This window comes from Phalangium opilio, unplaced genomic scaffold, assembly GCF_054372755.1.
Source record: "Phalangium opilio isolate 3A_F unplaced genomic scaffold, DU_Popi_V2 ptg000056l_1, whole genome shotgun sequence".
Classification (NCBI taxonomy): domain Eukaryota; kingdom Metazoa; phylum Arthropoda; class Arachnida; order Opiliones; family Phalangiidae; genus Phalangium; species Phalangium opilio.
This window is the reverse complement of record NW_028324175.1, coordinates 4,941,817-5,011,952: the sequence shown is the minus strand read 5'-3', so window position 1 is coordinate 5,011,952 and position 70,136 is coordinate 4,941,817. Positions and strand designations below refer to the sequence as shown.

The 70,136-nt window shown below is 37.5% G+C and overlaps 6 protein-coding genes, 2 long non-coding RNA genes and 1 pseudogene across 10 annotated transcripts; 4 read left to right on the top strand and 5 right to left on the bottom strand.

Annotated features, from left to right (window-relative positions):
• Positions 1-7,358: 7,358 nt before the first annotated feature.
• LOC149668145 (uncharacterized) lies at positions 7,359-8,567 on the bottom strand. Its single transcript, XM_089841299.1, has 5 exons — positions 8,496-8,567; positions 8,173-8,421; positions 7,930-8,101; positions 7,715-7,863; positions 7,359-7,610 (listed from the first exon to the last, which is right to left on the bottom strand). Exons 1-5 carry the CDS (start codon positions 8,554-8,556, stop codon positions 7,438-7,440), a joined length of 804 nt encoding a protein of 267 aa, XP_089697425.1. The 5' UTR covers positions 8,557-8,567; the 3' UTR covers positions 7,359-7,437.
• A 358-nt stretch (positions 8,568-8,925) lies between these two features.
• On the bottom strand, positions 8,926-10,264 carry LOC149668144 (uncharacterized). The gene is made up of 2 exons (XM_089841298.1): positions 10,217-10,264; positions 8,926-10,096 (listed from the first exon to the last, which is right to left on the bottom strand). The coding sequence occupies exon 2, from the start codon at positions 10,080-10,082 to the stop codon at positions 9,393-9,395; it is 690 nt and encodes a 229-aa protein (XP_089697424.1). The 5' UTR covers positions 10,083-10,096; positions 10,217-10,264; the 3' UTR covers positions 8,926-9,392.
• A 20,049-nt stretch (positions 10,265-30,313) lies between these two features.
• Positions 30,314-32,560, top strand: LOC149668143 (uncharacterized). Its single transcript, XM_089841027.1, has 3 exons — positions 30,314-31,079; positions 31,168-31,506; positions 31,595-32,560. Exons 1-3 carry the CDS (start codon positions 30,636-30,638, stop codon positions 32,507-32,509), a joined length of 1,698 nt encoding a protein of 565 aa, XP_089697153.1. The 5' UTR covers positions 30,314-30,635; the 3' UTR covers positions 32,510-32,560.
• Positions 32,543-35,545, bottom strand: LOC149668142 (uncharacterized). Its single transcript, XM_089841025.1, has 7 exons — positions 34,803-35,545; positions 34,693-34,740; positions 33,904-34,616; positions 33,618-33,842; positions 33,319-33,550; positions 33,192-33,250; positions 32,543-32,954 (listed from the first exon to the last, which is right to left on the bottom strand). Exons 1-7 carry the CDS (start codon positions 35,143-35,145, stop codon positions 32,646-32,648), a joined length of 1,929 nt encoding a protein of 642 aa, XP_089697151.1. The 5' UTR covers positions 35,146-35,545; the 3' UTR covers positions 32,543-32,645.
• A 106-nt stretch (positions 35,546-35,651) lies between these two features.
• On the bottom strand, positions 35,652-42,669 carry LOC149668141 (methylthioribulose-1-phosphate dehydratase-like). 2 transcript variants are annotated; one of them, XM_089841031.1, is made up of 8 exons: positions 42,526-42,669; positions 41,764-42,025; positions 41,199-41,299; positions 41,030-41,125; positions 40,862-40,968; positions 38,397-38,484; positions 38,204-38,326; positions 35,652-38,062 (listed from the first exon to the last, which is right to left on the bottom strand). In XM_089841031.1, the coding sequence occupies exons 1-8, from the start codon at positions 42,544-42,546 to the stop codon at positions 38,051-38,053; spliced, it is 810 nt and encodes a 269-aa protein (XP_089697157.1). In that variant the 5' UTR covers positions 42,547-42,669; the 3' UTR covers positions 35,652-38,050. The 2 variants fall into 2 exon arrangements, with proteins under 2 accessions (XP_089697157.1, XP_089697158.1); XM_089841032.1 differs by lacking the exons at positions 35,652-38,062; positions 38,204-38,326; positions 38,397-38,484 and adding an exon at positions 39,927-40,081 and having other exon boundaries at positions 42,526-42,666.
• A 215-nt stretch (positions 42,670-42,884) lies between these two features.
• Positions 42,885-50,579, top strand: LOC149668140 (protein regulator of cytokinesis 1-like). Its single transcript, XM_089841238.1, has 7 exons — positions 42,885-43,432; positions 44,854-45,382; positions 47,055-47,228; positions 47,747-48,044; positions 49,195-49,331; positions 49,406-49,501; positions 50,451-50,579. Exons 1-7 carry the CDS (start codon positions 43,338-43,340, stop codon positions 50,577-50,579), a joined length of 1,458 nt encoding a protein of 485 aa, XP_089697364.1. The 5' UTR covers positions 42,885-43,337.
• Positions 50,580-50,587: 8 nt separating this feature from the next.
• On the top strand, positions 50,588-51,793 carry LOC149668139 (uncharacterized). The gene is made up of 2 exons (XR_016367971.1): positions 50,588-50,603; positions 51,605-51,793. It is a non-coding gene; the product is annotated as an uncharacterized LOC149668139 (long non-coding RNA).
• A 13,254-nt stretch (positions 51,794-65,047) lies between these two features.
• On the bottom strand, positions 65,048-65,839 carry LOC149668138 (uncharacterized). Its single transcript, XR_016367970.1, has 2 exons — positions 65,246-65,839; positions 65,048-65,188 (listed from the first exon to the last, which is right to left on the bottom strand). It is a non-coding gene; the product is annotated as an uncharacterized LOC149668138 (long non-coding RNA).
• A 414-nt stretch (positions 65,840-66,253) lies between these two features.
• Positions 66,254-68,580, top strand: LOC149668137 (tRNA-dihydrouridine(20) synthase [NAD(P)+]-like; annotated as a pseudogene). The gene is made up of 10 exons (XR_016367969.1): positions 66,254-66,947; positions 67,009-67,069; positions 67,129-67,242; positions 67,302-67,451; positions 67,529-67,692; positions 67,757-67,878; positions 67,938-68,135; positions 68,202-68,289; positions 68,351-68,420; positions 68,478-68,580. The product of XR_016367969.1 is annotated as a tRNA-dihydrouridine(20) synthase [NAD(P)+]-like (transcript).
• The last annotated feature ends 1,556 nt before the right edge of the window (positions 68,581-70,136 follow it).

Below are 70,136 nucleotides of genomic sequence, written 5' to 3'. Positions count from 1 at the left end.
GGCCATATATTGCCATCCATTAGAACATACCCTGTCAAACTTATTACCACCGTTTATTGGACCAGGAATACATAGATTTAGTACTTGGAATCTTTAAGAGGCCATAGACCCCACACAAATATCTGATTGACTGTGAGGGGAAGCGCCAAAAACTTTTAAACGACCTGCTCCTCCTTCCTCGCGTCTCATTGGTTATGCGAATGTGTGGGACAGATGGAGATCGTGACCTTTTAAGCTGTCGTCTGCATCAGTAGTAAATCTATGTATTCCTGATTGGACCTTTAGTTATGGGTTCTCACGCCGCTACTACATGGCTGTGGTACACCTGGGTCACATTCCTAGGCTGGAAAGCTATGTCCTTTTAGATCATCTCCTTTTGGTAATATATAAACAATCATTTGAAATAATAATATAACAAGATGGCCCCGGCCATATAACGTTTTGTATGGGCTAGCTAAATTTATTGTAAGGTGACCCCGGCCTATATACTTTACGGTTATTTTTTTTATTTTAAATATCAAATATCATTCCAATTATGAACCTACCTCGGCGCACAGCCGAGGAGTAAGACATCACGTGATCCTTTGAGAGGAAAATTCAAAAAGGGTAAACCCGAAAATACGGTTTGTCTCGAATTATTGCGACAGCCACGGTAACAACAATACTTTATTATAACCATATTTATTATATTTCTGTGAATATTGAGAGGCGGACCAGGAAGGGAAATAAGTTTTTTTTAAACTGGACTAAATAACCTGGTCAATGACAGGGCACATCGTCTGCTAAACTAGAGAAGTGAATAATTAAAATATTGGAGATAATGTCTGTGTCCGAATTCAGCTGCCAAAGAAATCTCCTCCTACCTCTCCTAAGCTCGCTCATTGGGCAGTCCAAATCAAACTTAAGGTATTTCATTGACAGTGGCAGTTTTTGGGAAAAAATTAAGGGCTGTGGTGGGTTGAAATTTCCATGCAGACGCCATTGACACGTGTCAAAACATACACCAAATTTAAACTAGTATTTTTCGAACTCGGAAACCGTTCAGCGTCATGAACTGGTTTATTGTCCGGTTTTATGCTTTCTTTTTCGAGACGAACTTAGCAGATTACACTTCGTCGTTGCTAACAATTTCCCATAGTTTTGAATTTGCCGCCAGTTTAAAACCTCAGAAAAGCGACATTTGTGAAATCCTAACTGCCACCCCCCTTTTATTCCTATCGCAAGGCCTGGTATTAGAGAAGGCAGTGCCTCGATCGATATTCTCTCATTACCATAATGCACGGCTAACTTATTAACGGGAAATTAACCATTTTTTTTCGAAATTTTATATAGTTCTGATAGTTTTTCCAAATCTACATTAGATTACGAATTTTAGAGGCATAGCTAGTCTTAAAGGAGTTATACCCTTAAACAAAAATAAATAGGGGAAAGTGTCGGACTGCCATGTTTTCCTGCCTTTGCCTTAGCTTGACATGCATTTCGAGACGCTCAAGCGCGCGAGAGGTGTTTAACCATTCAAATTTGATGTTGATGATGTTATTCTTCCCGAAAATAACGCTCGTACGCCACCAAACGGGACAATTTGGCATAGGCGTATCTCAAGGAAGAGTCACAACCTCGGACCTCAGCGCTCTGTTCTACACTGTAAAAAATTGTGGTGTCTAAATAGTGCCATAATGGTGTTAAAACAATGTGCACTCTTTGTACACCTATACAAGGTGCTGAAATAGTACGAAAATAGTTCGATATTTTAAAAACACCATTAGTTTAAACGAATGGTGTAGAAATGGGTTTATAAAACATAATTCTTTAAAAGGTGTGCAAATGATACCTTAATTATGTAAATTAACCCCATCGAATACCCCATTAAATGGTGGTCATATGGCATAGAATTAGTGCAATATTTTTTAACACCATTCGCCTAAATAAACGGTGTGAAAAAGGGTTGAAAAAGCCTCATTCATTAATAGACGCACAAATGATACCTAAACGATATAATATAACACCTTTGCAAGGCCAATATAAAAAGTGTAGAAATAATGTGAATATAGAGTTATGTTTCGAACACCATTGGCTTAAATAGAAGGTGTAAAAAAGGGCTGAAAACACCTCATCTTCGAAAAGGTGCGCAATTGATATAAAATAACACCTTCGCAGGCCCATAAAAAAGATGTTGAAATGAAGTGAAAATGGAGTTATGCTTTAAACACCTTTCGCTTAAAATCGAAGGTGTAAGAAAGGACTGAAAAAACCTCACCTTCGAAAAGGTGCGCAATTGATGTAAAATAACACCTTCGCAAGACCCATATAAAAGATGGTGAAATAATGTGAAAATGAAGTTATGCACTCTAACTAAATTAAGGTACCTGAATAGTGTTGTAGTGGTGTAAAATTTATTCTGCACTATTTGTACACCTTAACAAGGCGGTGAAATGGTATGAAAATAGTGCGATATTTTGTTAACACCATTAGCGAAAATGAACGGTGCAAAAAAGGATTCAAAAAACATCATTCCATAAAAGGTGCTCAAATTATACCTAATTGGATTAAAATAACACCTTCGATTATACCATTAAATGGTGTTAAAATAATATGAAAATGGGGCTAATTTTTAAAAAAACTTACACCATTGCAAACCCCTACTTACCCCATTTTGAGTCCTTAATTACCCCATCCCAAGTCTATATTTACCCCATTTCAAGCTCCCATTAACACCATTGCAAACCCCTATTTACTTCATTTCAAGTCCATATTTACACCATTGCAAAACCCCTATTTACCCCATTTCAAGTCTATATTTACCCCATTTAAAGTCTATATTTACCCCATTTAAAGTCCATATTTACCCCATTTTAAGTCTATATTTACCCCATTTCTAGTCCTATTTACACTATTGCAAAACCCCTATTTACCTCATTTCAAGTCCTTATTTACCCCATTTCAAGTATATATTTACCTCATTGCAAAACCCCTATTTACCTCATTGCAAAACCCCTATTTACCCCATTTCAAGTCCATATTTACCCCATTTCTAGTCCTATTTACACTATTGCAAAACCCCTATTTACCTCATTTCAAGTCCTTATTTACCCCATTTCAAGTATTTATTTACCTCATTGCAAAACCCCTATTTACCCCATTTCAAGTCCATATTTACCCCATTTCAAGTCTATATTTACCCCATTTCCAGTCCTATTTACACTATTGCAAAACCCCTATTTACCTCATTTCAAGTCCTTATTTACCCCATTTCAAGTCCTTATTTACCCCATTTCAAGTATATATTTACCTCATTGCAAAACCCCTATTTACCCCATTTCAAGTCCATATTTACCCCATTTCAAGTCCATATTTACCCCATTTCTAGTCCTATTTACACTATTGCAAAACCCCTATTTACCTCATTTCAAGTCCTTATTTACCCCATTTCAAGTATTTATTTACCTCATTGCAAAACCCCTATTTACCCCATTTCAAGTCCATATTTACCCCATTTCAAGTCTATATTTACCCCTTTTCTAGTCCTATTTACACTATTGCAAAACCCCTATTTACCTCATTTCAAGTCCTTATTTACCCCATTTCCAGTATATATTTACCTCATTGCAAAACCCCTATTTACCCCATTTCAAGTCCATATTCACCCCATTTCAAGTCTATATTTACCCCATTTAAAGTCCCTATTTACCACATTTCAACTCTATATTTACCCCATTTCTAGCCCTATTTACACTATTGCAAAACCACTATTTACCTCAATTCAAGTCCTTATTTAGCCCATTTCAAGTCTATATTTACCCCATTTAAAGTCCTTATTTACCCCCTCTCAAGCCCTTTTTACACCGTTTCAATGCCCCTATTTACCCCATTTCAAGTCCATATTTACCCCATTTCTAGTCCTATTTACACTATTGCAAAACCCCTATTTACCTCATTTCAAGTCCTTATTTACCCCATTTCAAGTATTTATTTACCTCATTGCAAAACCCCTATTTACCCCATTTCAAGTCCATATTTACCCCATTTCAAGTCTATATTTACCCCATTTCCAGTCCTATTTACACTATTGCAAAACCCCTATTTACCTCATTTCAAGTCCTTATTTACCCCATTTCAAGTCCTTATTTACCCCATTTCAAGTATATATTTACCTCATTGCAAAACCCCTATTTACCCCATTTCAAGTCCATATTTACCCCATTTCTAGTCCTATTTACACTATTGCAAAACCCCTATTTACCTCATTTCAAGTCCTTATTTACCCCATTTCAAGTATTTATTTACCTCATTGCAAAACCCCTATTTACCCCATTTCAAGTCCATATTTACCCCATTTCAAGTCTATATTTACCCCATTTCTAGTCCTATTTACACTATTGCAAAACCCCTATTTACCTCATTTCAAGTCCTTATTTACCCCATTTCCAGTATATATTTACCTCATTGCAAAACCCCTATTTACCCCATTTCAAGTCCATATTCACCCCATTTCAAGTCTATATTTACCCCATTTAAAGTCCCTATTTACCACATTTCAACTCTATATTTACCCCATTTCTAGCCCTATTTACACTATTGCAAAACCACTATTTACCTCAATTCAAGTCCTTATTTAGCCCATTTCAAGTCTATATTTACCCCATTTAAAGTCCTTATTTACCCCCTCTCAAGCCCTATTTACACCGTTTCAATGCCCCTATTTACCCCATTTCAAGTATTTATTTACCTCATTGCAAAACCCCTATTTACCCCATTTCAAGTCCATATTTACCCCATTTCAAGTCTATATTTACCCCATTTCCAGTCCTATTTACACTATTGCAAAACCCCTATTTACCTCATTTCAAGTCCTTATTTACCCCATTTCAAGTCCTTATTTACCCCATTTCAAGTATATATTTACCTCATTGCAAAACCCCTATTTACCCCATTTCAAGTCCATATTCATAGGCGTAGAGTTCTATAGGCCCGTGGGGCCCGAGCCCCCCCAAAACTTTTAGAGGTGGCCACGGGCCCCTCCAAAAATTTGTCATCCATAATACCGAAATCATGAAGATAGAGACCTCATAAAAATAATTTTTGCGTTTAGCTGACTGCAAAAAACCAATAAAACCACTACAGAGCAGTGTTTTCCGAACAGAATAGTTTTATTTTGTTCTATAAAATGTAAACAAGACGACCCAAGGGCTGGGCCATAATAGTAGCCACATCGTTATCTACTTAATTATTCTTACTTCAATAAATTTACTTATGTTATAATTGTAATAGTGCGACATAAACAAGAACTTGAAATTTACTTCTGTTATATTTGTAATAGTGCGACATAAATAGAAAACTTGAACTTTACTTATGTTATAATTGTAAAACCCGGTTCCGAGAAGCTTTTGCTTTTAAAATTCCCCACGATTTCTTTGAATGTTGAAATAGGGGAGTGGGATTGAAAGCGTGAAATACATACCGACGGGTGATAGGAATTTTAAAGGGAGTATTAAACCTTCCATTTTAAGGCTATATCATAATCCTCTCTCTCTCGCTTGAAACATAGAGCAAATGTGATTCTTCCGCTTTAAGAACCGATTTACCAGGTACATAAATTAGGGAACTACTATAAAGACTGAATATTCTTTAGTTAAAACTACACACAATACCAAAGGTTATTTGGGAGTAAGGCATGAAGATCTTATCAATCGCCGGGAGTGTGGCGCACTCCTGTAAGCCAAGCTTCTGGGCGGCAAAGTTTGAGGGAATACGACACATGTCGGCGATCCTACCCTATAGGTGCCGACTGTCCCGTGTCCACCGGAGGTGACTTACCCCAATTCAACCTTCCGTCACCTCCCAAGTAAACCTCATTTCCTTCCCTGCTTATACACATACGACCTAGCGGCCCCCGTCAGTGCTGGGCCGCGTAGGGTCTCCCGCTCAATTCTTCCTGGTGCTCAAGGCCTAACGGCTAAGCACTAGTGTTAGTAGGTGGCAAAAAAAAAAGATCTTATCAATCTGGGTAGCTTTTGCTTAGACTATTTAAGACGCCGTGTATCTGTTTTTTTACGAGGATTTTTTTCTGTTCTCGCGGCTACGTCGAGCCCAGCCGCTGGCGGCTCAGAAATCGGGATACCGCCGAGCCCAGCCGCTGGCGGCTCAGAAATCGGGATACCGCCGATACCTAGCCGAGGCTTAGTTTAGTTTTCGAGTGTACGATTATTCGCAGAGCTATTTTTCTGTTAAAATTAAAGAAATTCTCATAATATTTAGTTGAAGACTTATTAAATGACTCGAAAATTTTCGAAACTTGAGCTTTAAAACGTTTAAAGGGAGACTATCAGCTGAAAATTTTAGTGCCATATTTAATTTTTTCCTGATTCTATTTAATTAAATATGCATTAAAAAATTTTTTTCCGACGTTGCAAATAATTTTTTCAACGATTATTTAATTTTTGAAAAATTGTTAGGCTTAGCAATGGGTATCGATTTTAGCACAGTTACCTACCGGCCAATGAAAGTGTCTTTGGGGACCGAGCCAGATCAGCCAATCCCGTGAGGTTTAGGCGCGAGCCGCGAAAATTTCCGAGAGAAGAGAATATTTGGTAGTCTGCTTTGCTGTCTGAATCAATTTCAAATGCGAAATGAATTTCCCTAATAACATCGTCGAACCGTATCAAAATGAACCTTTGATGATTGATTATGGACATCTTTTAAATAACGATGATGATGATGAAAGTGGAGATGAGGAAATAAACAATGATGTTAATCCCGAAAGAGTGGGAAATAGACTTTGGTTAGTAAATTATTAAATAAAAATTATACAACTATGACAAAGCATAACGCTTCTCTTAGCAACTTGTGCCTATTGCCTAATGCTTTTATGTTAGTTAATTATTTGATCCGGTCATATAATAGGTGTACTTGCAATAATTGTGTGGCTATGCTTACTGGTGTAGAAAGTGTGTGTTGCAAAGAAATTGCAAAGATAGGACAAAAGCATGGACCCTATCAATGTGTGATAACCCTCCCATTTTTTGAGCCAGTCTGCTTAAATTGGCATGTTCTGGACACAGCTGTCCTTCTATACATACGAGAGACAAATGATAGAGGAAATCACGAAGTTCACGAGTAAAGTTTTTCACAAAAGCAACCTCTATTATGAAAACTAATTCAAATGAGATTTTCCCAAATAGGAAATGGAGATATTGCGCTTATAGACAATTTACCATGAATGTATGGGGGAAATTAGGAAGGTTTCGTAGGAGAGTTATTCCAAGTTGCGCTGTTCATAAAATTAGGCAAGCCTTCCCATCTGAAGAATATAGTGGTTTCAAGTACCCCAGATATTAATGTAATAATAAAAAAGATACATCCATTTTGTGACATTTTAATAAAAACAAATATATATATAGTCCAGATAACTAAACACTACTCTTCAATACATTAATCATTTCATGTTTTCGAGAACCGACTCTTGTGCATGGCTATAATTTCTGATTGGTCAATATTTTCTGAATGCTTTTCTGATAGTGTACCAACTTTGCGAACTTCTTCTGTAACTATTGAATCAAGATTTCCTCTAGAAAATTCTGCAACAGCTTCTGCCATAAGTTGAGTTATGTAATCTAAAACGAAATAATTACTGTATAAAACCTGGGTTTACCTGGCACTATGTCCTGAAATTTGCCTTTACTTTTCAAGAAGGTTTTAGCTCAAAAGAATGACTTACTATGAGTGCTTGGAGTCAAAATAGGTTTAGCTACAGGCTTCCCCCCTTTAGCTTTTGGGTAGACTATGTTCCATCTAAGTTCTCCCGCCAAAGTTTTTTCTTGTGATTTCGACCCATTTTCATTATAATGCATAACCGCTAGCAAGTTTCTAAAATGACAATTTAGATATCTGTTTGATATTTATAAAGAAAGAAGTAACTTTTTAAAGAGTTACCTAGCAAGCATGCTTGGATAAAAGAAATGTACTCTTTTTGGGCACTTTGAGAGTAGCACACTGTGATACACCTCTAAGGAATAAGTTTGCCATTTTGGTGAAACTTTCTCGAGAGCTTTTAGTAGCCGAGGTGCGTTTACAATAGATGAAATTTTTTCATGACAATCTGAAGCTTAGAAAACAGACATTCAAAATCATTCAATAACAATCATGTTACCATTTGGAATTGCAAAAAATATTTACTGGGATCAAGCCATAATCTTTCGTGGTGATCTAACAACGGTCCGTGAAGGCACTTCTCGAAAGTACCTCCGTGATTTTCGTGCCTATTAGCAATATGATTTAAAAGGGATTGCCATTTATCCCTTATGCTTCCGGGTATATTATGTGACTGGGCGCACCAATAAACGTGGTTTGAAATTCCCTGCACCCAGGGACCAATGGGCTCCAGGCCAGTGGTCTTTGCTGCCGCCTTTAGCTTTTTTGCCACACCTGCAATTCAAACAAACATCAATTATTTTAATCTTGCTGCTAAAATATTTATTTTTGTTTTAAATAAATTATACCTTTTGAAATATGCCACGTGTCATAGTAATGATCAATTTTTTTAGAATGAGTTTCACGCATGTACTTCTGAATAGATGGATGTTGATCCGTTACAACAGATTTAACGGAAATTCCACTTTCAATTAAAAAATTTAGCCCTCTTTTAAATCCTTCTAGCTCCATTCCATAGGAGCTATTAACTTCTGTAGACTGATTGAAAATAAGAAACGAACCAAAAATTAATAAATTAATCAGATCGAATTATTGCACAGTTGTCACCTGCACGAGTTCCAAATGCAAAATATTTTTCGTGTCACCATCCATAAAAGTGTATGATCCATATTTGGCTGAATAGCCCGGAGAATCTGCACGACCATCACCACATAAAGCAACGTCCTTGTTTTTATGTTCTTCTAATAAACTTTCTTGTTGAACTTTCCAAACCTGGGGAAGATGGTTTTTCGTTGAAAATATTACAAACAATAATTTTTCTTCATTTAGTGTTTACTTTTTGTGTGATCGATATGAGAACTTTCTGGTATCGATAGTATGTTGCTTCAGTAAACACCAAAATGTTTGCGAGTCTCAACGTTGTAAGAAATTTTGTGGGCAAATTTCCCATGAAATAAAGGATGGAAGCAAGGATAATATTTCCCCAAAACGTTTTACCCCTGGATGGCTGGCTAGACCAACTGCAAACGTGACCTTCTACACAAGATGTTTTGATAATAATTGCAGAACCACAGGTGGTTTTATCAATACTGGTCACAGCTCGTCGGCAAGTTATGCAATATTTAAAAAGCATTAGCAAACAGCTCTCAAAAACAATAAATTTGTTTTCTAATTCCGGGCTTTTTTCTTCAAAAGACCTAATTGGCGAAATATATCAGTTTAAATCTTAAAAATTAATTTTATAATTACTTTTCAAAATCATCATTAACTCCAAACGAAGAATGAAACGTTTCTTCTGCATCAAATGTAGGATCATTTTGAAAACAACGTTCTTCAATTATTTCATCATCTTCGTGTGAGATTTCAAATTCAAAAGCTTCAGTATTTTCTTCCTCATCCATATTATGGACAGGACTTTGAACGGGGGTAGATGTAATTGGACCTACATCCATAGTTACAACTTCTTCAAGTTGGTACTCAGTAAGATCGTCAACACACATGGGATTAATGTTCAGACTAGAAGAGGGTCTCGAGTCAAGACAAGAAGATGATGGTCTGCTGTAGCAATGATCTGACAACGATGAAGAAGGCCTTGAACTAGATTCACTAGCTTCGCCAACATTTCTCACTTTCCAGTTTCTAACAAAAATCTCGTCAAGTTTGGGTAATGCAGTACGTTTTAACTTCGGTTTTTTCAAAGATAATGGGTCAGAGTCGTTGTAAAGATCAGGTAAAACTTCATACTGATCATCACTGAAATGTTCCGAGCATATCCCATCGTTTTTAGTAACTACTAGATTGGTATCTTTCCCAATACACTTCAACCATTCTTTTCTTATTGAATCATTGGATGGAAAACAATGAAATGCTACACCAGTAATGGCATAGGGTCCACCAGACAGCCTTCGAGTTCCTCCACAGACTAGGCACTTCATGTTATTATATTTTTCTGATCAAGGTAAACAGACAGTAAGCCTTAGCTAAGCTAACAATTTTGACAATCGTTCAACATGCAAAATTTTAATAAACGAGAGTAACTTGAGTCTAAGTAAATCGTAAAAGCACAAACCTGCTAATTGTTGAACAACATAACCCGCTAATTGTTAAAGGATGTAACACAGTTCTAGGTCTAGGATATTATTTACGAATAAGAATCCAAGCGTACAGCAGACGACGTAAATGAGACTCGCGTGAGGCTGTGGGCTATGATCGCGTGAGAAAAGATTCGCGACTGCCTCTTGTATACCGCGGGATCTGATTGGCCGGTAGGTCGCTTTACAAAAATTCAAATGCATGTTTAGGATAAAAAACTTCAATTATTGTTTTATACTATAATTAGCGTTTTAAAAAATCGGAAAAAATTCAAGAAGGCATATTTTAACATAAGGAAATAGAAAAAAATACTTAATTTCTGCTAATAATATCCCTTTAATATAATATAACGACTAACGAACGATACCACAAATTTGCCTTTCGAGCTTTCCGGTTATGTTGCCGGCGAGGTTGAGTCGAGGTCCCATGCAAGAAAATAGTAATAGCCGTCGCTGATTGGTCTGGCATTAAAGAGGCTATCTACGGTTAGGGGATTTACGATTGGTTAAAAACTTTTTTGTTCGTCTGTTTGGTTTTAACTTCGGGAATGTCATGAAATCTATGGCCTAAGCTATGGAAAAGTGGGACTTATGTACTTTATGTGTGAAGCATAATCCGCTTTTTGAATAGTGCGACAAATGTAAGGCCAGGGATACTAGATGCTCGAAGAGGGATTCGAAGGGAGACGGAAATTGCGACAGAGTTATTGGCGTGTCATGCGCAGTACAGTCTACCGGATGCAATTCAAAGCCAAATCAAGGATGATGGCTGGAGGATGCGAAATCTGAGAGAAATAGGCGCGTTGTGGAACGGCTTAGGTCCGGTGGAACGCAAAAAATGGGGGAATACTCGGAATAGGAATTCAATTTGTCCTTGATAGGGATAAACAAGACGGCGCGCGTTATAGATCCCCGTTAAAAAAACCCTCTGCCGCAGTTTCGTCTGAACGTACGTGAAAAGGCTCGAGCTGGTCATCCCTATTTAAACATCTAGTATCTCTGGTAAGGCGCGGTGCTGGCCAAATCCATAGAGTAGATAAACAATTTTCAAAATGTTTTTCGAGGCACAAGTATAAATTAGTCTTATGGGTTAAGTCGCTCTCATGGTTTCCAAAGTGGTGATTTTCCCGAGTTTTGATAGTAGTCTCGAAATTTTTGTAAAGATTTTTACATACGCATTGTAATGCCATAAGGAGATTATCTCTCTCTAAGGGCCCAAGCGCATCTATTAGCAAAAACATCTAGTTCTGCCAGATGTGACGTAGATTTTGTAAAGGGGCTCCTTCCGAATTTTTCGTCAAATTCGCGGGAGAGAAAAATGATTTTCAAAATCAGCCAAGACCGATATCCTAAGCCGGTCGTGGTCTAGAGGCGAGCTCTGAGATAACGCTCCCAACATAGATAATATACACAAGGATCGGAAGGTATGCCTTCCGTAGTGTATCTCTCTTTGCCGCGCCTGTGCGGGGGGGGGCCGCACGCCAAACTTCTGCAGTTGACTTCCGCTTCTGCGCAGACGAGGTCTGCCTGCTCGTTTTTCGTGCATGACTCGCCGTACGCATGCGCTGGTTTCCGGAAGTAGAACCTACCCAGTTTGTACAAAGCGCGGCAAGCTCTCCCCCGACCTTCTGATCCTGGTGTTTATTATCTATGCTCCCAAGCGGTTGGGAATCAAACTAAAACAGGCGGGTAGGCGAGAGAGGAAGGACTGAGGGGAAAAAATAAGTAAGAGAATTTCCAGAACCCCCCAGCTCTCTCAGACACAAGAGGTAAATTCGCGCTTAGTAAAAATCACGAAGAGCTGTCGTGAGAAATCTTTGAAGGAGGGAAAAATGTTCAACGCCGGGTTACTCTGCAGCGAATGCGATCGGCCTCTGTTTAGGCTATACAATTATTATACCACTTGAGATGAGACGGATGGCTGACCAAATCGGACATACATACATTTCAACCGTAACATAGAATCTTGGGCCCTTAGAGAGAGAGATAATGTCCTTATGGTAATGCGCAAATACGGATAAATTTGTTTTAAAACGCCCTAGATTATCTTTAGAGGAAAACATAGTACATGGATATACTTAATAAATATACTATATAATGTAGTATATATAAATTTATTACTTAATATTCGTTAGGAATTTATATACATCATATGCATGCATCACGCATGATGCTATCTATGTATTGGTCCAGGCCGGTTGGGCCCCACCAAACATTTGCGAAACTCTACGCCTATGTCCATATTTACCCCATTTCTAGTCCTATTTACACTATTGCAAAACCCCTATTTACCTCATTTCAAGTCCTTATTTACCCCATTTCAAGTATTTATTTACCTCATTGCAAAACCCCTATTTACCCCATTTCAAGTCCATATTTACCCCATTTCAAGTCTATATTTACCCCATTTCTAGTCCTATTTACACTATTGCAAAACCCCTATTTACCTCATTTCAAGTCCTTATTTACCCCATTTCCAGTATATATTTACCTCATTGCAAAACCCCTATTTACCCCATTTCAAGTCCATATTCACCCCATTTCAAGTCTATATTTACCCCATTTAAAGTCCCTATTTACCACATTTCAACTCTATATTTACCCCATTTCTAGCCCTATTTACACTATTGCAAAACCACTATTTACCTCAATTCAAGTCCTTATTTAGCCCATTTCAAGTCTATATTTACCCCATTTAAAGTCCTTATTTACCCCCTCTCAAGCCCTATTTACACCGTTTCAATGCCCCTATTTACCCCATCTCAAGTCTATTTTTACCCCATTTCAAGTCGATATTTACCCCATTCAAAGTCCGTATTTGCCCCATTTCAAGACTAATTTTACCCCATTTCTAGTGCATATTTACCCCATTTCAAGCCCTATTTACACCATTGCAAAACCCCTATTTACCTCTTTTCAAGTCCTTATTTACCCGATTTCAAGTCCTTATCTACCACATTTCTTGTCACTATTTGCCCATTTCAAACCCCTATTCACCCCATTTACTGGAATCGTTATTGTCGTGTTCAGTGGGACTTCACTAACTTTCCTATTGTGTATATATACACGTTGAAGGCTTTCCTATTATATCAAGCTCGAATTAACACGACTATGAGTTGATGCCGTTAAAATTGGGTAACAACTAACGTAGTCAGATTGGTGTTAAAAAAGAGCACATTTTACTTTTTAAACACGACCTTTCTTAGGTCTGTAAGCACAATTTTTAGAACTATACATATATTCAATGCATGATTTCAATTATTGCTCATTCGAAAATATTTCATGACATAAGAATTGTTATTTTTATGCTACAGATCGATATTAATATAAGGTCATTGCATTGTAAAAGCGGGCCTTTTCGAAAAAAATGCTTTATTTCTTTAGGTCCTTGAACAATAACGCTATATTCATTAAGGTTTTTGAACAATAAGCATCTTCCTTTTCCAAATATTGCTCTTTTTATAGATCAGGTTAGGGTTAGGAAAGGCATAGGGTAGTTTTGCTTAGGTGTCTTTGAGACCTACGGTTCCAAATTTAAGCATTTGACCTCTTGATAGTAAGCGTATGCATATATTCATAACCTATAAATGGTAAAAATTGAAAAACAATTTCAATAATAATAAACTTATTATCGGTGACAGCGTTTAACAAGTTGGGAAACCAAAATAAACCTTTCCCAGTCGAGACGTGGGCTAACTTTTTCAATAAAAAAATTACTTTTTAAACAAAGGTCAATCAGCCAATGAGAAGAACCAGAAATAAATTTCACAAATTTGGTGACACACGCCAAGAGCATTTGTAAAGGTTAAACTGTCACTTCTTTTACTACATAACCACAATAATTCCTTCTAAGGTCATAATATCTATCACTTAAATGTGTATTTAACATTCGGCTCACTCTAAGCCGTTAAGACCTCCTAAAAAATTACACGAAAGAAGGCCAATTTCGGTATCTTAATACATAGACCAAATCGTAACAAAACTTAGAAAGATAAAGTATTAACATTCATATTATTTAGTGGAGTCTAAACTTACGTTTACACTATATATAAATGTAGTAAAGCTGAATTAAAAAGTAAACACCAAATTTGAAATATTAATATCAAAAGATGTTCTTGGAATATTGAGATGAGACAGAGATTTATAGCTACACAACTACTAAAAGAATCGTAATGCCGAAACATATTTAAAATATTTTCATTAAGAATTCTGCAAAAAGAAATTGTTATCGTTTTGAAAGAGATCTTTTCATGCTACTCGCTTTACATTAACTTTGATACGGCTATAGTGTTCGATTCAGATGTAATCTTCATTACTCGTTCTATATAAACTCTCACTTGTGTCACTTCAAAGAGAGACGTTTATCTTAAGTAATTAAATAAATATAACTGATATTATTTTAATCGTCAGTATTTTACATTAACTATAGTTAAGTCGATTTAAGAAACTTTATTCCTAAAATCATTTTAAACATAGCTATTTTTAACGTTTGACTTCTAGCGAACACCTATTTCAGAACTTTTGTAAATTTAGGGTATATAAAGCGATTGATCCGCGTCCAGGAATAAGAAAATGCGCAATTGCGTGAACCTTTGGTGGAAGCCCTGCCATTGGGAGGCTAGACGTTTCTCGTAACCCTAGCCGATCGCCGCGTACATTTTAAGCCTAACGACGATGATGGAGTAGAAGCCAATGTTGCAGATTGGTGTCTATGTGCTATAGACGAAAGACCAGTAGATGGTGGTGTTAGAAGGCAATGTTGGAGATTGGTGTCTATGTGGTATACACAAAGGACTAGTGAGTGCATGGTGTTGTTGTTAGAAGCCATTAATACTGAGGGTATTGAGTAAAAGAATTGGCTGTTAGTCAGCAGATGAAGGTGTAACGACTAGCTAACGATTGGCGTTAAATAAGCAAGGAAGTAGAGTTTTCGGAATTTCTGTTTTCCGCGAACCCGATCCGGAAATTGCGAACACGTTTGCTCCGATTTGCCAACTGTGAACGCGTAGACAGACAGACAGACACGTCCAGTGACGTCATCGTCACTCGGAGAGGTAAAAATGAGATATTTGCTTATGTCGTTTTTTAGAGGCACTATATTACGTTAGAAAATAGTTTTTGGGTACTCATTCTATGTTCAAACTTCATTACAGTGTGACATAATGCATAAGACTTAAATATTACAATTTGCTAATCGCTATATCAAGGTAAATTTCTTCGATTTGAAAATATTTCGTTCTTCTAAACTCTAAATTTTGCTTAATATTTTAAAATATACATGGAATTATTGCTCATTTTACCAAACCAATCAATCTTCATTAGATTATCAGATTGTCGATGTTATAGAATCTTCTTGTTCCCGAGAATTACTGTATTTCCATCGGGAACTTTCAATCATAATATACCGAATCCAAAATTCGCCAAATTGCGGGCGTTTTTACCCGAATGGTTATTGGCCGTAGTAAAATCAACTTGAAATGGGGTGAACAGGGGCATGAAATGGCTTAAACTGGGACTTGAATTAGACTAAATATTGGCTTGAAATGTTGTAAGTAGGGGTCTGAAGCGGAGTAAATAGGGGTTTGAAACGGAATAAATAGGGGTTTGAAACGGAGTAAATAGGGGTTTGAAACGGAGTAAATAGGGGTTTGAAACGAAGTAATAAGGGCTTTGAAACGAAGTAATAAGGGCTTTGAAACGAAGTAATAAGGGCTTTGAAATGGAGTAAAAAGGGCTTTGAAATGGAGTAAATAGGGCCTCGAAATGGAGTAAATAGGGCCTCGAAATGGAGTAAATAGGGCCTTGAAATGGAGTAAAAAGGGCTTTGAAATGGAGTAAATAGGGCTTTGAAATGGAGAAAATAGGGCTTTGAAATGGATCAAATAGGGCTTTGAAATGCACACAAAAAAAATTGAGTGTTTCTTTGGAGTGAAAATGGTGTACTTTTTAAAAACACCTATATAACACCTAACATTTTCACATGAATAACAAAAACGGTGTTATATTGGTATTTTAAAGGTGACCATTATCTACGAAAAAAAGCTTAGTTAATAAAGGTGTAAAATCTATCTGGAATTACTCCTTTTTCTTCGGAAAGGGTGTTATAAGGGTAGATCTCAGACTTTAAATTTTATAAACTGGTATTTTTTAGCACAATTCTGTAAATTTTTAATTGCTATAGTTAAACTGTCTCATACAGTACCATACAATAACGCGGGAGCGGCGAGAGAACAATTTCGCATTTTTTCATTGACTTATGATTATGAAATAGTTTTGTGGATAATTAATATTTAGCGAAATGGAAGTTTCAAAAGAGTGTAATTTAAGAAAACAAATGTTTTGCAAATTAAAAACACCCAAAATAGAGTTTCATCACCTTGAGTTTTTCCAGATAATTTGGTGTAAATTCGGTAATAAAAACCTTTAAAACACCGTTTGAAATTAAACATGGAAATTAAATAATAATACTGCGGGATTGAAAATCAATAACTTGTTTTTTATATGAGGTCTTCCGTTTCTATATATCTTTTAATTTTGAAGTCAATCCAAAGATTATAAATGCAAGGAAAAAGACGTAATTGTTCGTATTAAAGTAAATATAACAGCATTTTTTAAAGATGATATTTTCTTAAGAAAATATTTTTATCCCTGAGTAAAAAGTAGCTAAGGAAAAGGAATTGGTGATCAGGTGGTATTAGCTTTATAAAACCTGCTAAATGTGTTATGTGACACTTTTAAAAGCATTACGCGACACTCTTAAAAGCGTCACGTGACACTCTTAAGAGCGTCAAGCGACACTCTTAAAAGCGTCACGCGACACTCTTTAAGGCGTCACGCGACACTCTTTAAGGCGTCACGCGACACTCTTTAAGGCGTCACGCGACACTCTTTAAGGCGTCACGCGACACTCTTTAAGGCGTCACGCGACACTCTTTAAGGCGTCACGCGACACTCTTTAAGGCGTCACGCGACACTCTTTAAGGCGTCACGCGACACTCTTTAAGGCGTCACGCGACACTCTTTAAGGCGTTACGCGACACTCTTTAAGGCGTTACGCGACACTCTTTAAGGCGTTACGCGACACTCTTTAAGGCGTTACGCGACACTCTTTAAGGCGTTACGCGACACTCTTTAAGGCGTTATGCGACACTCTTTAAGGCGTTACGCGACACTCTTAAAGTTGTTATGCGACACGCTTAAAAGTGTTATTTTAAGCTCGCCAAGGTGCTGAGACACATCCTGTAAGGAATTGCACAACACACATAAAAGAGTAACAATTATCTTTTAGTACGAAAGACGAGTTGAAAAGGTGTTAAACTGCACCTCTGTTGAACAATTTCCATTCTTATTTTCGACACCCATTGTTCAAATAAGTGTGTTTAAATCCTTTCAGCTTAATATCTAATGAAGAGTTTCGAAGTCCACCTTATTTGACATTACCCATAATTAAAGTTCTATAATCATTAATTGTTTTGACGCATTGCGTCCCGGGTTTAACATTTTTAATTCAATCAAACAAGGCTAATTTATCGTTAAGTGTTCACAACGCCCACACTCTGCGTATTGGTTATCGGTTGAATTAATAGTTTAGAAAACCCATATAATAACAAAGTTTCTTCTGCACTAAAATTTCGTGATTCTGCGGATGTAAATTTGAACTACAGACAAATTTTTCATTAAAAATCCATAAATATCTCAACAATTTACTGGAACATGTTTATTTACCATAATTTAAATATAAATTTTTCTTTTTAAACATCATGTTACAATAATAACAACGGATATGTTATGGATTATGGCTTATTTCACCTTTCTCTTATATTTAGATAAGACTTCAAATCGTTAGATAATGTGGCACGTTGCAACTCTGTTGTTAACAGAGAAATTTTAACCATGAACACTTTCGTTTGAGACTATTTACCACTTTTCGAAACCGCCTAAATTGCGGGAGTGTTTTCGAATGAGAACTCCCAATTTTGGTTTCGGTCTGTGTGAAATGTTTACCCATAAAAACTACTTTTATAGGTGGTAAAAACACTAAAATATTGTGTGTGTACAGTGAAAAGTATATACAGGGTGTTTCTGAAAAGTCCATCACAAATTAAGGGGCGTGTTTATGGGACCAAACTGAGCGGAAAGTACCAAAGAACATGGGGTGTACAACATTTTGTTACGGAGATATGGCCTTCCAAACATTCGCCCCTAAAACAAGGAAATATCCAAAAATGAGGAGTAACACTTAAGACCGACTAACCAGCTTGTTTAAAATTACTAGAGAATTTCAATAGCCTTTAATCGAACAATTGATTTCTACCTTTACTAATCAGAAGCGTATAAATGAGTAGAAGTATGCCTACGGTGGTAATGTAAAATTAATCCCAAGTGACATGATGTTTCAAGATCTTCCCAGCACCAAGTAAAATGGTTCTGATTGAAGGGACTTTTATTAGCACAGCGTAAACAACGTTATTTTCAGGAATTAGTCCAAATGTCCACGGGCGGCATTACAAAAACGAGGCAGTCTTTCGAATGATACTTGGACATGTTGGAAGATCCCTGGCTTGTTCCTGTTATCTCAAACCGTAAAAAGCTACGCAAATCTTCATCATCACGGACAACACTCTTGTACGTTAGGTATGACCTTGAGAAAACCTAAAAGGACATCTCGAATGTATTTGAAAAACCCATCTCCAATTAAGGGGCGTGTTGTTTGTTTCCAACAGAGTAAACTCGCCCAGAGAACAATTACAATGCAGAGCCACGTTTCGGCGTTAATGGCCCACAAAGGTGGTCCCAAAAACAAGAACAAACTTTAATTTGTTTCGTTCAGTAAGTGTTTCATGTGTCATAGATAAAACGCCATGATTAATGCACGAAGAAAATGAATTTATTGACAAATTTTAACATTTAATTGCAACTAGTTACAAAAATTGTTCAAAGTGTTCACCACCCGCGTTAAGGCACACATTAGCACGTCTTACAAATGATTCCCTTACACGTTGAAAAATGCCTGGAGTTTCGCGAATTGTTTGACAGCCGTGAATTATTCGTCGACGTAGCTCTTCAACATCGGGCACTTCAGTCTGATAAACTAAGTCTTTCAGGTGGCCCCAAAGAAAGAAATCACAAGGGTTCAGATCGGGTGATCGAGCAGGCCACTCCACAGGTCCACCTCGACCTAACCACCGCAAAGGGAAGGTCGCGTTAAGATAATTTCGGACCGCGATGCTGAAATGTGGTGGTGCACCATCGTGCATGAACCACATTCTGTTTACCAAACCTAAGGGTACGTCTTCGAGTAGTTCCGGTAAATCGTCCCGTAAGAACTGCAAGTAAGCCACACCGTTTAACCTGGGCTCTAGGAAATATGGCCCAATTAAATTGTCACCCACAATACCACACCACACGTTTAAACTGAATTGTACTTGGTGACTTCTAACGCAAGTTGCGTGGGGGTTTAGCTGGGACCATTGATGTTTATTATGTAAGTTAATAATACCATCCCGTGAAAAGTTAGCTTCGTCAGTAACCAACAAATCCCGTGGGAAATCGATATCGTTTACTTTAGCCAGAAACCACTGACAAAACGCCGTGCGTCGTGGGTAGTCCGCTGGATTCAAACCTTGAACTTTTTGAACATGGAAAGGATGAAACCGGTGGCTTCTGAGGATTTTCCACACGAGCGTGTGGTTTACGCCTAATCGGCGACCAACTTGGCGGGTACTTGATTCAGGCTCGTCCTCGAAAATGGTGAGAACTTCGTCTTCTACGGCCTCTGGGATGGCTCTCGCTCTAGGTTGAGGTCCAGCCGGTTGGATTCGTCCATCTTGCCTCAAACGTCTGTCCACAGCCTCGAACGTCAGTCGATTTGGTAGTCGCCTCTGCGGAAATCTTTCCTGATACAAGCGTACAGATGCAGCGGCATTCCCCTCGGCTAGTCCATACATTAGGTGCATATCCGCATATTCGGCATTTGTGAAGAAAGGCATTGTAACAGACTTCGTTGAATTATGAGTTTAATAAAACAAACACATGTACGTGAAACCTCTTTTATTCCTTTCTTAAAAAACATAGTGCTCTGTTTTAGTGCTCTGTTTTTTAAGAATAGGCGAAGTTCTCACTATTTTCGAGGACGATCCAAAAACAAGCAGCCGCCAATTGGTTTGCTGATTAAGAAAAAACCACACGCAACTTGCGTTAGAATTCACAAAGTACAATTCAGCTTAAACGTGTGGTGTAGTATTGTGGGTGACAATTTAATTGGGCCATATTTCCTAGAGCCCAGGTTAAACGGTGTGGCTTACTTGTAGTTCTTACGGGACGATTTACCAGAACTACTCGAAGACGTACCCTTAGGTTTAATAAACAGAATGTGGTTCATGCACGATGGTGCACCACCACATTTCAGCATCGCGGTCCGAAAACTTGTCAATAAATTCATTTTCTTCGTGCATTAATCATGGCGTTTTATCTATGACACATGAAACACTTACTGAACGAAACAAATTAAAGTTTGTTCTTGTTTTTGGGACCACCTTTGTGGGCCATTAACGCCGAAACGTGGCTCTGCATTGTAATTGTTCTCTGGGCGAGTTTACTCTGTTGGAAACAAACAACACGCCCCTTAATTGGAGATGGGTTTTTCAAATACATTCGAGATGTCCTTTTAGGTTTTCTCAAGGTCATACCTAACGTACAAGAGTGTTGTCCGTGATGATGAAGATTTGCGTAGCTTTTTACGGTTTGAGATAACAGGAACAAGCCAGGGATCTTCCAACATGTCCAAGTATCATTCGAAAGACTGCCTCGTTTTTGTAATGCCGCCCGTGGACATTTGGACTAATTCCTGAAAATAACGTTGTTTACGCTGTGCTAATAAAAGTCCCTTCAATCAGAACCATTTTACTTGGTGCTGGGAAGATCTTGAAACATCATGTCACTTGGGATTAATTTTACATTACCACCGTAGGCATACTTCTACTCATTTATACGCTTCTGATTAGTAAAGGTAGAAATCAATTGTTCGATTAAAGGCTATTGAAATTGTCTAGTAATTTTAAACAAGCTGGTTAGTCGGTCTTAAGTGTTACTCCTCATTTTTGGATATTTCCTTGTTTTAGGGGCGAATGTTTGGAAGGCCATATCTCCGTAACAAAATGTTGTACACCCCATGTTCTTCGGTACTTTCCGCTCAGTTTGGTCCCATAAACACGCCCCTTAATTTGTGATGGACTTTTCAGAAACACCCTGTATAGCATCTTTACTGAGAGTAGCACGATGTGGTAAAGGTGTCAAACGGTATTAAAATCACGCTGTGTAATACAGCCTTCCTTACAATATTACACGCCTTTTCTGCATTATTTCCCACTTCGGTAGTTCAAATTCACGCCATTTGAAGAATTTTGGAAGAACATACAAAGTACAAGCACTTCAAGAACAATTTTTAAAAATATTGTTTTAAAAGGTGTAAGAAATATCTCAATGAGGTGTAATAAATGTGTCAGTGGGAAATATTTTTAAGATGCAGTGCTAAAAATGGTCCATTTAACACTTTCAGAGGTGTTGTTTAACAACTTTAAATTAAGACGAAAGGTGCTAAATCACACCTTTTCTGCACTATTTCTCACTTCAAGAAAAAATTGACGCCTTTTGAAGAATATTAGAATAACATACAGACACTTTAAGAAGATATTTTAAAAATATGGTAATTAAAAGGTGTAAGATTAAGCTTTAAAAGGTGTAATAAATGTGTCGGGGGAAATATTTTTAAGACGCAAAGTGTTGAAAATGGGCCATTTAAAGCTTTCAGAGGCGTTATTTAACCACATTAATGGTGCTGTTTTTGGACCCGTCAAAATTAAGACAAAAGGTGCTAAATCACACCTTTGATTTTAAGAGTGTGGAGTAAATAGGGCTTTAACATGGATCAAATAGGGCTTTGCAATGGAGTAAATAGGGCTTTGAAATGGAGTAAGAAATTTTTTCAAATAATTGATGTTTTATAATCACGTCTTCAAAAATGAAAATTTGAATATCTGTTACTTCAAACAATTAATTTTCTAATCTTACCTCTTACTTTTTCGCGTCTTTGTGTACAAAGACAGTTTTCATTAATATCTGTCACTTCAGTCTTAATATGAATTAAAACTGTTTAGAAACTAGTATTTTAAAACTTATACTGAAAAAAAGGGGCTCCATTTTAGTCTTGTGGTGTTGCTCGTTTATTAGTTACCGCGTTTGAACTAACAAGGCCCTAACCATCTATTATAGAAGTATTAATCTTGATTGCTTCAACGCCCAGTCCAACTCAAATTGCCTTCCCGTCATGGATGCAATAATACAAATAGATTCCGAAGACCTAGGCTAAAAAATTATTACGTAGACCTGTGTATAAAAACAACACCTGTGCACAAACATATTCCATAGACCTGTGCTGGGTGACCACATTTCCTAAATTTTATAATTTTTCCTATTTTCGGATGTCTTCCTATTAGTTCCTATAATTTCGATAATTTTCCTATATTTTCCTATTTTTTGAAATTGTAGATATTTTGTGCGCTCTCACTTTTGGTTTTGTTATATATCACTCAAAACAGAAATTTGACAGAAAGCAATGCCGATTTCCACTAGCTACTAGCAATCAGCCACCGTGGATTTACTATACAGGCTAACGCTTCTGTGATTCAGATATTCCGATCGTGTTTTAAGTTTAAGTTTAGTATTCCATGAGGTATGTAGCTAAAGCTATGGAGGCCTCTAAAAATATTTGTCACGGAAGTTTGTGATGTTTTAAAGTTATAGCATACGTTTCTAGGATTACGTTCCATAAGTATGACACTTCCTATATTTCGAAATGCTAGAGACTAGAGCACGGCTTTTTCTATCCATTATCCACAAATTGGTGGATAACCGATTATTTATATACTAAGTTGTGGATTATAATACGATTTAACATGTAAGTTCTGTGGATAATTTTCGAGTATGGATAAAGATAAAATAACGTAGATAATGGATAGATAATGCCGAGCTCTACTAGAGACTTAATGAGAGCTAGTTCGAGAAAGACGCGAGAATTGACTACACGCGATTTTATACTCCATCTTCCTATTTAGTCTGTACTAAGCCTTTGACAGGGCCTCATCAGGCGTCGCTTTACGAGAATCAATGACGTTTCATTTACGTCACTTCGAGACAAGCTCTCAGTAACCAGTGACAAATTTATGTAACATATCTTACGAACTTATGGTTATAATTAAACCAAAGTTCCTATGTAAATCTTGTCTTATTACTTTCAAAGCATTGCAACCTATATTTTGCTATTTTTTCAAGAGTAATTCTCTTGTCTTTTCCTGTTTTTTTAATTATACATCTATATCTATATAAATCAAAGTCCTGACTGACTGACAGACTGAATGATAACCATCGACCAGCCCAAACCGCTGGCCCCAGAAGGCTGAAACTTTGGAGGAACGTTACTCGTAAGTAGTAGGCGCGTACTAAGAAAGATTTTTCCAATCCGCCGCCATTTTAATAAATGGCGCCCAGAAATGTAAGAAATCTTCTCTTTGTTAGAAAGTCCGCGCGTTTCAACCGATTTCACAAATATTTAGTACACTGGATTCCATTAACCTGTAGACGGGCTGAATGGTCTTTCGGGATCGATTTGTTGTCATCATTTTAAATGGCGGCCAGATATTTAAAATCCCTTCTTTATAGAATGTCTGCGTGTAAAGTAATAAAAAATGTCCCGACGAGCTGATGGGCGACGCCGAGTGCCTTCGCTCCTAGGATGCTACAAAAATATTAGTCGAATCAGTAAAATGTACCCATACTTGATGGAAGTTCTTACTACACTCAAGCGATGCCGCGGGTAACAGCTAGTCTCCTATAATTTCCTGTAAATCAATTGTAAATTTCCTATTTTCCTAAAACTATTACAAGGCTTTGTTGTGGTCACCCTGCCTGTGCACAAACATATTTCGTAGAGCTGTACACATACAGATACCATAGACTTGTCAAAACACATGTCATATAATTGTGTACAAACAGATCCCGTAGACTTGTGCACAAACAGATCCCTTAGAATTGAGCACACACTGATGTCATAGACTTACGCACAAACAGATGTCATAAACTTGTGCAAAAAGAGATGTATTATACCTGTACACAAAAAGATTCCATGGACCTCTGCACAAAAACATTCCATACCCCTATGCTCAAAAATATGCTCAAGAGTATCTCGTACACCAGTGCACAAAATTACTGCATATCTATTTGCACAAAAATATCCCGTATCCATTTGCAGAAAAATGTTCTTTAGACCTGTGCAGTGGCCTTTGCAAAAACAGATTCCTTAGGCCTCTGCGCAAACCGATTCAGTAGGCCTATGCACAAAAATATTCCGTAGACCTGTGCACAAAAATATTCCGTAGACCTGTGCACAAAAATATTCCGTAGACCTGTGCACAAACAGATTCCGGAGACTTGTACACAAACGGAAGTCACAGGGTTGTGCACAAACAGATGTCAAAGACTTGCGCAAAAAATACATCATAGACTTCTCAAAGAGAGATGTCATGGATATGTGCACATCAGATTCCATGGACTAGTGCACAAACAGAAGTCTTAGACTTGTTTACAAACAGAAGTCATAGACCTGTTTACATAAAGATTCCATACCCATTTGCACAAAACAATTCCATACCCATTTGCACGAAACGATTCCATACCCATTTGCACAAAACTATTTCATAGACCTGTGCCCAAAGAGATTCCATAAATCTGTGCACAAAAAGATTCCCTAGACCTGTGCTCAAAAAAATATGCCGTAGGCCTGTGTACAAACAGATTCCGGACATCTGTTTACTGATTCCGTAGCCATGTGCACAAACAAATTCCGTAGACTTGTACACAAGTGGAAGTCACAGGCTTATGCCCAACAGATGTCAGAGACATGTTCAAACCAGATTCCATAGTTTTGAGCACAAACAGAAGTCATAGACCTGTGCACAAAAACATTCTATAGACATCAAGTTTCCATAGACCTGTGCACAAAAGATTTCATGGAGATGTGTACTAAAGATTTCATGGAACTGTGCACAAAAGATTTCATGGAGATGTGTACTAAAGATTTCATGGAACTGTGCACAAAACATTATATAGCCTTGTGCACATAAAGATTCCATAGACCTGTGTACATAAAGATTTCATACCCATGGCACAAAACTCTTCCATAACCATTTGCACAGAAATATTCCCCAGACCTGCGCACAAAGATATTTCATAAAACTGTGCACAAAAAGATTCCATTGACCTATGCACAAAATATTCTATTGGCTTTTGTATAAACATGTGACATAGACCTGTGTACAAAAATATTCCATGGACCTGTGCACAAAAACATGCCTTGGACCTGTTCAGAAACATTCCATACCCCTATATGCTCAAAAATATTCCACACCCATTTGCACAAACATTTTCCGTAGACCCGTGCACAAACAGATGCCGTAGACTAGCGCATAAACAGATTCCATAGATTTGCGCACAAATATATTTCGTAGACTCGTGCACAAATAGATTCCACAGACTTGTACACAAACAGAAGTCACACGGTTTTGCACAATCCGATGTTATAGACTTGTGGACAAACACATGTCATATGCTTGTTTAAAAAACTGATTTCATAGACTTGCTCAAAAAGAGATGTCATCGACATTTGCACAAAAGATTCCGTAGGCTTGTGCACATAAAGATTCTTCAGACTTGTGCACAAACATATTTTGTAGACCTGTACACACACATATACCATAGACTTGTGCAAAAATAGATGTCAAATATTTGCGCAAAAATAGATGTCTAATATTTGTGCAAAAATAGATGACAAATATTTGTGCAAAAACACATCCCATAGACTTTTGCACAAACTGATGCCATAGACTTGTGCACAATCATATGTCCTAGACCGGCGTACAAAACATTCTATAGATTTGTGCACAAACATGAGTCATATACCTGTAGACAAAAATATTCCACGGACTTCTGCACAAAAACATTCCATATCCCTATGCTCAAAAATTTTCCTTACCCATTTTCACAAAAATAACACTTTCACCTGTGCACAAAAATATCACGTACACCTGTGCACAAAAATATTCGGTATCCATTTTCACCATAATATTCCGTACACCTGTGCACAAAAATATTCCAAACCCATTTTCAGCATAATATTCCAAATCCATTTTCACCATAATATTCCGTACACCTATTCAGACAAATATTCCGTACACCTGTGAACAAAAACCGTTCGTACACCTGTGCACAAAAATATTCCGTACACCTATGCATAAAAATACTTGGTACACTTGTGCACAAATAGAAATCACAGGCTTGTGCACAAAGAAATGTAGACTCGCGCTAAAAGAGATGTTATAGACATGTGCACATCAGATTCCATAGAGTTATGCACAAACATTTTCAATACCCCTATGCTCAAAAAGATTTCAAACCCTTATGGTCAAAAAGATTCCATACCCATTTGCTCAAAAAGATTCCATACCCATTTGCTCAAAAATAATCCGTAGACCCGTGCTCAAAAATATTCCGTAGACCCTTGCTCAGACAGAAGTCACTCGCGTGTGCACAAACAGATATCATAGACTTGTGAATAAACAGATGTCATAGACTTGTGAATAAACAGATGTTATAGACTTTTGCACAAAGAGATGATATAGACTTGTTTACACACAGGTGCTATTGACTTGTTCACACACAGGTGTTATAGACTTGTTCACACACAGGTGTTATAGACTTGTTCACAAGCAGGTGTTATAGAATTGCTCACAAACAGGTGTTATGGAATTGCTCGCAAACAGGTGTTATAAACTTGTTCACAAACAGATGATTTAGACTTGTGCACAAACAGATGATTTAGACTTGTGCACAAACAGATGATTTAGACTTGTGCACAAACAGATGGAATAGACTTGTGCACAAACAGATGGAATAGACTTGTGCACAAACAGATGTTTTAGTCTTGTGTACAAACAGATGTTTTAGACTTGTGCATAAACAAATGTTATGGACTTGCGCGAAAAGAGATGTTATTGACTTGCGCGAAAAGAGATATCATAGAAATGAGCAAATCGGATTCCATAGACCTGTGCACAAACAGAAGTCGTAGACCTGTGCACAAACAGAAGTCGTAGACCTGTGCACAAACAGAAGTCGTAGACCTGTGCAATTAAGATTTTTCACTTGGGCACATAAAGATTCTTTAGACTTGTGTGCACATAAAGATTCTTCAGACTTGTGTGCACATAAAGATTCTTCAAACTTGTGCACAAAAAGATTCTTAAAACTTGTGCACATAAAGATTCTTCAAACTTGTGCACATAAATATACCATAGACCCATGAACAAAAAATTCCATAGACCTGTGCACAGAAGATCCCATACTCCTATACACAAAAGGATTCCTTGCAGATTTGCACAAAAACATTCCGTAGACCCGTGTAAAACAATATTCCATAGGCCTGTGCACGAAAAGATTCCATAGACCTGGAAAAAAAATATTCCACTGACCTGTGCACAAAAAGATTGCAAAGGCCTCTGCACAAAGAGATTTTATACCCTTTTGCACAAAAATATTCTGTAGGTCTGCGCTTAAACAGATTCCGTAGACTAGTACACGTAGGCCTAGATGTTATAGTTTAGACTCGTGTAAAAATTTAATTACCTATAATTGGTAATTATCTTTATTTGTTTATTTTGTTTAATTATCTTTAATTGCTGATATTTTTTAATTAAGTTTAATCTGTACTTCGCAACTAAATTAGTTGGACGCGCAAAAGTTATAATGACAATTAAGCTAGCTAATTGCCATACCAATTTGATTATCCGCAGTAAAACGACGTAAGTCCTAGAATGGCTTTCTTTATTACTTAACACAAGCAAAAAAGTCTCAAGTTCCACAGTTTAAAGGTAAACCACGTAATTCGGAGCAGGTACTTAAAACTTTTAAAAACAATATTTAAACTTTGTTTTTCTTAATGAAACAAAAATTGGCGCCCACTTTTAAAATGGGGCTTTCATTTAAGACCGTTTTCAAATCTATCAAACGTATAGTTGTTTTTGTAAGGGTAGTTACAAAATGGGTAAGTTTGGAAAATTTCCCATGTTATTTCTATGGAGATTCTCTAGTTTTTCGCCAAAATCTGTGATTAATTTTATGGAAATGAAAACCACCCTTAGCAGCTTTATGCTTTATAAAATAAACTATTGGATGGATCATCTTGAAATTTTTACCACATATTAAGGGCCCGGAATTTAGTTCAGTAAAAAAAATTTCAAAACAATAAACTTAATACGAAACAAGTTGGGAAAACCAAAATATTACCTCTCCGAGGAGGACTACTTACAAACTTGCTTACCCAGATATGGAAATGTTTCTTTTTTTAAGAACAAATACTGAAGTTAAAATTTATGAAATATTAAACCAGTATACAAAGCATAGTAAATATACTGTAAATCAGACGACATTTTACATCCAATAAGGATATACATGTACACATTAAAATCATCCGATGGGGGAAAAACGGGAAATGAAGAGCTAAAACTTTGGAGGGATATTACCTTTACGTTTTTGTAAAGGCCCAATTTTCTACTTCTCAACTGTATACCCTCTATGTTCAAAGCCATATTCACAACAGGGTTGCCATGTAAACACTATCCTCTCGTTTCACCTCAACGATTTTCTTAGTTTGTCAACATGACTGTTAACGTTACATAACACCAAAGCTTATTTGTGGCTACACACACTGAAAGTAAATGCGCACCATAAAAAGCATGAAAACACGAAGCTATAATCCGATTACGATCAGACCTTTCACTGGTCTGGGCTGCGTCCAGCAGAGCTCCCCAAAATGACAGCGGATTTTGGAACGTGAGATCTGTCGTCATAGCTTTTCTCCGGTCATCGGTGTTTTAAAAATGACGCTAGCGCAATAAAGCGTGCAAGGTACCAAGGCTTAACAAAAATTGTATGATAACATATTTAAAGAGATAGATAACAACAACTTTTATAATTAAAATTAGAAAGTAACATGTCTCTTAAAATTCTCGCGTGATCAACTGGTTTCACGCCAATTAAATAGCTATAGTCCCATCAGAATCAGCAAGAGCTATTTGTATTAATTCATCCATGGTTTTTTCGCCAAGCTGAGAACTACGCGTTTTACGTAACGTTTTCCAAAAACCCGACTATTTTCTATGAAGACCGCGCTGAGCACCGTGACGTCAAATTCAAAAACAAAATCTCGTCCTGTAGGACACTGCTAACAGCGCTGAGCTCTGCTGAACGCGGCCCAGATATCCATCATGATTATAAAATCTAAGCCTAATTATTTAAAAGTGTATTTAACTTTCGGTTCACTCTGAACCGTTAATGTCTCTGCATTACAGAAACGGAAACCAAACCCAAGCGTTTACTTTTTGGTTCACTAGGCCTATAGACAAATAAAAGATCAATTGACCAATATCGTTGCGTTCGTTTTGAAATCACTATAGAAAGGATTATGCTATAAACAGATGTAGTATAGCTTAAGTAATATATAAACATCCATTTCAAATAACAATATTAAAAAACATCCTTGGAATATCAAAATGAAACAGAGCTTTAAAGCTACAAAAGTACTAAATGCATCGTAATTACGAAAAAGATTTCCACATATTCACTTTATATTATGGAAAAAGTGAATATTAAGGTTCTGTAGGATTTCTTAACACATCAAAACAAAGCGAACTGCTAACTCGGCGCACTGGTGTGACAACGGACAGACACACACAGACAAAAAATAGACTGCTTTTTAAATCTTTCCGTTTTAATTTTGAGTTGAGAAACAAGATTATCTTAAATATTAAAATAAATATAATTAATATTAAATATTTTTTCGCCTTATTGAGCGTTACATCGTCTTGATAAAGAACAATTAAACATTCTTGAGGGACTTGACTAATATTGGCGTTTAAAATGAAGCATACGCCGGTTGCTTCGCCTTACTGAAATAGGTAGTATCATAAGTTTATAACTTATCTACGATAAGTGTGTCACTCAAGTCAATTGCTTAATGAGAGCTTGTTATAGAGCAGACGACAGCGTGACGTCAGACCCTTTAAGAATAGTGCCCCCATGCGGCTAAAACTCAAAAAAATTGAGGCGCGGCTTAGGCGGAGGGATATCTACAGTAGCCAATAAAGCAAGACTAATATTTGTCAAGGATATCGTCGTCGTCTGCTAGTGAGTCTTCTACAAAGTTACTATGAGGCTGAGCGGCTAGTAGTTTAGTTTGCAGCTTATGTTGTAATTAATGATATTAATCGCGTTTAGTTATCGCGTTTCGAAATGGATGATATTTGTTTAAATAAGGAAGAACTTCTACGTGATATTGAAGTTGCAGTGTTAAAAAACTTTGATTCTAGTGATATTAAAAACATCCATGAAGAATTGAAAGGAAATGATTCCAGTTCATCAATCGTTGATGATTTAAGTACGCTTTTTGTTAAAACATTAGGGAAACATAAGCCAAAGCAAAAGGTTAATTCAAAAGTTAAAAAAGTTGACATTCAACAAAAGAGTTTAGCCGCCCATCTCGAATGGAAATTTGTTATTAGAAAGAACTTTGATACTTTCAAAGAAAGGTTGGGATTCGGTAATAGGCCTGAAAATGAACAAAACAATTTGTTACTATTATTGTCATGCTATTCAGAAGAAATTTTGTTTCACTGGAGCAAGAACAGAAAAAAATTAGCCGAAAGCAATGAAACTTTAACATCTAATAACGAACTGGTGAGTTATTTGCATTAGTTAAGACGATAGTATGAGGGTAAATTTATATGATATGTGAATATATGAAATAGTGTATAACTTTCCTCAGACAAACGAGATGTATGAAAGATCGCTCATGACGATAGGCGGGGGCTGCATAGGGGAGATTTGGAAACTAAACAAAAAACGAACAATATTTGGAAAGAAAATGAAACTGACAGACCAACAGCGTAAAACCTCTCAAATTTTATGGGACTGTTCTTTGAAAATAAGACGAACATCTGATGAAAAAGCAGAAATTGAGTTTTCAGGGATAGGAATGAGAGATTCTGGAGGCTACTTTATTCCCAAACAGTCTCTTAATCCATACCTCATCAAATTAAATCAATTATGCAGAGACATCTTATGTCCCGAAGGAATTAAATCGCATGGACATAAAATATTGCAAGTAAGAGCTTAAGTAGATTCTCAAGTATATCGAAGTTGATAAGCTATAAACCTTTGGAACGTTTTAATAACCACTTAATTTCACCTAGGTTGTTTTTGACCGGGTAAAAAATCACCAAGAAGAGTTGGAATCGTGCTTTCTAGCGTGCACTAAAGAAATAATTCCAGCTGATAACGCGAAACTTTTCCTTGCTGAATTCCAAAGAAAATTTCTACACGCACTTTCTAATGAATTCATAACTGCTAAAGATGCATCAGAGGTGGAAAGGAAGAAACAATCTTCAAAAGGCTGCAGTGGGTTGAGAGATGAGCTATATGTTCTTTCTAAAGGAGGAAGGTTCCAAAAAGGTTCAACCATTGAAAATGGGAAAGGGAAATTAAAAGCCAAAACGGAAAATAGAAAACCCATTTCTAACGCTGAAAACCCAAGCAGTTCCAGAACGCACACTTCTTTGGATGAAACACCCATAAAATCACGATTTTGTGCCCCTAAGCGATTGAAAATGGGAACGAAGACAAGCCCAAATAAGAAGGCCAGAGTACAAAAAAATTCAAAAATGAACATTAAGGTTCCTAAAAGTCGTAGCAAAGTAGCAAACCTCATCAACAAGAGCAACAATTCACCAGAAACTTCTAATAAAAACTCTAAAGATTGTAATAGTTCAAGGCAAAATAGCAAAGATTGTAATAGTTCAAAGCAAAATAGCAAAGATTCTGATCCTTTAAACGTTTGTGCCCAAGTTTGTGATAATTCGTGCCTGAATGGCCAAGTTTGTGATAATTCCAGTTTGAACGAAAATGTTCAGTTCAACTGTGATAGGTTAGCCAAAGTTCCTACATTTTCTAACAAGAATAGTCAAGTTTCAAGTTCAACCACGAAAGACACTCCTCCAGATTGTTCAACCCAGAAATCCTTAAAAGTTCCATACAAAGTGGATGAATCTAGTCGAGCCAAGAGACAAAAGAAGCTTCCTAGTCGTTATTTAAACTATTATATGCAATAACCATGTGATAAGTTCGAAAATGAAATAGCCATGTGATCATTAACTTTTTTATTATTTTCCTTATTTTAGATTTTAGTAGGAAACGTTACTGTCTACCAAAGTATCAAAAATAAAAATGAGTTTATAACAGAATTATCTACTTTTTTGACGAAGACTTAAATTTTTCAGCGAAAGCATCTTTCACGTACAAGGGTACATCTCTGTATCCATGCCCACTGTGGTGTCCTTTGACATCAATTTTTGTGAGGATGGCTTTTCTTGCCGTATTATAATTGACGCTAGATAGTTTTCCACCTGCATTTTGCTTGAATTGCGAGAAAAGTGTTTCCACAGCGCTGCCATTGATTCTTACTGGGCATAGATAATAGCCTCCAGGATAGTTATCGAAAAATTCTTTCACTAATCCCTCGACTCCGTAGACCATAATTCGCAACAAAGCCCAGGTCTGAATCAGTCAAAAAATATAATTTATGATCCGCGTAATTCCATGTTTTAAAGGAGTGGGAATTAGATTGTGCGGGATTTAGATACAGCTAAATTATGAGATTTCAACTTCATTAATAATTAATCTGATACAAAGGTTTATAATTTATCCTGAAAAGTTCTAAACTGATGTCTGAAATAATATATTTAGCTAATCTGCCGCGCACTTCTTCGGGAAACTATAAAGATGAATATATACCTGCCATGAGATGAATTTCTTCTGTTTAATATCCCATGGTTTGAATTCTTGGTCTTCATCTAGTTACAAATTGTAAACATGATTAACATTCCAATAATTGCTTTCTATAACAACGACGATAACTTACTAATGAGGCTTTTGAGCCATGTTGTAAAATAATTCAAACCATTACGACAGTTTGCCATAACTTGCCCTCCAGTTGACTCCTCTATTTTTGTATGAGAGAGCATGCCAGTCTCGAAGATATTGTTGCAGGCTTTCAAATAGGCAAACACTGCCTGTACTTCACCTTGATCTAGTGGTGGTTCTGTCTGCTTTGGATTCCCATACTCATACAGCGCAGCAAGAACGTCATTTTGCTTTTAAAATATTTGTTTCAAGACATAAATATCTAGTTTTTGGTTTAATAATATTTCTCGGATATACTTGTAAGATCTTCGCCGGCTTTACATTGAGTTTCGTCCAAGGATCCCTTTCAACGTAACTTTGATGTAGATTGGGAACTAAACGCGGAATATTTCTGGCCCTACGTTGGTCATCCCTCTCCTTAAGATCCTTGATCTGCTTCCACCCAAATTGGACTCCATTATTTTTGAATTGTTTACTTCTATCAGGGTCCGATGAATACAGTGCGTTAATTAGGCTCTTCAACTAAAAATACCTCAGTTAAAATTATTTGCCATAACTATATTTCATATAAAGTCTCTATTACTTCATGCGATGGACAAATTATCCAATAAATATTTCGGTTTAGTTTATACGGATTTTGAAAACACGGATTGAAGGCCACTTCAATATCGTTTGTTGCTTTAGAGTCAAAGTAACTGAATTGACCCTCCAAACCAACAGTCATCTTTATTAAAGAAAGATTGGCACTGGCTCCATCGCAAACTATTCCAGCTATATTGAAGCCACAGTATTGGAATGACTTCATCACTTCGAACAAACATTTAAAAGTGAATTGGGTATCTGAACTGTTGACTGTTGAAAAGTAAGGGCCAATGATGTCATAATTAGAGGTTAGATCTCTCCATAAAAATTGAAGCAGAAAATTTGCTTTTGAAATATCCTTTTCATTTGATACTTCACTGAAAAGGTCATCCAGATAGGCGTAATCTTCCCTAGGCATAGCTAAACCAATGAGCTTGTGATTTTTACTATTCCACACGACTTTAGCAGCAACGCGAACTTCGTCAAAGACTAATATCCCATCGCACTGCGGTTTTAACAACCCAAGTGAGACCTGTTCGTTTACGAACTTTTCATAAATGTTTTTCTGCTCTTTTAGGTAATCCATATTTATTCCTGGCTCATCCAAATTTTTGCTAGTTTTTCTTTGAATTGATCGCCAAGAGGGCAGGTTCAGAATTTTGAAACTTCGGAGCGCTTCGTAGGCTGCTTTGCTGCGGCACGCAACGGCTAAAGCTACAAATGTTGTGGTTCTTTAGATTATTCAACGTCTACTAAAAGTCTAAAGAAATATCGAATCATAAATACTTACCAATGCGATATGTGACGATGCTCCAACGATTGCCTTTCTTACCATTAGCTGATTGGAGTTAAAATTAAAATGTTGCTTCATAATCAAAACAAGTTAATTTGACAATTTACCATTTTTATTCTGATCAGCTATGTAATCTTCTTTTTCATTTTCTAAATATGTGGCATAGTCGCTGTCCCAGATGTCTCTCAGTCTTCCACATTCATTGTTTTTAGTGTTTGGATTTAAAGCCGCATCTAGCACTTCCGAAAATTGAGCATTTATGATCGAAGTTATTTGCCTCATCTCATTGTGTTGTTTTGGTTTTAAACGAATTTCAAGTGATTTTAGTTTTGCTTCCAATTTTTCATTTTTAAGTTTTAAATTTTGGAAACGAAAAAGCTGGCGCCGTTTCTTTAAAGATAAACTACGAGGTGATAAGAACTTTTCTGGAAACGTCGATGAAGGTTCCATCTTTCTTTTACGGCACGGTGATTTATTAGATTCTAGGCGTCGCTTAAGACAAACCTTCAAATATGAATTAAGATTTTTACACGCAGTGCAAACGTTTTGATATGGTCCATTTGCATTGATTGGTTTCTTGAACCATGCAGGACAATCAGAAGAAAGATAATGTTCTTTAGGGTATACATGTTTCACGAGTTTCTTTGGCAAGTTCACTAATTGTGGAAGCGATTGAACTGATTCTTCTCCAAGACCTTCACAAAGAATGTACTGTTGGTCGACGAAATCAGTGAGAAGTTGTGATACCAATTCTGAATCGAGTTGTCCAGCCTTCGAAACTAAAAACTCCCTTACTACGCCTTTAAAAATAACATGGAATCTGAGATAACCTTCTTCAGAAAGCACATATTTCGCTGACTCGCAGTTAAATTTAGGCTCATAGCCATCTCTTCTAAATACTTCAACATAACACTAGAAAAAAAGGCGCTGTTTAGATTTAATAATAATAATAATAATAATAATAAGCTTTTTATTGGAAGCACCGTCTCAGTTTACACTGATTTTCAGCCAGGTCCAGATTAATTTAATTTACATTAGGAATTAAATATGAGAATCATAAAAATGCAAGTTAGTTTACATTAGAAATTAAGTTTACATACAGTTAAAGAAAATATTGAGTTTGTTTGTAAAATTAAGTAGTTGTTTTTCAATTTTAATGTCATGTGGTAGGCTATTCCATTCTTTAACTCCTTTGACTTTCGTGCTCTTGTCTCTTAGTTTAGTCATGAGCTTTGGGACAGTAAAGTCTGTGTCACTACCTCTGGTATGGTATTTTCTTTTATCATTGATCATGAAGAGTTCAGTGATGTAATCTGGAACTTGATTGTTCATTGCCCTAAACATTAATTGTAGTAGACTGATTTTATATTTAATATCAAGGGGGGAGTAGTTCGCATTCTTTCGTGCTATGGTAGCTGAGGAACGCTTGGGTGCCTTAGTTAAAAATTTAGCTAAGTAGTTTTGTAGCGTCTGTAAGCATTTTAGCTTAGAGGCAGTAGCGTTATTATAAAATATGGATCCATAGTCAAAAAGGGGTTGTATTATACCATTGATGATTAACCGCAACGCTTTTTCGTTAACTGCGTTTTGAATAGGTCTCAGTATCCAGATTCTTTGTTTTATTTTCTTTTGGATATATGCAATATGTTCTTGCCATTGCAGGTCTTCATCTATCCACACTCCCAGATATTTGAAGGATTTTACTCGCTCAATATGTCCTCCATTAATGCTTGTGATGTTCATTATGAGCGACTTTTTATGTTTTTTTGGGGCAAACAACATAACTTTGGTTTTTGCCTTATTAATTATTAGGCCTCTTTGTTGTAAGTTGTACTCTAATGTTTTAAGGTCTGACTCCATCTGTTCGATGGCTAATGAAGGATTTGCATTCGATGTTGTAGTCGCATTGTCGTCCGCATAATCGTTGACTGTCGAGAACTTTTGATTATCATGAATTTTACGTGTATAAATATTGAATAGAAGCGGACCAAGTACACTCCCCTGCGGAACTCCATATTTAACTGTCTTTTTAGTCGATGTTTCACCTTTGTATTGTACGTATTGCTGGCGGTTTTCCAGGTATGATTCAATCCATTTTATCGCTGTGCCTCTAATCCCACATTCTTTCAAGTCCTTTATGAGTGTTATATGTGATACCGTATCAAAAGCCTTTGACAGATCGACAAATAGTACCACAACAAATTGATTTCTGTCCAGTCGTACTATAATGTCTTCATACAAGTTTAGGATTGCAGTTGTAGTTGATTATCCCGGGCGGAAACCAGACTGTAGCTTAAATAGGAGTTTATTTGCGTTTAGATGTGCATAAAGTTGCTTGTTAACAATTTTCTCGCAGACCGTTTCTGGGATATCGAGTATCGATAGTGGACGATAATTTGATGGGTTTTTAGGGTCCCCGGCTTTAAACGCGGGAATGACTCTGGCTATTTTCCATTGCGTAGGGAATATTCCTGTATTGAAGGACAGGTTAATTAGGTCTGAGATATACTTTGATGTGATGGCCGCCGTATTTTTGATAATTGCCGATGGGATCCCATCTTCTCCTTCAGCCCTATTCGTCTTAATTTTTTTGATTATGTCAAATATCTCCATTTCGGATGTGTCGTCAAATTTTGTTAGTTGCGGTATCCTACCATCGCTATTGGAGACATGTACAGGATCGTCTTCACTGAGACTCAGGGCGGACTCAGTACCTTTATCCTCAATCAAGGTGTCTACCATCTCAATGAAGTGTAGATTGAGGACTTCCACGATGTCCTTATCTTGTGAATAATTAATGTTATTTCTTGTGATTTCCTTTATATTTATACTTTTTTCCCTTTTATGTATGGCTTGAGTACTTTCCATGTAGCTTGTGAATTGTTGCCAGTCGTTCCAGACAATTTCATTATTTGGTTTGTAAAGTAGGTTTTTTTCGATTCTCTAATGTCCTTATTTACCATATTTCTCTGCCTCGAATATAGGGATTTATAGGTGTTACCATTTTCAGGGTTTTTAGATTTCGTTTTATAGATAGTTCTAAGATGAATTGATCTTTTAATCGTACTGTTAATCCAGGGGGCATTAATAACGGAGACAAATTTCTTCTTTTTAGGGGCGTGTTTATCAAGGTTGGATATCATAATGTTTTTAAAGGCATCAGTTAGCGTGTTTGGATGATAAGGGACTACACAATTCTTTAGGTCATTCTTAAGGTCAGCTACAAAGTTTATAGGATTCATTTGGTTATATAGTCTAACTTCAACACTTTCCTTAACAATTTTTGGGCATTTACGTTTACGTGTGGCTAGCGTCATATCATGGTCCGAGTAACTGATTGGAACCACTTTGGTATCTACGATTCTGTCTGGGAAATTTGTATATATATGGTCTATGAGGGATTCAGTGGTTGCGGTTATTCTGGTTGGTTTATCAACCATTTGTTTAAACTCACATAATGTTATGAAATAAAACAAAGGTTGAAAACATTAAGTAATTATATACACACCTCTTTTGTCGTTGATCCTTTTTCAACCCAAATTAGTGACTTAAACGAAGCTACCAAGCTCTTAAACTGCAAACCTAAATCCGTGTTGAACTTTTGGAACTGGGCATAGCTAGTTAAATCAGTCTAATTCAAATGTATAGGGGAAAATTAATATTCTAATAGTTTCTAGTTTGTTTCTAATAAGAATACCAACCTGACATTCATTATCTTTGGTTATTTTCTTTATTGTCTGACGAGCCAAAGTTATTGATTCGTTAAGCCTTTGCACCGTTTCCAAATCGCTATACGCGGTAAAGGTTGATACTTTTACCGTTTGGGACCCTTTTTCCGTTTTTTCAATCGATGAACAATAATTATACTGTGTACTTTTATGACAGCTCATAATTTAAATATGTTAATTCTAAATAAGAATAATTAAATGTGGCACGGTAACACGTAACGACCGATTCAACCTTCGACTATGCAAAAACCAGCAGACTACACTCACGGTGCGCCCTCCCACTTCAAAAGAAAATAGTTCAGTCTCCTTTCATTGGCTCAAATTTAAATTACCGCGGTTTGATATGACCAATAACACAAAGGCAACAAGTATATATACTAGGTAAAGGTTTAACAGAACAGTAGGCAGTCCATAAATTGATTTGTCACTCTCTGACAAGGTCTCATTAACAAATATCCATAGAAAACAGGGGAAGTGACACACTTATCGTAGATAAGTTATAAACTTATGGTAGTATATAAGGATTTCGAATCGCAGCTATGGATAAGAACAGCGCAATTGCGTGAACCTTTGGTGGAAACCCCGCCATTGGGAGGCCGGACGTTTCTCGTAACCCTGGCCGATCGCCGCGTATGTCTTAACCTTAAGGATGATGATGGAGTAGAAGCCAGGTGTGCAGACTGGTGTCCATGTGGGATGGACTAAAACAATGACCAGAAGAAGGTGGTGTAGAAGCCAGGTGTACAGACTGGTGTCCATGTGGGATGGACAAAAACAATGACCAGAAGATGGTGGTGTAGAAGCCAGGTGTACAAACTGGTGTCCATGTGGGATGGACAAAAACAAAGACCAGAAGATGGTGGTGTAGAAGCCAGGTGTACAAACTGGTGTCCATGTGGGATGGACAAATACGAAGACCAGAAGATGGTGGTGTAGAAGCCAGGTGTACAGACTGGTGTCCATGTGGGATGGACAAATACGAAGACCAGAAGATGGTGGTGTAGAAGCCAGGTGTACAGACTGGTGTCCATGTGGGATGGACAAATACGAAGACCAGAAGATGGTGGTGTTAGAAGCCAGTAAATACAGACTGGTGTCTATGTGGAATAGACATAAGCAACGCCCAGAAGATGGTGGTGTTAGAAGCCAGTGAATACAGATTGCTGTTCATGTGGAATGGACAATTGACTAGTCAGATGAAATAATAGTGGCCAGTTGAATTGTGGATAGCCTCAAGTTTTAAATTTTCCGGGAACTGTGAATGCGGTCCGGAAATAGCGAACACATTTGCTTCGATTCGGAAACTGCGAACGCGGTCCTCTGGGGTGTAAGTCAATAACAACAGCCTGACACACACACACACACACACAGACATGCCTGTCGATTTTAGAACCTCTCCGTGACATACGTCACTCGGAGAGGTAAAAAGTTACAACCAATCCAAAAACCTTCCTTATACATTAGAGCCGTCATCAGGCCTTATCTAAGGGAGCTACCGCTCCCTTAGAATAAAGAATATATTTTGTAGATGAAAATATATTTTTTGGCTTAATTAACATTAATTGTTAATAATTAATTAACTTGGTTTTTTGGCTGGATCTAGCCCAAATTTCTTCATTTGAACCGCAATATCAAACAAATAATCGTAACACTCAGTCCTAAAAAGATCATAAAGCGCGACTATTAAATGGATAGTCGCCTACTTTCCCAGTTAACGTCATTTCGCCTATTTTATTCTGTTTTCTAATTATAAAACCATAAGTTTATAAGATATGTTCCATAAGTATGTCATTACCTATACTTCGTAATGCTAGAGGCTTAATGAGAGCTAGTTCAAGAACGACGCGAGAATTGACTACACTCGGTTTTGCAGTCCATCCTCCTATTTAGTCTGTAGTAAGCCTTTGGCAGCGCCTCACCAGGCGTCGCTTTACGAGAATCTATGACGTTTCACCTACGTCACTTCATGACAAGCTCTCATTAACGAGTGACACACTTATGGAACATATCTTATAAACTTATGATAAAACCTAAATTATTTAGGCCTAAATTTTATAATTTGAAGTATTTCAAACTCCCACAGGCTGACAATTAAAAGATTATACGGATAGTCGCGTCTTTTCCAGTACTAGGCGACATAATTATGACGTCATCACTCTTTAGCGTTATTGATAGTACGAGCACAGCCCACTCGATCACGCTTTGCCCGCATTTCCTATAGTAGCCCCACCGAGCGATTTTTTTTCTCCTAATCAGAACCTATTTAGTAACTTAGGGAATTTTTAGGAAAATAACTATTCGTTTTGAAACTTTTCACGATCATTTTAAAAGCCTTCAATATCAGAACTAGGGCCAAAAAACTGCGTAGATTTTTTGGGTGACACGCGTTTTGAGGCCAACTGGACGGGCTTCTACAGCGGGTTCAACTTGGTACTCACATTATTTTGGTTTTTTCCCATGTGTCACCCCAAACGTAGACACCGTGTCTTCGTACAAGAACGGCGCAAGTTTCGGGATACTTAACCATAATTTCAGCTAGTGGGTCCTAGTTGTATCAAGATGAAATTAAACCTAGTATTGCCTCCTAGTTCGAGATTTAGGTCTACCTTCAGGTCACTTTCGTAGTTTAAGTTCTCAATAATGGGAACGATTAGTTCTTCATCGTAACGATAGTTGAGCCCCGTTTTTGCATTTTTAATTCCCTAATTATGAGCGAGCGAAATTGTTTGGCAATTAAACAAATGTTAAAGTTATTCGGGGTTTGTTTAGGGTCACCTTAATCATTTCCTGATGAGTTATCTTAAACTCATTTCCTTCAAAGAGTAACGTGGCCATAACGGCTGCCTTTGAGTGCGTGTGAATCGCGGCACCGGCTCCTTTAGATTACGTAATAAAACACCGAGTTATAGGTGCGCGGTGCGCCAACTGTGGAATGGCTCAGGTTGGGCGGGACGCCAAAAAGGGGGATTAATAGTCGGACTCAATTGTAGTTGGTTCGTCTGTAGCCCTTTTATCCAATGCGTCCGAGCATTCCTCCCCCATTTGGTCGCGTCCCCCCCCACCCGGACCTAAGCCGTTCCACAGTTAACGCGCCTATTTCTCCTCCTCCCCCCTTCATCCTTGTTTAGACAACTTGAAGCAAATATAAGCGATATTACCCCCCCCCCAACCCCCGGGTTTTTAACACGGACCACCATTACTTCATTTTTCTCGCGGGATGGGGGACTAATGTAATGGCACCTTCCTGAGTTTGACTGCATTACGTTCTATGTATATTTAACACGGACTGCTATTTCTGCAATATAAAGCGCAACGCAAATTTTAAAAATTCTAGGTCTACCTCTGATAATGTAAGCATTCATAAACAATGGCGTACAGTCACTCTTCTTAAGTTTTTTAGAAGGGGAGCGTCCAGCGATATCGTCTCCATTTATGTTTTGAACAAAGAGATCGTCAGCTTGAATTCGTTCTTTCTGGATTCCAGATGGCGCCAGGTATATTTCGTCACCAAGTTTAATACTAACCGCGCCACCTGTCCCCGTTAGCCAACCAAGATTATAGAAACTTCTACAGAGTTCCGGTATCAGTCTACGAGGATGCGTCTGACATTATTGGAATAAATTGAAAATGGATCTAAATTAGGCGTAAAATTTGGGACTACCACACGCCATATTGGTGTGGCTCGAGGCTTCGTAGGTGGCTTCTCCTCTTTAACCCAAAATTAATAGAGTAGTCTCGGTACTACGTACGCAAACGTCATACCCTTCTCTCTCTTAGCTCAATGCCATTGCCATCCCCCTACTGGACACCCCCCTTCTAACGACCCTAGTCAATAAAGTAATGGCAGTACTACGTATTTAAACGTCATACCCTTCCAACTCTTAGCTCCGTGTCATCCCCCCTACTATGAGCGTACAGTATCCCCTCTTACAAGAGCGCGCCCAGAGGGAGGGAGGGATATACAGTCTACACCCCTGTCTAGCGCCACAGAATGTAAGGTTTACCTAAGTTTCACTTTGGTTATTTAAACTACGAGAAACACTCTCCTACATGGTATTAATTTGATATTTAACTATATAATTAAATTAAATGGCATATTTACCTCGTTCAGCTCTCCGTCCATGACTATGTTGTATTCGAAACAACTTGTTACTTTACCGAGAAACTGAACAAACCACGTTGCGACTTTCAAAATAAAAAAAAAACTGAGAAAAGAAAGGCAGAAGTTTTAGCAGACGATATCACCAGAGTCAAGTTAAAACGATTATCCAAGAAGAGAGTGTCTATTCTCACCCCCGGGTGGAAATAGCCTACGCATAGAGATACATTATATATTATTATTATATTATTATATTATTATATTATTATAGAATTCTAATGTCTATGAGCCTACGCGCTATTCTCAACCCCCCGGGTGAAAATAGCTTATACGCTATTCTCACCCCCCTCCCGGGTGAAAATAGTCTGACTAATTAATTATAGTGGTCTATGACCATTGACCAGGGCACGTCGTCTGCTAAGCTAAAAAAGTGAATAATTAAAATATTTTAGATAATGCCTGGACTACTTTACTAATTTGTAGTTGAAAACGCCGAGTTCCTAATATTCAAGAATCAAGAAAATTTTTAAAAATCCTCAGCAGTCCTGTGGACCACTGACCCCTTTCGATTTAATTTTCAAACTGATCATTTGCCCTGCACCACGGCCTTATTTCCCTCGCTGGTTATTTCCATCCCTGCATTTATGAAGTTAGAAAATTTGTTGACCAATAAGATTCGCGAAAGCCACGCGCATTCGGAGGCGGTTGAATATAAAAACGCCTAACCGGTCGTGATTCAGTTTAGTTATCGATTTGACTTTTGAAGTATACTACAAAAATATTTTTGCCGAATATTTAACTAATAAAGTTTAATTATGGCGTCATCAAATCGAAGATCTGTTTTGGGTGCTCCGCATGAACTTAATAGCAAGGAGAAGGACGACAGCAATATTGTCTTGGTAATAGAAAGGTAAATGAGCCCGTTTTTGTTATTATTAACCGAATAAAATACCCCTTCATTAAAAATTACTAAATTTGATAGGTTTTAATCCAAAATACTGCTGCCTTTACCAAATGATTGCTTGTTTATTGCCACCTGTTATACAATATTGCTATTTTAGTTTCTTTCTACAACCCTCGTTTTAGCCAGTAGCGTAAATCGTACTTATTTAGCATATTAAACTTAACCCCTTTTACCATTGTCGATACCCCCTTTATTAAAAATGACTAAATTTGATAGGTTTTAATCCAAAATACTGCTGCCTTTTCCAAATTATTGCTTGTTTATTGCCACCTGTTATACAATATTGCTATTTTAGTTTCTTTCTACAACCCTCGACCCTCGTTTTAGCCAGTAGCGTAAATCGTACTTATTTATCATATGTAACGTAACCCCTTTGACCATTGTCGGATATGCGAGGTGGAAATTTATTATAACAGCTATAGTTTTAGCTTGTAAAGCTAGGTGTTTCTTTAATTTGGGAATGGGTTTGTGATCACTTGAATGTGCATGCAGTGAAATCATTTCTAAGAGAGTCAGCAACGTAATTCCCGTAATTCTAACTGATAGTACTTAATAATGGACTTTAGTTATTGAGTTAATTATGTTTAAGACAATAGGGACTTGGCAATTCGGACTTAACTCCGCCCCCAGCGCCATTATGGTATGTTTTTTTAACAGAATGAAAGCTACATAAGCCCCTCCTCCTGGTATGTTTTTTTAACAGAATGAAAGCTACATAAGCCCCTCCTCCTGGTATGTTTTTTTAACAGAATGAAAGCTACATAAGCCCCTCCTCCTGGTATGTTTTTTTAACAGAATGAAAGCTACATAAGCCCCTCCTCCTGGTATGTTTTTTTAACAGAATGAAAGCTACATAAGCCCCTCCTCCTGGTATGTTTTTTTAACAGAATGAAAGCTACATAAGCCCCTCCTCCTGGTATGTTTTTTTAACAGAATGAAAGCTACATAAGCCCCTCCTCCTGGTATGTTTTTTTAACAGAATGAAAGCTACATAAGCCCCTCCTCCTGGTATGTTTTTTTAACAGAATGAAAGCTACATAAGCCCCTCCTCCTGGTATGTTTTTTTAACAGAATGAAAGCTACATAAGCCCCTCCTCCTGGTATGTTTTTTTAACAGAATGAAAGCTACATAAGCCCCTCCTCCTGGTATGTTTTTTTAACAGAATGAAAGCTACATAAGCCCCTCCTCCTGGTATGTTTTTTTAACAGAATGAAAGCTACATAAGCCCCTCCTCCTGGTATGTTTTTTAGCACTAGTGGAAGGTAGCGTGACGTTGCATGACGTAGTTCTGCCAAGTCCCTATTGTTTAGTCTCTGATGATTGATCTCGCAAACATTTCTGAAGTATCCCGTTTTCTTTTTCGTAGTTTCAATCTGGTCAAAAAGGTCGCCGTAATGCTAGCCAAATCCCAAAAAAAATTAAGCGACACATGGACCAAGATTGGCCTATCCGAAAAAGACCAATTGGACAGACTTCAAAACCTCTACAATTATCACGAGGACCTGCAACAACAAATGGTGAAAGAGGAGGAAGATCTGTACCATCGAATAGAAACCATCGTTAACGACTTAAAAACAGAGTACGTCGATCTCTGCCAACAACTAAAAGTGGACCAGGAGCTCGATGTTAATGGCATGGGACACATGGGACTCCTACAACAGGAGTTCCATCTGAAAGGAAGAGTCGAAACTCTTATCAAGAGCAAGGACGAACGCTTGGAGCGGCTTGCCACTTTGCTGGAGGAGGAACGAGAACTCTGCCAGTTACTCAGCATGCCTCCAATTGACAATGGAACAGCCAGGGCTGGGGACGAGGACGTTGATGAAGCCAATGTTCCATCCGAAGAACAGCTGAATGAAATAAAGCAACATATCCTGATGTTGCAAGACGAAAAGGTAAAAACATTTTTATGAACTCCGTTGATTAGTTCCATACTTTCTACAAGAATGTCTGAAGCAGCACGCCATCTAGTATTTAATTATATATTAACATTTTTATAATATACTAGCTGTTACCCGCGGCGTCGCTCGCGTATAATAAGAACTTCCATCAAAATGATACTAAGAATGGGCAGATTTTACTGATTCGACTAATACTTTTGTAGCACCCTAGGAGCGAAGGCACTCGGCCTTGCCCGTCAGCCCGTCGGAACATTTTTTATTACTTTTCACGTGGACATTATTCCATAAATAAGGGTTTTTAAATTTCTGGCCGCCATTTTAAAAGATGGCAACAAATCGAGCCCAAAAGAGCATTCAGCCCGTCTATAGGTTAAAGGAAAGCAGTGAACTAAATATTTGCGAAATCGGTTGAAACGCGCGGACTTTGTTGCATAGAGAAGATTTTTTACATTTCTGGGCACCATTTTTTAAGATGGCGGCGGATTGGGGGGAAACCTTTCTTAGTACTCGCCTACTACTTATGAGTAACGTTCCTGCAAATTTCCAGCCTTCTAGAGCAAGCGGTTTGGAATGGGCGTTGATTATCAGTCAGTCAGTCAGGACTTTTATTTATATAGATGTAGATTTAATTTTATCAGTTGTTTATTAAAACTGTAGTCATCTCGATTAGTAATTCTAGTTTAATCAATTATCTTATTGATACTCGATTCATATGAGTACTCACCCATGATAATTAAAAAAAATAATAACTTGTCGTAAGGTTCCAAATATCTGCTATTTGTCCTCATGCATGCACCCTAATAAATTTAACAATAACATCTTGTCTTATTTTTCGTTAGAGGCCAAAGGAAAATCTTCCCAGTCCAGTGTTTTAGGTGTATAGAGTGCTGTCAGTTGTGACGTCAGATCCAAGGTTAAACGTCACGAGTCTGCCTTTAGCAATGGGCGGCCATGACAGTTACTGTTTTTTCTTTATGGGAAAACAGCATGGGTGACGTCACACCGGCGCTTCTGACAGCACTCTATAGAACTATCTCAGAAGGCTTAGTGTGACATGACGTCACCCATGCTATTTGCCCATAAAACCACAGAAGTACCAAACAAGGCCGCCCACTGCCAAAGCTAAACCCGTGATGTTTTACCTAGGCACTAACGTCACAACTGAGATAGCTCTATTGAGTTAAGTTAGTCTAAGCATGTCGCGTCTGTGGTTTAGTTTAAACAATTGTAACTAGATGGCTCCCATAGTCGAGGAGAGGAAATGACTGCTTGTCAAGCTTAGCAATGGCTAGTTTTAGCTCCGCCCTCGACATTAACGAGTTCTGATTTATATTGGGAGATATTTTAATATTCCTAATACGAAAAGTAATAATTAGTAAAATTAGTCTTCATTTTCTCGTTTTAAAGCAAAGCGCGGGTCACGTGGTGCCCCAAGAAGTTGACTTTCCTTACGAACTCCAGTTTAGGCTTGGCGAAGGCAGGAAGCATTTGTGGGCGGGGTTTATAAATCCCGCTCACTAGCCTTCGCCTAGCTAAACCCGAAGCTCGGAAGAAAAGTCATCTTGGGCTTTGCTTTAAGCCCAACCAATTGATGTTCTTCATTACTATTGGTCGAAATTACATGAAAGTTATGTTAATTAATAATTTGATAATATTCTGACCATAGGAAAGACGGATGGCAAAATTCGACCAAACTCGTACCGAAATCGTAAGGCTCGTTGAAGACCTGGAGCTTACTCCCGAAACCAGCTTTCATAAAGCCATCATCTCGCTCGATGACAACATCCCGAATATATTGTCGGAAAAATGCATGACTGATGTTAAAAATTGGTTGCTCGAAGTAAGATATCCTATATTTTGAACCTGTCCCATATTATCCTATATTTTTGACTTCGTCGAAGTTTTCGTATAGTTAAGCATCAAATTTTTCAAAATTTAGCTCTTTTTATTGAGATCACTTTTGACTAAGTTCCCCTGAATTTAAGTAAAATGCAATTTGTTTTTTTTTTTAGATTTATAATACATGATTATTTTTATTCCTATATTTTCATATAAAAACATTTTCTCCTATAAAATCCTATAATTACGGGAAAAAATTCCTTTGCAGTCCATCTAGTTCCTATTTAGTCTCTACTAAGCCTTTGACAGCGCCTGACCAGGCGTCGCTTTACCTCGAATCTATGACCTACCTCACTCACTTCGTGACAGGCTCCAGTTTGTAAGGAGTGACAAACTTACGGAACATATCTTATTCTTATAGACTTACAATATTATTTACTCTTAGTTGCTAACCCTTTGCTTAAAAATACTTCTTAATTTATTCGTAACTTGAGTAACTTTGATTTCTGCAAATTTTAGCTTCGAAAACTTAAAAGCGCCAATGATGCCGTCTTAAAGGCCTTGCATAGACAACTGGGACAGTTATGGGATGGATTAGAAATCAGCGTGTTGGACCGGGAGGAGTTTTGGTTAACTTGCATTAATCACGGCCAACCCACGATTGAAATGGTTCAACGAGAAATCGTTAAATACCAAGAAATTAGAAAACAAAATGTGGGGAAATTCATTGATCGTCTAAGAGTCGAACTCGTTGCATTATGGGATAAATGTTTTATCGGCACTGAAGAAAGGGAAAATTTTGTTTCCTTCAAAGATGGTAAAAACTGACAAATAATTTGCTTTTGACAAAAACTTGGGCATAGAGGTGTGCGAATACCACTTTTTTGTTTTGGGTATCAGGCCAGTTACCAAATAGTAGCAAATACCAAAACATTTTCCTTATCAAATACCGAATCGAATAGTTAGGCCTTGGTAAATTTTTACTAATCGGTGAATCGCGAATAGTTAAGCCTAGTATTCGCGTATAGTTAACCATACCATTCTCGAATACCGAATTGAATACCAAAAATTTACCTTATCAAATACAGAATTTAATAGTTTTTTCCAAATCGAATACCGAATAGTTAGGCCTTTGTAAGTTTTTACTACCCGATTAATTGCGAATAGTTAAGTCTAGTATTTGCGAATAGTTAAACCATAATATTCAGGAATAGTTAATACTAGGTGACCAATTAAGAGTAATTTAAAATAAGTTTCTTCATTGGTCGCCGAATATTTCTTAAAATTTTCCTAGGCACTTGCTGGTAGTTTTTGATGGGAGATATATAAAATTGGGACGATATCTTTTGATGTAAGGTGGGTCTATGTAGCGAGAGTTACAGTGTCAGGGCGGCCAGGCTAAATATTTATGGTAGTCAAACTTTAACCGAATAGTTAGTTCGATATTCGTATCGAACAGTGGAAATGAGCTTATCGAACACCGGATTGAATTACTCTACTGAAACGGTTAACCGCACGCCTCTATTTTAAAGGGATTCTTCTTCAAATTTTAAGACCAATTTTAGTAATGAAAAATTAAGACAATATCTCTGAATGATTAAGAAATCTGTGCTTATTATGATTTTAATTTCATTTGGAGATATTCTCCTAAATTATGGAAATTGATCTTATAGTATAGTATCAAACCTAAGACCATTAAACGCAGATGGAATGGAGATAAGGGGCGTTGTTCTTTTAGGGCTGCGGCTCTCTAGCGCCACACCGCGACCAATATTGAAACTTCTTCGACCCAAAGCATAGCAAAGGCTTATGAGTCGAATTAAGTTTCGGGCCTCTCCCGCTAGTGGCGATGCCATTAGAAGAACGGGGGTTTTAGCGTATAGTTTTTCCAGTCCATCTATACTTAGTGGTCTTAGATCAAACTAAGTACGATGGAATATACTTAAAACAATTTCTTTTATTTTCAGAAACTTTCACCGAAGATCTGTTAGAGCTCCATGAACGCGAAGTTTCGAAATGGACTCAAATGTATGAAGATAATAAAGGCATTTATGAAAAGATTGTTGAAAGAAATTCTCTGTGGGAGCAAAAGAAAACCTACGAGGTAATATCCATTTTATAACTTCACTTTGGTTGGTGGCTATTGCAATTTTAATTTCCCAAACTATATCATTATAGATTAAGGGAACTGATCCAAGCCGTTTTCAAAACCGTGGCGGAAATCTATTGCAGGAAGAGAAAGCTCGAAAGCGTCTGGAGCATGAAATTCCAAAGGTAGATTTATACCTTATTAAGTTCCCTTTCAGTTTGTCTAACACTTTAAAGGAAAGCGCGGCTCCATGATCACGCCTAGCATTCTGGCTAATCTTCTGGACACGAATTTTACCTTGCCAAGGCAGGAACCAATCACACCTAATTCACTAGTTCCCATTGGTTCCTGCCTTTGACTTAACTAGCCTTTAGCAATCTTAGCCACTTTGTAGTAGAAAGACAATCTTTTAGGGGCACCAACAGAGCCTCGCTTTCCTTCAAGGGAAAATTTCAGGTAACGGTACATTATACTTTCAAAGAACGGCATTTGTTAAAAAAAATGTTAAAAATAAAATAAGCGATCTCTTATTACAATATGATAACTAGCATTTAATTAGTCTTAAAAATTATCAAGGACTACTGAGCCATCCGCCATTGGTTTAGTAGCGTCTGCTAAATCGAACCACTCACCCCTAGGGCATTGGTAGAATTCTCACAGGCTGAGAGAGATAAGGGGTAAAAGCTTCGATTTAGCAGACGCCACTAAACCAAAGGCAGATGGCGCAGTAGTCCTTGATTATTTTTAAGACTAATTAAATACAAATTACTTTGCAAGAAGAGATCATTTATTCATTTTTAGTTTTGCGCTCTTTAGAGCTGGAAAACTATTGTTCTGTCCCCTTGCGGCTGGGCGCCTATTCCCCTTTCTTCCCCAGTTTTTGGTGTTACCAATTTGTCCGCGCAAAACTGTAATGTGGCCGAGGCCATCTTGTTTTAATATTTAATTCCTTTCATATTTAGAAAACTGCCATTCTTTTAAGGTATAAAGTAACGTTACCTGAACTTTTCCTTTTAAGGCTCTATTTATTTCCACTCTACACTTAGCCCTAATTACTGTTAATTGTTCCAAAAATTCGTAACTATGTTAAATCCTAGTCACTCGCAATCAATCTAATGTGAAATATGTTTCTAGTTGGATTCAGAAATTGAATTCATGATTGCTGAATGGGAAAGAAATCAAGATAATGCGGAAACCCTTCTCATCAATGGCAAAAAATATCAAGATTACATCGCGGCTGAACGTCAAAATTTGAAAAACTAAATGGAAAATATCAAGAGAATGCGGGTAAATAGAAGCCGTAATCCAAAAAAGCGCTGAAAAAGAAATTAAAAAAATATAAACCCCAATATTACACTTAAGCCTTAAATAAGTATTTTTTACTAAATAGAAAATAACATTAATAAAAAAAAAATACTTATTGGGGCTTTTAAGTGTACGTTTTTATTTATTTGTTTATTTATTTATTTGTTCATTTATTTATTTATATATTCATTTTATTTTTAAATTATTTTAATAGTTACTAAATAATTATTTAACAAGTGATATTTTTAGTTTAAAGATACTTTTATTTCTGGCAATGTTTACTTTATTATAAAATAAAATTCGTAAACTAAGTTTATAAGATATTTTCCATAAGTATGACAGTACTTGTAATGCTACTGAGAGAGACTTACAGCTCGAGCTAGTTAATGACCGACAAGCGAGAATTGATAAACTCGGTTAATTTTGCAGACTTCCATCTTATTATTATTTAGTCTGCATTACTAAGCCTTTGAGAGCAGCGCCTTACCAGGCTCGCTTTATCCTTAATCTATGACCTACCTCAATCACTTCATGCATGGATTAACTAACGCTAGGGATTGTTCACTAACCGTGTTTCCCATGTAGTACTGTCGCCAACTACATGTTCCGAATTATTCCTTGATTCCCCTCTTCATTCCCCCAATTTATTGGACCAAAACGGATGTAGATATAGCGCCATCTCTCGGCAAAATAAGTAGTTTTTGCCCAATTTAGGCAGGATTTCAATTTTGACGTCATGGAACGCGTGATATTTGGTCCAATTTTCTTGTAACTTCCTGTTAATGATAGTAGCTGCTGCTAGGGGGCGTTTGGAACACGCATGCGTTATCTTTCTGGGGGGAACGAACTATCCCTGGTGTTAGTTAATCCAGGCTTCATGACAAGCTCCAGTTCCTAAGTTAGCAGACTTTACAAACTTATGGAACATATCTTATGAATTAACTTATGGTGATACTAACTCTCTAAGGTTAATTCTTTGCTAGGCACAACAGAAAACTGAAGATGGAGGGAAAAAACTGGTAACCCCAATGAAACGCAAAGCACCACCGACTTCTGATAAAAATACACCAGCCAGCGCTGTCAAAACACCGCGTTTACAACAAAACGTGTTATACCATCGGTTAATTCTAATGCTCCGCCTTCTCCCGCCATTGTTTTGTTTCCCGGAGTAAGCGCTACAGCCGTTCAAAGTTCGCCACGGAAACTTCTACTTAAATCCTCTCCACGAAAATACGCCAATTCGCCGGTAAATTATTTTATTTTTCTGTTATCTCTGGTAGTTGGTTAAGATTCACTTAATTTCCTTTTGGTTTCCTTCGAAATGATAACTTTAGAAACGTATTGCGCAAAATCAATGTATGATTGCTAAACCGCACGATTTTATGCGAAGTTCAAGAAGAGCAACCTTCGTTGAATATGCCCAGGTCTTCTATAACGTATATGGACTTTCAGGTATTTACTGCTATTTTTACGTTTTGCCACTCTTTAGAGTGGAAAACGTATTGTTCCGATCTCTGTTGGCTGGATATGTTGTGACTGGAAATGTTGTGACCTGATGAATTTTGACATAAATGATATTTCGAACTTTCAACTCGAAATTCACCCGTAGTTCACGTTACACCTCATAGGTGGCGTAACGTGTTTAATTTCAATTGAAATTATTTTCCCGTCGGTGCCGGGCCTCGAACCTGCGATGTCCCAATCCATACGAGACGCCAGTGAAGGCGCCCGCGCGTGCTACCACGAAGCCACGCTCGCTTGGTACAAAACCCGAGTTAAGTTAGACTGTAGAGTAGAGAGAGGTAGAATTATGTGGATCGCAACCCACCCTCCCCTTCCCGACGCGCGCCAACCAGCTGCAGCCGGATTTTGTAAGTGGGAGAGGAGAGAGAGTAGTGAGCGTAGCGCGCGTTTGTAAGCGGGAGAGGAGAGAGAGTAGAGAGCGTAGCGCGCGCAAAATATTTTTAGCAATTCATAATTTAAATCTATGAAACATACTCATTTAAAGTTAAATAATTATAATTAGCTAACATGATTATTATAATTAAAAAAAATTATATTATTTAAGTAATAAATTTAACGATAGTTGTTGAGAGATTCAATAGAGGGCAACATGAGATGTCATAAATACATAGTCACCCAAATTCATTTCAGTTCGGCTCTGCGTTAACACTGAACCAACTTCGATTCGCCTTCGTCTTGTGCGGCTTGTGCCGACGTCATTTTGGTAGATATAGGGTCGTCGGTTTAACGTGTTGTGCACCCAGTTTTTAGGGATAGACTAATCTGCTGAATGTCTGAACGTCTAAACTGCTGAAAATAGTAGAATTCCTACCATAAAATTCTCCCATCCTACCAAACCGTAAACTGTCTGAACCTTTTTGACTATTTTGCTGAAATGCCGAATTCTGAACAGTGAACATTGAAATTAAAGTAAGAGATCGTCTGAACCTTTTTGACTATTTTGCTGAAATGTTGAATTCTGAACCGTGAACTTTGAAATTAATGTAAGATAGAGACCGTCTGAACTTTTTTGATTATTTTGCTGAAATGCTGAATTCTAAACCGTGAATTTTGAAATTAATGTAAGATAGAGACCGTCTGAACTTTTTTGACTATCTTGCTGAAATGCCGAATTCTGAACAGAAATTAATGTAAGATAGAGATCGTCTGTACTTTTTTGACTATTTTGCTGAAATACTGAATTCTGAACCGTGAATTTTGAAAATGAAGTAGAATGGAGACCGTCTGAACGTTTTTGACTATTTTGCTGAAATGCTGAATTCTGAACCGTGAATTTGAAAATAGTGTAACAATAATACGCCTTTTCTAAAATATTGTTGTTTATCTTCATTGACTTCCCACACAATAATATTGTTTTTCCAAACAAATACTGTTTACAATTATCTACTTCCAAAATAAAATAACCTTTCTTGAATTATATTATGCCTTTCCCAAAACATTACTGTTTACAATTATCTACTTCCGAAATAAAATAACCTTTCTCGAATTATAATATGCCTTTTCCAAAATATTACTGTTTAGAGTTATCTACTTCCGAAATAAAATAACCTTTCTCGAATTATAATATGCCTTTTCCAAAATATTACTGTTTAGAATTATCTACTTCCGAAATAAAATAACCTTTCTCAAATTATAATGCCTTTTCCAAAACATTTCTGTTTAGAATTATCTACTTCCGAAATGAAATAACCTTTCTCTAATTATAATATGCCTTTTCGAAAAAAATACTGTTTAGAATTATCTACTTCCGAAATAAAATAACCTTTCTCCTCCATTTTCAAAATTCACGGTTCAGAATTCGGCATTTCAGCAAAATAGTCAAAACAGTTCAGACGGTCTCTATCTTACATTAATTTCAAAATTCACGGTTCAGAATTCAGCATTTCAGCAAAATAGTCAAAAGGTTCAGACGGTCTCTATCTTACATTAATTTCGGTTCAGAATTCGGCATTTCAGCAAAATAGTCAAAAAAGTTCAGACGGTCTCTATCTTAGATTAATTTCAAAGTTCACGGTTCAGAATTCGGCATTTCAGCAAAATAGTCAAAAAAGTTCAGACGGTCTCCATTCTACTTCATTTTCAAAATTCACGGTTCAGAATTCAGCATTTCAGCAAAATAGTCAAAAAAGTTCAGACGGTCTCTATCTTACATTAATTTCAAAGTTCATGGTTCAGAATTCTGCATTTCAGCAAAATAGTTAAAAAGGTTCAGACGATCTCTTACTTTAATTTCACTGTTCACTGTTCAGAATTCGGCATTTCAGCAAAATAGTCAGACAGTTTATGGTTTGGTAGGATGGGAGAATTTTATAGTAGGAATTCTACTATTTTCAGCAGTTCAGACGTTCAGACATTCAGTAGATTAGTCGATCCCCTAATTCTACTCCACTCGAGCCGAGTCGAACTATTGTCGAGCCAGCGCTAATTCTACTCCACTCGAGCCGAGTCGAACTATTGTCGAGCCAGCGCTAATTCTACTCCACTCGAGCCGAATCGAGCTACTGTCGAGCCAGCGCTAATTCTACTCCACTCGAGCCGAATCGAGCTACTGTCGAGCCAGCGCTAATTCTACTCCACTCGAGCCGAATCGAGCTACTGTCGAGCCAGCGCTAATTCTACTCCACTCGAGGCGAATCGAGCTACTGTCGAGCCAGCGCTGATTCTACTCCACTCGAGGCGAATCGAGCTACTGTCGAGCCAGCGCTGATTCTACTCCACTCGAGGCGAATCGAGCTACTGTCGAGCCAGCGCTGATTCTACTCCACTCGAGGCGAATCGAGCTACTGTCGAGCCAGCGCTGATTCTACTCCACTCGAGGCGAATCGAGCTACTGTCGAGCCAGCGCTAATTCTACTCCACTCGAGGCGAATCGAGCTACTGTCGAGCCAGCGCTAATTCTACTCCACTCGAGGCGAATCGAGCTACTGTCGAGCCAGCGCTAATTCTACTCCACTCGAGGCGAATCGAGCTACTGTCGAGCCAGCGCTGATTCTACTCCACTCGAGCCGAATCGAGCTACTGGCGAGCCAGCGCTAATTCTACTCCACTCGAGCCGAATCGAGCTACTGTCGAGCCAGCGCTAATTCTACTCCACTCGAGCCGAATCGAGCTACTGTCGAGCCAGCGCTAATTCTACTCCACTCGAGCCGAATCGAGCTACTGTCGAGCCAGCGCTAATTCTACTCCACTCGAGCCGAATCGAGCTACTATCGAGCCAGCGCTAATTCTACTCCACTCGAGCCGAATCGAGCTACTATCGAGCCAGCGCTAATTCTACTCCACTCGAGCCGAATCGAGCTACTGTCGAGCCAGCGCTAATTCTACTCCACTCGAGCCGAATCGAGCTACTGTCGAGCCAGCGCTAATTCTACTCCACTCGAGCCGAATCGAGCTACTATCGAGCCAGCGCTAATTCTACTCCACTCGAGCCGAATCGAGCTACTGTCGAGCCAGCGCTGATTCTACTCCACTCGAGCCGAATCGAGCTACTGTCGAGCCAGCGCTGATTCTACTCCACTCGAGCCGAATCGAGCTACTGTCGAGCCAGCGCTGATTCTACTCCACTCGAGCCGAATCGAGCTACTGTCGAGCCAGCGCTAATTCTACTCCACTCGAGTCGATTCGAGCTACTGTCGAGCCAGCGCTAATTCTACTCCACTCGAGCCGAATCGAGCTACTGTCGAGCCAGTGCTGATTCTACTCCACTCGAGCCGAATCGAGCTCCTGTCGAGCCAGCGCTAATTCTACTCCATTCGAGCCGAATCGAGCAATTCAAACTACTGTCGAGCCAGTGCTAATTCAATAACATAACCCTGCGCGAGTACTGCTTAAGCCTAGGTTCGAATAAGACTCAGAAGCCAAAGTTCAAGGCCTTTCTGGTGCACGTAGAGTTTTTGAAATCGAAATATATCAAGCCTAGAGCTATAGCTAATGAAACACAACCAGTTTGAGATTTATTATCTTTTTTAGAGGGAAACTAATAGTTAGGGGCAACAATAGTCTAAAAATGTACGCGAAGTAACGCGAAGATGCTTTTGAAGTTGTAAACGAATAACTAATCTGAAGATGAAACATTACTCGGATGAATAATTTTGACGCGTGAAAAGGCTAGAGACAATCAAGACTCGGCTAAACACTCCAAACCGAAATTTTTTAAAAGCTCGTACTCGGTCGCACGCCCCTATCATTCTACTCTTGGAAAAGTTCGCGTCGCCCAGCTGTTTAAATGTCTTATTAGGACCGGCAAACAAATTAAATAGCGTAATTACCGAAAGATCCTTTAACTTCTCAATCTTCGGAAGTTCTGGCGTATAGTTAAACGTGTAAACATCTGACATTAGGTAAACGCAATCGCCCACTCTGTATTCAATGTCCTCCCATTTAATACTTTCAAAGTAGGAGACATCAGATTTCGGCCCAGACGTCCCAGCTCCCCATCGTGGAACAAAAAACTAAAAAATAAAAAAAAAGTCTTGAATTTCCTCTACAAAAGCAGGGATAGATTTAATTTCAGAAGTAGGAATGTATAACGGTTAGTGTTTAATTCAGTCCGACTCATAGCCCAGTATAGAGCCCTCCCTCTAACGAGTGATGAAAAGTTAAAATTTTCTGATTGCTCACTTAAGCTACGTTTTGCTGACGTTGTTGACGGGATCGGCGAAAAATACGTTATTCCTTTTTACCTTTGTTGCTTTGACACGCCTCTCCTTTCATACCCTTCCTTTCCGTGGAATTTGACGCGCCCCTAGATTACTCTATTCTCTATTCCCACTTCTAAAACTAAATCTATCCCTGGTCTCACATTTGCAGTAAACGCGGGAGGCTATAGCCCAACCTCAGGCTCCGTTTAGAGAAGCTCAATCGCGTAGCGAAAATTCCTAGCATAGAAGCCATCTCCTCTGAAGTTGTTTCTTATATGGAATAGTCGAATATGTCTATTTGAAGGGATCTCGTGAAGCGCATATGCCATCATGAATGAGTTTTTCACTGGGCTGCAATGAGTCGGGCTGAAGGCCCAAACGTAATTAATGTGAGTTCTAAATATTATGATATCATGGCCCAAATAACAAAATTTTCAAATCGATTCTCTCCTTCAAAAGACGCAGGTTTTCTCTTAAAGGGAGGGGAAAAGGAAATTTAAGTGATTTATTATTGATTCTTCTACTAATCCTGAGACCAGTATGCATAATGAAAAATTCAGGAAATACCTCCCATTTATTTTAATATTCAAATTAGGCTAAGATTTTAAGAATAGTTTCAAAAAAGGAACACCGACCAATCGCGTAACGCCGTGCCTTTTTGTTAACAAAATTCTCGTGGCACGCTCCATGTCTCGCGCCACAATTGTCACATCGCGCAAATTTTTTCAAGTCTCGCGATAAATTTATTCAACACGCAGCGTGCCAAGAGAAAATTGTTCATAAAAAGGCAGGGCGCTACGCGATTGGTCGGAGGTCCTTATTTAAAATTATTCATGAAATTTCAAACTAATCGTAGTTTAAAAATCGTTCGGTGTTATTTCTTGGATGTTTCACTGTCTTATGGAAAAATCAATAAAAAATTACTTTATTTTCCACTTCACCATCCCTTTAATCAACGTCTGATTTGTTTCGAAGTATTGCACCACAAGACCAATCATATATATACGCATAAGGTGCCATAATATAAAACAAGCATTATTACGACAAAGATTCGATACTCGATTATGAATTATCGCCAATCTAAAAGTTGCCAGATTTTGAATAAAGGCTGATTACTCGTGACCTATTCATCCGAATTGAATTTGGTGAAAACTTTTCAAATATGAATCGACCCCAAGGAATCCGAAAATCGCATTTATATCCTCGAGAATCCAATATTGATAAGTTTGAGATTTCTGGTTTCCGGTATAAGTATGCAAAGGACAACTGTGGTACGGGTAAAATATGAAAGAGGAATGCAAAACTTTTATAACGCGCTTTATTCCAGAGCGCTAGCTCTAATAGTTTTTGAAATATAGTAAAATATGTGCGAAAAACGCAACGCGCAAAGACTTCTTTAACAGTCTGTACTTGAACTTGAAAGGGTTTGGTGAAAAGGAGGTCGTCGACCAAATCGCGCGACTCCGGTTCTTTGGTGACGAAGGTAATTTCGTCGTAGGCGTACGGGAAGGAAAAGTCCACGAAGCGACCGCGTTCCGGAGTCGGGGTCACCGTTGAAATGCCCACGTCAACCTCCTATTCAGCGTTTAAAGCGATATGCGTGGTAATAAAGGGAGGTGGGGGACATCTATCTAAGTCATCTTACGTTTCGGGCCACCATTCCTATCAGTCCCGAGCACTGGTTTCCCGGCATGTTTTGGTCGCAGAAACCCCACTGTCCGTTGGACGACGTTGAAAGCCGGTACCTGCGTTATAAACATAAGTTTTCGTTAAGTGTTCAAAGTTAGCGAGTGAGCGACTAGTCAAATGCTCTGAAATTGCGTCCGTCCACCTATTACGCGGAATGACTAGTCCCTCGGATAACGGAGCTTATATCCTCACTGGAATCGCAATTTTCGCGACAGAGCTTCGAGGATTTGAAAATCTCTCCCTTTCAGGCCGACTACCGTCGAATTGCCTTCCGTTGAAAGGACGTGGCGCAGTTTGAAGGCGTTGTGCTTCATTCGGGGATAGTACTGTAACGGCCAGATTTTGTCCATTCTCTGTCAACATATTTATCACATATGTATCCTTGCTGTACCCCTTTTTACTTTTCGACCAAGCCTCTATATAAGGCGGGCTGGCGCTGTTGGTGGCCAAGAGACCCCAAAACCTGTTTGTAAAAAGGGAAATCCCCTTAAAGTAGAGGGGCTAGTTTTTCTCGCTTGAGAAAGGCAGTTCTTGTTTAGTAAAGAAGCAGTGCAGTTCGCTTCTTCTTTAACTCCTCAATGGAGATACTTTAAATTCAATCTTTTGCCAATAAACTTAAGTTTTGTTTTATTTTACAAAAGAGGACTCATTTTTGTAGTTAGTACCTATAACCCCCATGTCCGCGACAGTTAACCACGCGCACGGCTACAGTACCTAATTATAGTCTTACCTTGCGAGAAATTGGACAGATTCGATTACTTAATTGACTTACATCGATAGCGGCTACCGACAGAGTCAGATTGTGACATCGACCCTTCATTTGTTAAAACCTAAGTTTGATTCGACAATCGGAGCTACTGCTTTATTATCGGAATAAAGTTTACTCTGTAGGCACGCGTTAAGTAGCATGACGTGCCACTTAAAGCACTCACAGAAACAATAAGCCAAACGATTAAAAATAACCTGAATCGTCGAAAAGCTTTTAGTCGTTTGCCAGAGGATTAACGTTTCTAGCTATAAACTCTAGTTTAAAGGAGGGCGAACTTTGTATTTGTAGGCGGATCTAGAGGAGCGCACCTTGCCTTTTTCAAGTGGGATGCAGCGTAGTAAACAGAAAAATACATTTCTATTAAATTTTCCAATCAATTTTTTATTCTTTTCGAGATGTTTTCCAGCATTTACAACACGCGATTATCGCGCAAGTTTTGTCCCAAAATATTTTTATCGGAAAACGACCCTTCCCCCCCCCATAGGAATTTTGAGGCAAACAAATACGAAAGCCTCCTTTTATTAAGAAGGCTGCAATTTAAACGCTGTTATAGTCTTTGTAAGTTTCTTCTTCGCATCTGCCATGATATAAATCCACGCTTAAGTTGTTCGGTCTATTTATGGGCGTGCCCGATATTAAAATTAACTTACTCGCAAGTATCGGTGTTGAATAGGGAACCGCTGGAACATTCTTTGTTGTTTTTGCAGTCGCATCTGCATTCTCGGTAATTCGGTCTCATTTTCGTTCCGCACATGCTAGGATTAATCTTGCAGGCGCATTTACAAGTGTTCTTGTTAAAAATCTGAGAGAGACGACACCGGGAACTAATTAGCTAAAATACTCGCGAGAAAAGGTTAGGACTAGACCAATTACTTCGAACTCTTTACAGTTCGCTTCGCTGAGAGCGCAAACGCAATCGCATTTCTTGTGTTTTTCAACTTCGATGACTCAGCATTCGTCTTGCATGTTTTGGGTGAAGCCCTCTCCTCTGAAGTTGTTTCTTATTTGGAATAGTCGAATATGTCTATTTGAAGGGATCTCGTGAAGCGCATACGCCATCACGAATGAGATTTTCTCTAGGCTGCAATGAATCGGGCTGAAGACCTAGACGTAATTAATATGAGTTCTAAATATTATGATATCATGGCCCAAATAACAAAATTTTCAAATCGATTCTCTCCTTCAAAAGACGCAGGTTTTCTCTTAAAGGGAGGGGAAAAGGAAATTAAAGTGATTTTTTATTGATTCTTCTACTAATCCTGAGACCAGTATGCATAATGAAAAATTCAGGAAATACCTCCCATTGATTTTAATAATCAAATTAGGTTAAGATTTTAAGAATAATTTCAAAAAAGGAACTCCGACCAATCCCGTAACGCCGTGCCTTTTCGTTAACAAAATTTTCGTGGCACACTCCATGTCTTGCGCCACAATTGTCACATCGTGCAAATTTTTTCAAGTCTCGCGATAAATTTATTCAACACGGAGCGTGCCAAGAGAAAATTGTTGATAAAAAGGCGGGGCGCTACGCGATTGGTCGGAGATCCCTATTTAAAATTATCCATGAAATTTCAAACTAATTGTCGTTTAAAAATCGTTCGGTGTTATTTCCTGGATGTTTCACGATGCAGATTGGTCTTATAGAAGAATTAATAAAAAATTACTTTATTTTCCACTTAACCATCCCTTTAATGAACGTCTGATTTGTTTCAAAGTATTGCGCCAAAAGACCAATCATATATATATGCATAAAGTGTCATAACATCTAACGAGCATTATTACGACAAAGATTCGATACTCGATTATGAATTATCGCCAATCTAAAAAAGTTTGCCAGATTTTGAATAAAGGCTGATTACTCGTGACCTATTCATCCGGATTGAATTTGGTGAACACTTTTCAAATATGAATCGACCCAAGGATTCCGAAAATCGCATTTATATCCTCGAGAATCCAATATTTTCAAAGTTGATAATTTTGACATTTCCGGTTTCCGGTATAAGTATGCAAAGGACAACTTTGGAACGGGTAAAATATGAAAGAGAAATTAGAGAGCTGCACGGAACGGAATTTTTTCCGTTTTCCGCGGAGTCCGTTCCGTTCCGCCGGCTTAAAACGGAATCGGAAGAAAGAAAGATCTATATAACGGAAACGGATCGGAAACGGAAGAGCTAATGAAGGAGTTGTGGAAACGGAACGGAAACGGAAAAGCTAATGAACGATTTTATGGAAACGGAACGGAAGCGGAAAAGCTAATGAACGATTTTGTGGAAACGGATCGGAAACGGAAGAGCTAATGAAGGATTTGTGGAAACGGAACGGAAACGGATGAGCTAATGAACGATTTTATGGAAACAGAACGGAAACAGGAAAAAAATGTGTTATGGTTAAGGCATGGATAAAGAATACCCGTGAGGAGTTTTTACTCTACAGGATAGGCAACTGCCTATCTCGAACGACAGCTTATTCTGTATATACTCTATTACAGCATCGGTTTTCAGCAAGCGCAAAGCTAGGTCTCTATGTAACCTAACTCTTTATGTGATGTCACGAGACGAAAAACTTCAAGATTTAAGCCCCGTTTTCATGAGAGCGAGATTCGAAGCGATTTGCGGGAGCGAGAGCGAGTTTACAAACAGCGATATCGCTTCAAGATTTTAGGGAGACTTAGTTCAAGTTCTCGCTTGTACTTTTTCGTTTTCATGAAGAGCGATTTTTTATAAGAATGCGATTTCATATTAAGCCGACCCGACATGAAATGGCGGTTCTACATAAATTCAAGGATCTACTTCTGTGAAAGAAGCTTTTGGTTTTGCAAATTTTATTCAGATTGAACAGAAATTTACAGTTTAAACAAAAAGGAGATGGTGGGCTCACCCTGTGAGGCCAACCAGAAAATCCGAGTGACATTATGAAACGTTGGTTTGTTGTATCTAAATCTTCAACACAGATGAAAATTTGACATTACCGCCATTCCCAGGTTTAAATTTGATTAATTATAATGTTCAAAGTTTCGATAAAAGGCTTGAAATATTCATTATTAGTAGGCTTTTTTCCTCCGACAGATTTAGGATTGTAATCAAAAAATAAAGAAATATCTAAAAGGTTTCTGAAAAATTAAGCCTAATGTTAATAACCGCCTCTATCCTGCACGCGCTCAAAGAGAAAAAAGTTCTTTCGCGCAGTTTTAAAAATTAGGCCTAATGTTGGCAAATAATTTAACAAAAAGCGCGTGACAATTTTTATTCAGTTTTATTGGCTGATTAACTTTAGCTAAGTTGTGACGTAGAGGAATGTTATAAAAATCGCTGAAGCGAGAGCGAAGAAATCAAAACCAGACAGACGTTTGCGATATCGCTAAAATCGATCTCGCAGGCTCTTTCTCGCTATTGTCTCAAAGTTCTCGCAAACATGAAAACAGGCGAGAAATATTCTCGCGCGATTTTTTCAGGTTTTTTCTCGCAAATCGCTGTCTTTTTCTCGCAAATCGCTCTCATGAAAACGGGGCTTAAATGTATCCGCGAGTTTTTTTAGCGCGAGTTTAAGGACCTCAAGGCCTTAGTTTCCGATGCGTGTGAAATTGCCTACAGCCTACTGCACGTATTTGAATCTAAGGCCTGAGGTTTTTCGTCTCTTGTCAGCGCGCACAAAGCTAGGTTACATAGAGACCTAGTAATGCGCGTGCAGATAACCGATCTTGTAACAGCGTATGTACAGAATAAGCTGTCCTTCGAGATAGGGAGTTGCCTATCCTATAGCGTGAAAAGAAATTTCCTCACGCATATTTTTTATACACGGTTAAGGAATTGAATAGGATCGGACACAGATCTTTTGTTCTCTGCAGCTCTCTAGTTAGCTGCACCGAAAGGAATTTTTTCCGTTTTCCGCGGAGTCCGTTCCGTTCCGCCGGATTAAAACGGAAACAGAACGGAAACGGAAGAGCTAATGAAGGAGGAATGGCTACGGAATTGAAACGGATCGGACACAGATATTTTGTTCTCTGCAGCTCTCTATGAGAAATGCAAAACTTTTATAACGCACTTTATTCCAAATTATTTCTTTAACATTACGGGAGGGTGTGGGTTCTTATCTAGAAGGGCCTACCGGCCCTCTAGAATAGAATTTCGAAAGAAGAAGTTAAGTGTTAAATTTGCTCGATTAATTTTGTTCGGCAAATAATATAATTAAGCCTTACGTATTACTGAAGGAGATTGATTTTGCCAACCTGTGTGAGTATTTAAGGAGATTGATTTTGCCAACCTTTGTGAGTATTTAACTGATTAATAAGTAAATGGAGGAAGATAATAATTTAAGTAAAGAGGAAATCAGAAAACGAAAGGCAAGGGAAAGAATGAGGGCAAAAAGGTCAGATCCTGAATTTAGGAAACGAGAAAATGAAAGGAGAAGAGCGTTAGCCGCGGAAAAAAAGGCTGTTTCTGGAACAGGTTCTAGCACGCAAAATGTTGGTCCTACCACGAGGCCAGTTGGCCATGATCGTACGAAAGATAATGCATTAAATAAATGTTCTATTGAAAGTACTGTAGGCGTAGGCATATCTATTAATAAGGAACCCAATAATGTACAAAATGTTAATGCTAATATTAGTGAAATCATCGAAAGCGATGAACAAGTACGAGCCTAGCTTATGTGTGATTGGGTTGTGGCTTCCATGTTTTGGGGACATTTGCTTTTTGTGTGGCGATGTATGATTCAGCTTTGATATGGACAAATGTTACAAATCATACTGGTAGACTAAGAATACGGTTGAGGTATAGCAAGAGAGTAGAGTTTCCCCAGCAATTGAGAGATATTGAAAAGGCTTGAACAATTGACTATTTTAAAATTGAATTCCTGCACTTGCAAAGAATTAAAAAAAGCGATAGATGCATATATTTAGGTTGTTTAAGGGGTAGTGATAGTCATCTCCACTCGGAGAGGTAATATTTTGGCTTTCCCAACTTGTTTTATAATAAGAATTAGATTAAAACATTCGTTCTTGATTAAAGCAGTATGTGGTGCGTGCTTTTTTGATAGTCTTTTTTAGTTTCCCCCCCTTTTTTCCCAATTATTTTGTGACCAATTTGGCCGCCCAAAACTGTAATATTTCCCAAGGCCATCTTTTTATTAAATGTCAATTAAAAAATCGGTCTTTGCAGGAACCAGGAATACTTAAATTACCGGTAATTTACCAAATGCCGCGAAAATTGCCGAATTATATCTTACCTTAATTTTAGAGTGGTAATTTTATCGGTAAATTTACTAAATTTTAATCGGTACTTTACCCGATAAATTACCATCTTTAAAAATTAAATTGCGGTAATTTCACACCTCTAAGGAATTCATACAGCCCCATATCCGTTATTAATTTCTATGAGTGATTTGTGGGCTGGGCTTGATGAAGACTTCCCGTCACGATTAACTAACTGTCATTTCAATGGTCGATGCAACAGCTAGGCAGCGAGATGGATTATTCGCAACATAAATTTCGTCATACATAATGATGAGTCTAGCTATTCCCACAAAATCTCCCTTTTGATGACGTTGCTGACGGAGACGGCGAAAAATACGTTAATCCTTTTTACCTCTGTCGCTATGACCCGTCTCTTCTTTCATGCCCCCCCCCGGGGAAGGGGGTCGTGGACTTTGACGTGCGCCCAATACACCCTGTTCTCTATTCCTGCTTCTAAAATTACATGAATCCCTGGTAACAGTAAATAAATCTAAGTCGACAAAAACACTTGTCTCGGGGCTAATTCGTGATACAGTTGCACGCGTAAATTTTTCAGCAAGACGAAATTGCGTATCCCGGTTTGAGGAAAAAAGGTGGAAAACTATTTCACTTCCTCAATGATCCAAATGTAACGGACCAATTGGCGAATGGCAAATCGGTTATCATTGATCAAACGCAAATGTTTTGGGATCCTGGTCGCGGACATTTGTTTAACCTGTGGAATCAATTGGATGAGAAGAAAAGACGGATTTATGTCGGAAAGAAAACTTACGAGCCCATATTCGCTCATATGTTTTTCAACAAAAGAATTCATCGAGAAATCCTTGAAAATGTCAACTACCTGTAAGTATTCTAGACGAATATTAGAGATGACCGATACCCGGCTTAACCCGATACCTATCGGTGCCGGTGCAAACAGGAACCGATACCGATATTTACTCACCATGATCCACAAACTCGATTCTTCGACCGATGCCGATATTTTTAGTAGGACAGTGCCATTTACAGATCAAGGAAATAATTTAATTTAAAGTGTAATTTCATGAATTATACTTCTAAGTACACTGTTTAGAGGTATTTCCAAAATAATATTATTAGTTATTAGATAAACTAAATTCAGGTACTTTATATAAATGAGAAATCATCACGATTGACATTCATAGAAATGAAATATTATTAATACATTACTGAAAGACCTAAAAATGTCACGTAGCGCCATTTAAAGTATTTTTAACGAGTAACGGTTTAGTAGCATATTAAACGAGTATCGGTTTAGTATCATATTAAACCAACCGATCTGATACTATCGGGAAACCCCGAGTATCGGTGCCTAATTTTAAAATCATTCGGAGGTATTACCTGGATGTTTCACTATGCAGACTGGTCTTATCTCACCAAAAACATCTCTGTAAAAATATGCCAAGTTGTTTGGCCGTAAAAAGAAGTGAGATCTAAAATACGGCCAAGTTATTATCTCCAGGTGAACCAACATTATATTCGACTTAAAACTTCTCAAGAATGTTTTTCTGACTTGGCCATTTGCATATCAAGGATTCGTTTAATTCCAGATATGGATCGAAATTAAAATATTAAATCAAATTGGTTAAATATTCTCGATAAGCCTTTGTGGTTAAACTTGTAATTTCCGTTATTAACCTTCACGGGTGCAAAGAAGAAGGATGCAAGTTTGGAATGCTAAGTAAGGCAGTTTGTTTTAGAAGTAATACATTTACTTGATAACAATATATTTGTCTTTATCTCATTTATAGTGCGTTTAGTAAAGTATTTTTTCTACTTTTCTATCACAGTACAATGTAATACTTTCAAAATAAGTGTTTTGATTAGTACCTAACATGAAATTTTTTGAATCACATTACAACTTTGCATATTTTCGGGGGATCATTAGGGTTTGACAAGCTTATCTAACATAATATCACATAAATGAATATATACAGTAGGATTGAAAAAGTTTAGTAACTTATTGCGTTATTGCATACTTTAAAATACCTAAAGTATTTTGGCGAGGTAGAAACATTAAGGGTACTTTAACAAAATCAGATATGAATCCTACGATGATTTATAATTTGTAATTTAATATAGTTTTGATTTGTAATTATAATTTTTTATTTGAGGTTCATGTAATTTGGCCAACCCTGTGAATATGCCTATATTTACCAAAACATTACTGGGGTATTTTAGGGCAAGGATAAAGACTAATGTGAACTGCCACTCGAACTCGATGGCAACCCTGACTTTATATATCCCACGGACAGGCCTAACGCGGTATAGGGGTCGCTCAGGTAGTGCAATAGAACGCCACCTATCCGGCTATTGATAAACTATGAGTCAATAGGCTTAATGCAAAAGATTATGAGCCTGAACGGTAAGACACTAAAGTGGGTTTCTCTTTAACTATTTAATATGTGTGTTGTTTATGTTTTGGTGAAGGCTCATGTAGCTGATCCGCTACAAGTGTAAGTATATATTTTCATCACTTGTATAAACTAATAAATAAAAAAAATGACATTTTAACAGGCAGAATGATGTGGCTGGAATAGATATAAATATGGGATGTCCTAAAGAATTCTCAATCAAAGTAAAAAATTAATTAAAAAAAAACAAATAACATTAAATAACAATACTTAAAAATTTTAGGGTGGTATGGGAGCTGCTTTGCTAAAAAATCCTGAAAAAGTAGAAAAGATTTTGACCACTCTTGTTAAAAATACCAAGATGCCAATAACTTGCAAAATCCGGTTGCTTCCTTGTGTATGTTAAATTTAAATAGATACTGAAGTCAATTTTACTTATATAATGATAATTTTTAGTTAGAAAAAACTATGAAACTAGCCAAGGTCATTGAAAGCACGGCTGTTTCCGCTATCGCCATTCATGGGCGAAGAAAAGAAGAGAGACAAGAACAGAAATGAAGAAATTAAACAAATAGCCCAAATGTTAAAAATCCCGGTGATAGCAAAGTATAGAAAAAAAATTCAATTTTAAATTTTTAATGCAAACTTTGAAACTTTAACCCCTTTTGTTTAAATAAAATTAGTGGTGGTTCCGGTGAAATTTATTGTTACAATGATATTAAAGAGTTTAAAGAGGTGTGGAGCTTCTTCCGTGATGCTTGCCAGACAAATTGAAAAAAATTGTTCCATTTTGAGACCAGAAGGGAAAATACCATTGGATGAATTAATTGTTGCTTATTTAAAATTGGTATTACATTTAATTAATTAAAATAATTAAATTATAATTTATTGAAAGGTGTGTTACTTTTTAGGCTATAGATTATGATAACCATTTTCACAATACAAAATATTGCATTCAACAAATGTTGGGTTCACTACAAGAGTCTGAACGTGGAAGAAAGCTCTTGGCCTCTCAAAGAATGGAGGAAATATGGTAATATAATTTAAAATTTGATTTGTTATTTGTTTTTTTAAACTTTACAGCAATTTTAGTGAACTATGGGGCGTGCTAGACTATTACGAAGAATACCAAAAGAATTTAAAGCTTAAAGCTCACAGCTTTCAAAATAATAGGAAACGTAAAGAAAGTATAGATGGAAATGGTAATGAAGATGAACCACCAGAAGTCTCATTAAAGAAAATGAAAACTGAAGACGGTGAAACGTGGATTATGAAAGCCAGATATATCAAGTAAAATAATTTTAATCCGTTTTTAATTGCATTTGAATTGACTGACTATATTTTTTGCGTAAAAAGATCAATGTTTCCAATGGAAGAATTACCTAAAACAATTTTGTTAAATTGGACGCGACAAAATAACAAAAAGCAACCTTTTTATAAGACTGTAGATATAATTTTTATTATTAAGTTAATTACAAAGATAATTAAGTATTAATATTCCTTAGTGGCCAATGGAGAAAATGTTTTCATCTATGCGGTTATAGTTGGAGGCCAAAAATACTCAAGTTCATTTTAGTAAGTGCATGGTTATTTAATATTATATAAACAATTTAACATCTTTGTTTTTCATAGTGAAAAGAACAAGAAATTTGCGGAACAAAGTGCAGCCTTGGTCGCTGCTTTTGCATTGGGGTTAATTGAAAAAGACAAAATAGTTGGTTCTGCTACGGGTTAGTTAGGACACGAAGTGTAATTGTAACAAAAATGTTATTTGATAAATCACAATGGTTAAGAAGCATTAATTATTTTGTTAAAATTTAACATTAAAAGCGGGTAGAGTCCACCATGTGTTAATTTGCTCCGCAGTCTCTTTACATCTCTGTTCAATAAGGGGTATTTCATTTAAGAATTCTTTAATAACTGGTACACATTGAGCCATTTCACGGTTCAAGTCTTTCAAACGTTTCTGATAGTCTTCTACAAATTGTCGTTGCTTTGCTTGAAAATTCTTCATTTCATTAATTAGTTGCACTTGTTGCGGACAAATGTCTCCATTCATTGCGTACATCTGTTTTTCATTAATGGCGCGTTTCATAAGGTAGTCAAAGCTTTGAACTCGAGAAACATTAAATATGTCTTTAATTTGGGACAAAAACGGATTTCGTTCAATTAAAGAGAGGTTCGTCTTTGTGTAAGGGACAACTTGATCTTTAATTTTTAGACGGGATAAATTTTCGATATCCAGTTCACAGAACATGTGAAATCCTAGTGCCATTTTCTCCTTCCATATTTCGATAGATGTTAAGTTATTGCAAAGATTCATTTGTGTAAACATTAATCTCGCATCTTTTCGATTTTGGAAGCGTAGAACTATTTCAGCTTTCATTTTCGCATTCGTAGACAACGCGGACAATATTGAAATATGCTTTTGTCGAATCAATCGTTCAGTTTCCTCAATAATTTCCAATTTTTCATTCAAACTTGGGTTAAATTCTGAAGTTTCAATGAGATTTATTTCTTTGCGAATTGCGCTTAACTTTGTCTCCGCGTTTTTTAAGCCTATTTCGGATTTTAATAAATCAGAGATCATCTGACGTTTGGAACTATCTGAGATTAAGGCGGCCATTTTTTCTTCAAGGTTTTTCCTCCTCAAAAAATTATAATTACATTACCAGTTACCATTCACGCGGCTTAAGACGATCGGTACAGTTCTTCTCACGCTGCTTCTTCCGCTTTGAAACTGAAAGCCCATAGCCAACTCGCTCGAGGCTCTGCATCACGACGCGAGCGCGGATCGAGTGGGCTATGGTTTAGGAAACGTGTCTCTTTGGGAGTTTGGGGGCTCGAGTTGGCAATTTGAATTTTTCCAGTTCTTATTATGGAATTAACTTTATTATAATATTAATTAATTATCACGAAGATCGAACCATCTATCATTTGGGCCTTTTATTTAGTTTTCGTAAGTGCAACGTTTGTTTGTTTGTTAAAAAGCCTGGCGCGACTTTCGAACACGCCGCGGTCACTTCACTCGCAGTCCATAAGCCTTGGCTTAAAGTTGACGCGTCAAATATAACTGTATTTCATTTAGATTTCGGTAATAAACCGGAAGTGTTCAGCCGTTGGTTTAAAGTGTTATTGCCATAATTTTCGTCATCCACAAACTTCAAATGCTTCTAGTTTATTATGATATGTTTACTTTTGTATTTGGTTTCGTAGCAATTTATAAAATTGCAATCAAAGTATTGTAGAGTTTGGAAAAGACCTAGTTCAAATTTTGTTTCGCTTGATGAC

What these genes read in the sequence shown, in the direction of transcription:
- LOC149668144 (XM_089841298.1), bottom strand. Translation starts at nt 10,082, where the DNA reads ATGAAGTGCCTAGTCTGTGGAGGAACTCGAAGGCTGTCTGGTGGACCC.
- LOC149668145 (XM_089841299.1), bottom strand. Translation starts at nt 8,556, where the DNA reads ATGCGTGAAACTCATTCTAAAAAAATTGATCATTACTATGACACGTGG. An exon ending in TATCCAAGCATGCTTGCTAG is followed by an intron (nt 7,864 to 7,929) that starts GTAACTCTTTAA and finishes TTGTCATTTTAG; the next exon opens with AAACTTGCTAGCGGTTATGC. An exon ending in TTTGACTCCAAGCACTCATA is followed by an intron (nt 7,611 to 7,714) that starts GTAAGTCATTCT and finishes ATTTCGTTTTAG; the next exon opens with ATTACATAACTCAACTTATG.
- LOC149668141 (XM_089841031.1), bottom strand. Translation starts at nt 42,546, where the DNA reads ATGGACGGAGAGCTGAACGAG. An exon ending in ACTACGAAAGTGACCTGAAG is followed by an intron (nt 40,969 to 41,029) that starts GTAGACCTAAAT and finishes TGATACAACTAG; the next exon opens with GACCCACTAGCTGAAATTAT. An exon ending in CCAAAGATAATGAATGTCAG is followed by an intron (nt 38,327 to 38,396) that starts GTTGGTATTCTT and finishes CATTTGAATTAG; the next exon opens with ACTGATTTAACTAGCTATGC.
- LOC149668143 (XM_089841027.1), top strand. Translation starts at nt 30,636, where the DNA reads ATGGATGATATTTGTTTAAATAAGGAAGAACTTCTACGTGATATTGAA. An exon ending in TAACATCTAATAACGAACTG is followed by an intron (nt 31,080 to 31,167) that starts GTGAGTTATTTG and finishes AACTTTCCTCAG; the next exon opens with ACAAACGAGATGTATGAAAG. An exon ending in ATGGACATAAAATATTGCAA is followed by an intron (nt 31,507 to 31,594) that starts GTAAGAGCTTAA and finishes AATTTCACCTAG; the next exon opens with GTTGTTTTTGACCGGGTAAA.
- LOC149668140 (XM_089841238.1), top strand. Translation starts at nt 43,338, where the DNA reads ATGGCGTCATCAAATCGAAGATCTGTTTTGGGTGCTCCGCATGAACTT. An exon ending in TTAAAAATTGGTTGCTCGAA is followed by an intron (nt 47,229 to 47,746) that starts GTAAGATATCCT and finishes TGCAAATTTTAG; the next exon opens with CTTCGAAAACTTAAAAGCGC. An exon ending in AGCAAAAGAAAACCTACGAG is followed by an intron (nt 49,332 to 49,405) that starts GTAATATCCATT and finishes ATATCATTATAG; the next exon opens with ATTAAGGGAACTGATCCAAG.
- LOC149668142 (XM_089841025.1), bottom strand. Translation starts at nt 35,145, where the DNA reads ATGGAACCTTCATCGACGTTTCCAGAAAAGTTCTTATCACCTCGTAGT. An exon ending in CATCGTCACATATCGCATTG is followed by an intron (nt 34,617 to 34,692) that starts GTAAGTATTTAT and finishes CAACATTTGTAG; the next exon opens with CTTTAGCCGTTGCGTGCCGC. An exon ending in ATGGCTCAAAAGCCTCATTA is followed by an intron (nt 33,251 to 33,318) that starts GTAAGTTATCGT and finishes ATTTGTAACTAG; the next exon opens with ATGAAGACCAAGAATTCAAA.